Here is a 64,088-nt window from a genome sequence, read left to right as displayed (position 1 = left end):
TTTTGAGAATCACACAGGCCAGAAACACAAACGCGAGGCAGGTCTAGCTTTGACAAAACAAATATTCTTACGGTGCACAGATAACGCTAACAAACACAGGGTCTAATACACAGGCATTACAGCATAACACACGGACCAAATGATTAACAGTCATACACACTTACATTGGTCACAAAAAGGAGACATGGGCAACATTCTAAATTGGAACATTTACACATAAACAGAACACTGGTTCTCTCTTAAACGTACAGCATGCTTGGAGTCATTTACAGTCTCTTACTTTGGGCGTGTGGAAGCTTCACTAGCCCCCTGCACATTACACAGCCCCCACCTAGCGGGTTAGTTGTCCCCAACAACCCAGGCGTTCAACACAAAGTGTCTGAGGAGCCGGGGATGCTGATCTCACTGTTGGGTCATCAGTGGCTTGTGGAGAAGGAGTGGGGGTAGGAGACAAAGCGTCAGTCTCTGAGTCTCTGTTTGGTGGAGCCAAGGTCCAGTCAGGTGCAAGCCAGTCTCAATGGAGTACCACTGTCCTGTTCCATCTGACCAGCTGCACCCTATACACAGTCCTCACTCCACTGGAATACTTGCCCCTTCCACTTCAGTCGATGCAGTGGGCTTGCCATGGTGGCTAAGTCTCTGAAAATGTGCCAGTAGTAGGATGCCAGCCCAAGGAAGCTCTGCAGCTCTATGACATGGCAAAGAGCATGCAAGTCTCTCACTAATGCTAATCACACAAGTTAGCCAGGGCACAAGTTAGCCACACCACTTGTGAGTGTAGTCGTTAAATGCGCTTTTTTAGTATAAATGCAAAATGGTGTGTATGTTAAAATGTTAGAGTGTGTGTTTTGGTACCGTATGTATGTATGTATGTGTCTTTGTGTTGTGTTGTCTTTTCTGTTTAGTGTAAATGCAAGGCTATGTGAGAGTAAGTGGGTGTGTTCAAGTGTTTAGGGACATTTCATGTGTGTATATACTCTGTGTGTGTGTGTGTGTGTGTGTGTGTGTCTGTGTGTGTTTGTCTGTCTGTTGGTGCCACTAGTAAAATAAGTAAGATTATACAAGCCTAAGACTTAAAATAGGACCATTTTAATTACAATACCTCCCTCCAAAAAGCCCAAACATCTACCTCCCATCCATTTTATACGAATAAGCCAACAGGCAGATATGAACTCAGAAATAGTCCTAAAGGCCACGTTCTATGAGCCGTGTCACTCAAACATTATCCAAAATCTTAAATGGTACTCTGGAGCTTTGTGAAGAAAGGTTTCACCTTACAATACCTACAACTAATTGTCAAGAAGCTATTACAGAGACCTAAAACATTTCAAACAAACCTTATAGCTCCAACACATCAATCATTTAGAATAATAATTCATTTTTCAATGGAAAAGCTTTTGGAGACAGTTTTGTATCATCAAGATCCAGTAGAAGTTTTTGATAGACCTCAAAAGTGTGAAGCAAGCTTTCAGGCCATTACTGATGTTAGACAGCACTTCTTCCTTCTCAATAACAAGGCAGATATTCTCTGGAGGTTCGTCCCCTTGGGACACTTTCTCTATGTATCACAAACATGTTCATGACATTCTTGGAGGGGTCCAAACCCACATCAACATCCCGGTAAAAATAATGGTAATTACTGCATTAAACCATCTTTCTGTTTCAGTCAGTCGCTAACAAAGTGGATAACTTGGATTGTCCTTTGTGAAAAGGCACATCCACTTAGGTAATTTCAATAGCATATGTATTACTACCTTATTTGTGTGCAACACAAAAAATGCTCAAATCAGAAAAGTATTGATTGGACATTTCTATGGAATCTATCCATTAAATACAGGGTTAAGGAACAGTTTCTCAACGACATCTGGTGAAAGTAGACGGTTTCCCCTATTATTTTACTGGCAGGGCAGCCAAGTTAACTAGGGACACATCCCAACCTCTCAAAATGACATGGACATTTGTTTGACATATACATATTCAAAATACCCTAAAATGATCTCACCTGGCCAAGACAGTGGATCCTAAGAAAACACTGATATTTATGGAGGACACAAAAAACAAATGGAGCTTACCAGGTAGTCACGAACAAAGTCACCTTCCCCAAAGAACTCAGTCAAACAACGCAAGGGAACCTCTAGTTTGTTCTCAACAGATGAATGACTTGCCTGTAATGATGTAAGTATGGTCTGTTAAATTATTTCAACGTGATAGTTTAATTGAAATGTCCTGAGTCCTCCCTGACGTACTTGTCCAAAATGGTTCAAAGCCTTCTTCCTGTGGCACCTGTTATTTTGGGAGGTGTTCTCAGCTGTATCCAATGGTGGCACAAATGCAATGAGAATCACTTTGAGTGTGGATTTATCTTCAATAGATAGTCGAATCCATTGTGTCTGGTGGCGAGCTAAGCAAGAGTAAAAAAAGAAGACTGGTTAATTTGGCTGGTTTTGAGGTGTTTGCATTATTCATCTTAAGTTTATATACAGTGAAATATTCTTTAAATAAAACAGTGACTATGTCTATGAATTAAATATTAACACTAATTATTCTTAATTATTCCCTGAAGTACTTGAAGAACACGCTATGTGAATAATGCTCCCTCCCTAACCCTAACTACAATGACAAGCAAATGTGTCTCCAAGCAATTTCCTCTTATTTTTTTATGTTGCTAAGGGATCTGTTTCATCACGTTGTTGTTGCTGAAGATAATGTCTATTTCTGGTGTAGTCTAACTAATATGACCTCAAGTTTTCATCGTACCATGCACTAAGAGGCAACACAATAAAATGTACATTGTTCTTAATGACTACAATTTAAAGAATTTCAACCAAATCAGGCAATCCTCTTGTGCACCTTAACAGGTTCCATGACAAGATACCATGTTCAACAACTGCAAAGATTTTAGGATTTGATGCTTCCTTCATATTGTTCCCTGTATGTGTCCATGCAACACATCTAGGGGGACTGATGACACCCTTAAGACACTCACGGCTGGTTTCTGTAAAGGTGCACTGTGTATGTGGTATGACAGCATCATCTGGTGTTTCACAGAAAGGGATAATAGCACACTCTTGAAATTGTGTGTATGCCTAATAACTTTCACAAAAGCTATGCTTGGCATCAAATCGCATAGTCCATAATAACACAAGTTACCCAAAGGCCTGGATCATCAGTGGATATGTGTCATCCTGGTTCATCAACAGGTATTTTTGAACCAATTACAAATGGCAACAACCTTAAAGGGCCCAGTTTTCGTGTGCATTTCCACCAAGGGTTCCCCCAGGGGTTGTGCTTGTTGCAAAGCAATTCAACGCCAGGGGCCGTATTCACAAAGAATCTTAGGGCTAAAAGTAGCTCATAAGTGGCGAATTTAGGAGAAACTCCTAAAAATAATGGGCGTGTCAGTCTTAAATTTAGGACTCCTATTTTTTTTTACTAAGAGCAATTCACAAAGTATTTTATCCCTAAAAGTAGCACCTAAGTCTAAGACGGCTTAAAACTCCTCATGAGGACTCCTAAGTCACTAAGACTTATTCACAAAAAATCGTAAGATGGCTGCAGCCGACTTGGAATTGATAAAAGACATTGCTTAAACCGTGAAGGTATTAATATTGTCGTAGAATTAGCGCAGGATGCAATGACGCCTTTAAACAACGAAGTGAAATGTTTAAAGATAGCCTATTTGGTTTCGCGGAAAACGCAAATGACGACACTGGGAATCATCAGTCAGCCGTTTAATTCATCAAACTATCAACGCACTGTAGACCCCACATCATCCAACAGTTTATCCAGTTGCCTTTGGACAATCGCCAATTACACAAGATCAAAGTAAATTCCATGGCGAAGGAATGTCCAGTGACGGGACACACATTACAATAATTGCCCCAACAAAAGATGAGGACGTTTTCGCCCACCGTGGCCTGGATGTACCGATGACTCGTGCATTTCAACGGAGAGCGGTCTGCAGCAGGTTTTTGAGAACTTACCAGCTGGATGCCGCTGGGGTGACAGTGGCTATTGGTCCTGGGACCAGTAGGCTTTCGCTTAGGCTACGTTTCACGTTCGTTTCGCTTGAAGGGCCGTATGTGCTGATATTTGAAGTGGTCAAGGGCTGGAAATATAATAGCCTAACAGTTTGCTGGGTGCTTTAATTATTACTGCCTTGATTACATGCAATTGCCATATTTTATATTGATCGCTTTCTTTTTCTCTTAACGTGCAAAGTGTCATTCCCGTTGGATGCACAAACTTGTCATCATGCGTGTGCATTCTGTTAACTGCACTGTCCATAACTATTTAATATGACTTAATTTGAAGCCTAGCTTATTCTCTTATTTTCAGTTGATATAGTGGGATTGTTAGAGGGACGTCACAAATGAGTTTTTAATGAGAGAGCCTGTCAACAACCAATCACCGTCCTCACCCCTTCTAAACTCGTGCATGAGAATCGACGTCATCCATAGCAACGGTGCTTTTATCTTAAGCTTAGGAGTTTGTATTATCCTTAGTATGAGTAGGTCTCAGAGGCGTTGTGAATCACTTTTAAGAAATTACTCCTACGTAAAATGTTTTAGCGCGAGTTAGGAGCACTCTTAGTGGTAAGATAAAATGCTTTCAGCTTTGCCCAACACATGGTCGTCTGATGGTTAGACGGAGACCTGGAGAGGCCTACAAGCCACAGAGTCTTGCACCTACTGTGAAATTGGACTCATCAGAGAAGACGAACTAGGAGACCCTCCAGTCGGCTTTGGTTCAATCCTTATGGTCTTTTACAAACCTCAGCCAGGCAAAGTACAACGTTGTCCCGGAAGAAAAACTTGCTTCCTTTTGCTCTGACAATGTTCCCCAACTCTGAGAAGTGTTTTTTCCAGCAGGGCAATGCTCCATGCCACACAGCTAGGCCAGTAAAGGTGTGGATGGAGTATCACCAGATCAGGACCCTGTCATGGCCAGCCCAATTTCGAGACCTGAATCCCATAAAAAAAACTCTGAAATGTGATCAAGAGGAAGATGGATGGTCACAAGCCATGAAAAGAAGCCGAGCTGCTTGAATTCTTGTGCCAGGAGTAGCATAAAGTCACCCAACGGCAATGTGAAAGACTGGTGGAGAGCATGCCAAGACACATGAAAGTTGTGATTTTAAATCAAGGTTATTCCACCAAATATTGATTTCTGAACTCTTCCTAAGTTAAAGCATTAGTATTGTGTAGTTTAAAAATGAATATGAGCTTGTTTTCTTTGCATTATTCGAGATCTGAAGACACTGCATCTTTTTTGCTATTTTGACCAATTGTCATTTTTCTGCAAATAAATGTTCTAAATGACAATATTTTTATTTGAAATTTGGTAGGAATGTTGCCAGTAGGTTATAGAATAAAACAAAAATGTACATTTTACTTGAACACATACCAATAAATAGTAAAACCAGAGAAACTGATCATTTTGAAGTGGTCTCTTAATTTTTTCCGCGGCTGTATATATCATGCCTCTTACCTCATATTCATTGTACTTATATATTATCATGTCTCTTACCTCATTCATAACTTCTATTGCTACCTTCACCTGTACCTGTATCATATCTGCACTCATGACCAACTATTGCTGCCAATGTTACTACTGCTCATACTCATACAAGGGGCTTGCGCGGCCTCTTGCGCTTGCGCTTGCGCTTGCGCTTACGCTTGCGCTTACGCTTACGTAACCCAGCATAAATCAGCCTTTACGTGCCTTACATGCTTACGTTTCTGCGTAAAACCAGAGTATAAAGACCGCTTAAAGGGTTGTTTGGAGCCTAGTTTGACAAAATAATACAGATAGCTAATACAGATAGCCCTATCATTTAGACGAGCACTCTCTATCCGCACTCTCTATCCGCAACGATCCAAATTGGGGGTAGAAAGTGAGTAGATTTGAATCGGTACAAGGCTGGTGTTCGTCTGCACGGATTCACGCAACCTGATGACGTCATTGTCCCACGTGATCGCTTTGCGATCTCCAACCACTATATCACTTGTTCTCCCTCAAAATCTCACTCGTGGTGGGCCTCGAATTCACTCTCATTAACCCAGCCTACTGATTTTTGATTAGCCTATCTAGATCTAATTCTTTTTATTCAGACGTAACATAACTTTCATGACCACAAATATAAATTGGCTAGCGATTTAATTTGCTTTTTTATTCATAAATGTATGTAAAATGGTCGGAGCACAGCCTCATGGGAAATGGGATGACAGCCATGTCATATTGTACTGTTCCAAACTCTTTATTATCAATAGAAAATAGAATTCATTTTTGCATATCCTTTAATCTGACCACTGACTTTATTAACCACCATAATGTAATGTTGCTAATTGGAGCTTGAATGTCTTGTGTAATGTGTTTATCCATGTGCTGTTTAGTCTCTTCTTCTAGGTTTTTCACGTTTTTTCAGTTGTGTAAATAAAGCGCTAAAGCGCCACCCACAGGCGTGGGGCGTGGGGTGTGTACTACAGCCAGAATGTGTCACATTCATACCACCCTCATTAAAATTCAAATGGTCAATCAGACCCTCCCTGTCAACTGACCTTCACACCTTTCATATCAAGGTAGACCCCCTACTGTTCCCCTTCCTAACACACCCCACCTTACACCTTGAGCCAGATGCCCAGACACCCTCATTATGTGAAGTTGTGTATTCTACCTTCCTATAACTGAAATGTAACTTGTATCCTAAACTCTGATTAAGAGACGAACAGGATACAAATCATAATGCAGAAGACTTGCTGTGGGTTTGCCACGTGGAGACACCTACCGCTACGTGTGGTGAGAGAATGGAGTAAGTAAGTAATGCCTGGACATTGTGGAAACATCGCCGCCACACCACACTATGGACCATATCTCCTTATGATCTCTTCTCTTTCTCTCCATCATATCAGTTGTGTGTCCTCCAGGTCTGTTGCATAGAATATGCAGAATAATCCGACACCGTTCCCATCAGACCGGCATTCCATCGAGTCCATTGTTAAATCATGCAACCGCAACTTACTTCAGAGCTAAAGAGTTCTGTTTATTTATAGTATAAGAGTGGTGTTTTCACATGAAATCCGTTGGAACACGCCGATCATTAAATTGGCATTTCCACCCAGCTCCCCAATCTTTAACACGTCACGAGGCCTTTTAATATTTTTTTGTATCTGTTATTACTTGTTTGATAATCTAAACAATTCAAATCCATTTGGCTTCATCATCTGTTGACCATTTGATGTCAGACTGACTGTGATACATACAGACTTATATTCCTGTGTCACAAGGCTTCCTTTTACAAAACACCTTCAACATAAATGTATGTTATTTAAAGTTTTTTAAACAAATATCAAATTCATTATTTTACCTTCTGACCTTTTCAGGTCAAAACACCTGTGCACACAGACTAACATCCATCATATGTCACACGGCTTCTTTTCCAAAAACTCCATCACTTTGATTTTATTCAGATTTTTTTAACTTTACATCTTTTAAACAAATAATAAAATAAATCTATTTGACGCCTCACCTTTGGACCTTTTGAGGTCAAAACACCTGTGATGCACACAGACTGATGTCTCATATGTCACAAAGCCCAGCTGTAAGGTATCAGACTTTTGGACCTCACCCAAATTCTATACTTCATGCAATCCGTTGTATGCAGATGTCTGTTATGGTGTAGTAGTCCACATAACTGGACACTGCACAGATGCAACGTGTGCTCATATTCAGTCATACCCTCGAATTTACACTCATGTGATTGGCTGAAATTTTAAGAGACATCTGATATGCTGCAGACAATGTCCTTTTGAAAAAAATGCATTTGTGAATCAAGCCGCGGCAGGAAAGTGCACAAAATCCACAAGTAATGGGAAGGATGTCCACAATTGGTGAGCGGTTTGTGAATACAAGTCGTTAGTCTGTAAACAAATGTAACAGTGCATAGATATCGCTAACACACAGGCATTACAGCATAACACACAGACAAAATGATAGCAGTCATGCTTACACTGGACAAAAAAGGGACACAAGCTTTCCTAAAGCATGCAGAAGCTTCACTACCCGGCTGGATCCATTATTATTGCTACTGTCAATTCATGGAAAGAAATTGGAATGGGAAAATACGGAAATAAATAATGTATCTTCAAATACAATTTTCCTGTTAAAAACTTTACTCTCTTGCCACAATAACTGAATTGAAATATCTGCTTCTGGGACTTTTCTCAGCAAATACTTATAGCCTGTAACTAATTTGATTCCATCTCATTATAAGCAGCCTAACAGGCTACTTTTGTACATGTCAAGCCAGCCTTTTAAGCCATCATTTTAAAGTACATCAACACAGAGGAATTTAGAGGTGTTGGTGGAGATAATATCGAAACACTGTTGATGACTTAAGAATATAGAAAATCAAGTGCCTTGTATTAATAATTACCTTGTATGAATCATGTGCTTCTGTAAGCAGGAACCTGTCTTTTCTGTGCTTGTGTGTGTAACTTTGATTATTAGGTGCTGACACCATGTAGTCTGCATATGAGTAAGAGTTATATGTGTAAGGAAATGGACCTTCTGGATATGTTTGGGTGAGATCAGAGGTGATAAGAAGGGTCGAACTGTGCTTGGTTTACCCTATGTAAAACTGACACCCTTGCATTTTAGTAAGCGCAGTTGGGATGGCACAAAAGGATCTTTAGTCGAGCGTGGCTACTCTGACTAACGTTAGAAACATTTATGGTGTCAGAGTTAGATACATCTTAAGAATATAAACCCTGTGCAATGTTTGTGAAATTGCTTCACTTTTATTGTTGTGCTGTGAGTGAGCCCGATTGCAATTGTTACTGAATAAATATATTGATCTATAACTCTGGAGTCCTAAGATAACCTGAGTGTGAATTTTCACCTAACAGGGGTTATACCAACACATAACAGATAATTGTAAGTCAAGTCATTAAGCCAGCCAAACATTTCACAGATGTGTTTATGCCTCTTAATTTGAGGTATCAGAATCACCATCGTTATTACATAACAAACAACTAACTTTTACCGTTTTAAATGATAACAACGAAAGTCTCAACTTTTAATCAATGCTGATGATGTAGAGAACATATTTACAAGCACATTCGCACATTGACAACCTTGACCTATGAAATATGCATCCGTCAGTTTGCATCACATTCTTTCATTCTTACTTATAGGGCACCAGTGTCAAACATCTGTCAGATAAGTGTCTGTCAATCCATACCTGAGACGATGGTAGTGTGTAGCAGGCATAACTCTTCAAAGGGTAAGTCAAGTAGGTTTAGTTTAAAAGAGCCAGGTCTACCTAAAGGGAATGTAAAAACTTTGCAAACACCGCCAACAGCCCAGTTGGCGCTGATAAAGGTTTGCTAACATGCTCAATTGATTCTTTTCACGATACAATTGGCAATGTCATACAGAGAAAGCTTTTCTTACATTTTCGCTGGGTGTTCCGTCCACGCAGAAATATAGTGCATATCCGACAGTTATCCGTCCTTCACGTGATCATGGGCTTTAGTACCATCAAAATAAAATTTGAGATGATTTCAAAAGTAGTTGATTATGGAAAAAAAAACATATCTTAAAAGTGGCATTTTACAGCCTGGTAACAGTAACTATTTGAGTGGTTTATTGGTTGCCAGCGGCCACAGTCCTGTTTTGTCTGCATTGATTGTTCTCGGTGACCGGGTCCCGTCCAATAGGCTGGACGTGAAGTAAATCCGTCACACTCCAATAGTTGTACGATGGACTGATAGATCCTTGAACATGCATCAGACCTCCAACGCAGTCTACCATCCCAATGAGAGCTGCTACAGCAGTCAAGAGTGCCCCGAAGGACAACTTCAAAACATCTGTTATCATGGTCAGTGTTGTCTTCAATCCACTGAAACAAACAATGAACCACATTATTTCAGCACATAGAGGACCATTTTCAACTACATCATTTCCTTTACCAACCAACCAGTTTGTGAAATAAGAAAGACCTTACCGCGTGTCGCCTTTAATCTTGTGTTGATAGCCTACCGGAAACAGGTTTATGATAGTCAACTATCTCTTAGAAGTGTAGAAATGTAGGCAACAGCAGTTAGACTGAATTCATCACAATGGGGTTCTTTATCTAGATAGCCTACGTCTCCCAACACAACTAGCCTATAATTGTTTCTGCTTCCTCTCAAGTCTCCCCCGCCCCTGTCATTTTACCGAAGTCTTTCAATTCAGTAATGCGTCATATCTCAGGCACCTCCTGCAGGGGAGTTCCAGGAATCTCAACTTAAAACTGGTGTTGTCAAAATAACGCGTTCATTTCGACTGATTCATTATTGGGAAAAAAAAGTGTAAAAACAAATGAACGCAGATGAATCACGCTCTATAATGCCCTTAAGTGGCAGACTCAGGCTGTTTGAAGGGTCGATCAAATAAAAGTGCACCTGCTGCATGACGTGGGACACCACCAGTACTCAAAACGCTATGATGCATAGCCTATGATGAAAATGTCTTATGTGAGGCGATTTGGATTAAAAGCCACATTAAGAACCAAACCTGTATGATAAACACACAAGGAAAACTTATATAAAACTTATATAAACTTTCACAAACAAATACAGTTAACTTAACATAATCTAACCTAAAGCCTAGTGCATTGTTAGGATCGAAAAGATTCGGGGATTAGCCCAGAGCTGTACGTGGGTCACGGGGCATCCTCCCTCTTTAAATGTAGCCTATTTGTTTTAGCTATGGCAGCTAAAGGCACATATTATCATGCAGTACGAAACAGAAACAGGAAGCCTGAAGACTGATCGGCTGTCAGGCTCACATGAGGGTCACCCTGGCCTGTAGCTACCACTATGCTTGTCTACATGAAAACACTTCTAAGCCAGGTCACACTGGCGCAGGATATGGATACCTTTCAAAACATCTACAAGGTTTTTATAGGCAGAAACGACATTTCATGTGAGCATTACAGTGTTTGACTATCAGAAAATAACAATGTAGGCATTTGTTTGGTAAACTGAAGTTTCGATGGGCCTAAAGAGTGCTCGATGGAGATGGAGACTTTACAGTGGGAGGTATTCAAATGAGTCTAAACCGTTCTCATCATTTCATTCCCTTTTAACTTGCTGCCCAAATGGTAACTCTTATCTCCAACTCCTCTGGCCTCACCTGCACCTCGTTGCCTTCATCCCGTATGGTTTTGAAAAAGCTTCCTATATCTTTGGCTTGGAAGTCTTGCCTTAGTGAATTAGCTAACGTTATATCTCTACCACCAGCTGCCAACAGGGATGAGCCTTATAACTGGTTCCCTCGCACTCTCTCTCTCTCTCTCTCTCTCTCTCTTTTTCTCTCTCAGTCTGTCTCTCACTCTCTTACTCTCTCTCTCTCTCTCTCTCTCTCTCTCTCTCTGTGCGCCAACACGTAGTGTGAAGAAGTCTACATCGGCTGCTTAATAACGCACTTGTGTTTTCGATCAACAATATCAGGTCAGTTTTTAAGACCTTAATACATGATCGGAATCCATCACCTATGGAAATCCCCAGAGATAGGCCTAATTTGTAAAATAACTGTAAGAACAAAAGTTATAACAAAACTGTATCAAGAAATCATTGCATTTGACCGAGCAAAGTTATAAGGTGCAGGATAATTTAGATTAATTAATCACAAAGCATATATCAAATGGATTTTTTAAATCCACACAATTGAACTTGGTTTTTCAAAGTATAACTTTTTTTTAAAACACAGTAAAACACATCCGTTAATTGAACCATCTTTGAACAAACACAATAAATATAATAGCAGGTTACTCAAACAAAACAAACCGCCACCTTTATGATGCAGTGTGCCATTTTCCATCCACTTGGTGGTATACATAACATTTATGTGTGTGAGGCATTCTTTAGCACATTAGACCACATAAGGCTCGTTTCAGATTAGATGAAGTCCGTACTTTTAGCACTCCACTGCATAAATGCCAATACACACAGTCAACACCTTGTAAGTAAGTTGCCACATCATGGTCTGACCTTTTAACTTCCTTTTTATGTTTTGTTTAAAAATAAATGAGTTAGTTGTTCTTTGGAATCTTTTGGCAAGTTAACCAGGACGTGTGAATAGAATTCAATGTCCACTCCCTGTGACAATCTGTGCATGACTCATCTCAATAAAACTTGGCTACAGACTGTGTATGTTGTATTGTGAAGGAGTGCCTTCATGGATCCCGGTTAGAGCATATGGCGCGTGTTGCGGCGTGTTACCCAGGCCTCCTTTTATATCACATTGCTAATGCCATATTGATACTGATAAAATGGCCATATTACCTACTGTTAATTGACTACCTAAAAGTATCTTCTTATCTCTTTATCAAATTGATGTCTACTAACAAATTATATTTCTCTCCCTTATCTATTCAGGGACAGAGGCCTGTTTGACTTTTTTAGGAAGTCTAACATGCCTTGATGTTTTTGTATATTTCCCCTAGCTATAAGTATTGATGCACAAGTGGCTTATATGGTTATGTTATAGAGGACATCAGCAATAACAACATTAGAGTAAAAGGAATGTAGTAAAATAAAATTGTATTTAAATCAAATGTTAAATCACCCTTACAAATACCTTTATTCAGAGGTGCTCAGAATTTGTACAAAAAAACACTGTAAAGATTTTGAGCTAAGACCTTTGAACTCTGAAACTTGTAAACATAGGTGTTGGCTATACATATGTGAGTTTAGCATTCAGAAACTGTGTGTGGTTTTACTACTACATATTTATAATAGCAGAGTAACCTGTTTCTCTCTCAAATGTGTGTCCCTACAAATGCATATTGATGAGCTACCTGGGAGACCTCAGACAAAGACAATGGCCATTGCATAATGGCCCTGGAATGTCTTTGTGGCTTACTTCCCCCAGAGGTTTTCACGCCACACCATGGCCCAATGGAGATCACTGAATCACCATTACTTATCATATGAATGGCTGTCATTTGCTAATGGGTGGGTCCTTAGGAGCAGAAAACTCACTGACAGACTGAAATGTGCATCAGCTCAGCTATATTCTTCTTACAAAGTACTTATTTATATTTAATTTTCGAACTTTTTATATTTTAAAAGAAAAGGGCCCAAGGTTCATGTGGGGTTTCTTTATATGTCTGTAAGACAAAAACTTGCGGAGTTTTGACAACATGAAAAAACAATCCCACCGGTGGGTAACTGTCCCAGAATGGATAATTATAGTATGATCCAAATGCTGATGGATGTGGAAACATTGCTTTAAACCATCACTGCTCCTCATCTACAGTGCCCTCCAGAATTATTGTCACCCTTTAGTAAAAACTGCAAAACGAGATACGAAAAAAAAAACGTTATTGTTAATCCTCATGATCTTTCGTTCAAAATATTCAGAAAAAGCAAACCTTTAATTAAAGTAACATAATTGAAAGAAAAATTAAATTCTTATCATGAAACAAACATTTTTGTCAAAAATATGTGTGCCAGGCCCACAATTATTGGCACCCCTTCATTTAATATTTTGCGCAGCCTCCCTTTTCCAAGATAACCGCTCTGAGTCATCTCCTATAATGCGAGGTTGGTGAACACATGGTGATCTGAGACCATTCCTCCATACAGTATCTCTCCAGATCCGTCAGATTCCGAGGTCAACACTTGTGGACTCTCCTCTTTAGCTCATCCCAGAGATTTTCTGTGAGGTTTAGGTGCTTTTGTGTGGCTATCCTTCTGTCTACGCCAATGATGTTTGTTTCCAAAAGGCTCTATTTTGGTCTAATCTGTCCATATAACCCGGTTCCATTGAATGTGTAGGCTGTAACTGTAGTTTGTTGTTGATTGACAGCAGAGGCTTTTTCTGGCAACCCTCCCAAACAACTTGTGCTGATGTAAGTGGCGTCTGATGGTAGTTTTGGTGACATTCTGACCCCACGACTCAACTAACTTTTGCAATTCTACAGCTGTGAACCTTGGAGTTTCTTTTGCCAGTCGAACCATCCTCCTCACGGTGTGTTGGGTCGATGAACACACACATTCTCTTCGAGGCTGATTCTTAACATCTCCTGTCGCTTTAAACATATTAATTATTGTCATGACAGTGGAAATGGGTATTTTTAACTGTTTAGAGATTTTCTTATATCCTTATTTCCTGATTTGTGCAGTTCAACAACTTCTCGTCACACATCGTCACTGTGCTCTTGGGTTTTTCCCCTAATGATGAATGACTAATGGAATTTGGAGTGTGTCGCCTCATATTTATACCCCAGTGAAACAGAAAGTCATGGTTGACCACTAAAGAGTTCCTAATCAAACAGGTGAACTTAAAAATGTAAAACATGACTGGAAATATATTTCTTCCTTCCTAGTCTAGACTGTCTTCGCTATGGGACGCTGCTGTAGTCTTTCCACCCGATATACCTGGAGAAACCCTCGGCCCATATCCACCACCGTACTGCCATACACTTACTCTACTCCATACCCTATACTAGCATTTATATGCAATATATATTATTATCGCCACCACCAAATTTTTAGTTTTTCTGTTCCTACTTCTTACCGTACAGTAACCCCATTAGCACACTGATTACGCAACAAGCTGTTTTTGTATGTATCATGTACCATTCCATATAATGGTTGTACATATATCATATGATGTTTGTATATATGTGTAATGTATATCAACCAAATGTATGCTGTGTACATCCACCACTTCTACCTTTCCTATCTCCTCCAGGCCGACCTCATGCAGATGTGCCGTGGTTCTGCTTAAGGTTCCTTCCTGATTAACCTGCTGCCATTGTGCTTGCTCTAAGGGGGTCCATGCACTGGGCTCTGTAAAGCGCCTTGAGACAATTGACCCTTCCGCGACCACTCCCCCAAAACGGTAACTGATAAATCATAGCGTAGCAACGGTAACTGAGCTCGGGACCTCAGTCAAGCGAGCCATTTTGATGAATGGAAGTCTATGAGAGAGACGTCTGCTCGAGAAGAGAAAATGAAACGTTGCGCTTATGGAGTGTGTAATACTGACAGCCGCTATCCAAAAAGGCTGGAGGGAGGGGTAACATTTTATCCCTTCCCGAAACCCAAGACCCAGAGACAGAAATGCCTGCTGTGGATCAAACAATGTGGACGACCCCCCCATCAGCTGAATGTCAGCAACATAAACAGAAGCACCTACATTTGTTCCAAGAAGCTATGTCGCTAAAATCTGCCCACTGCATTGAAAACGTGAGAAAACCCTTGCTTAAAATACGATTCAGTTTTACTATCTTACATGTTTGCGTAGCGGCGACTGTGTAGATAATAGAACACATAAATATAGCTATGTATGTTATGTTATAGTTATGTATGTCTATGTATGGTTGTATGTTTGTATACAACTGCTTCGGCAATGTAAGTGTCATGCCAATAAAGCAACTTTTGAATTTGAATTTAGCTGGAATGAACCTGTTAGCCTTAGTATTTGACTGTCTACAAACACGACATGTAATGTCGTGGTTGTAGCCTCCATAAGCATATTGCAGACCCTTTTGCCTGTTTCGATCTGAGATCTTACCGTTTTACCAAAAATTGCTTGTGATTTCTTTGGGTAGAGCTGAAATTGACACGGTTGAAAACATGTTGCCACGCCATTCATACCAATGCTGAGAACCTGGGAAACGTGAATGCTTGACTGATATAGCACCCGTTGCTAAGGGGGGTGGAGTTTGCGGGAGGGTCAATTGTATTGTCTTGGCGCTATATAAATAAAATTGAATTGAATTGAATTGAATTTAATCTCTTCATTGTATCAAATACTTCCACCATTTATACAGGAGATGAATGTGGAACAAGGTATGTGCTATTGAAAACCAAGATATATGGCTGATTTTAAAATTGATTAATTTTGAAATTTCTTTATTCATGCATTAACAGCATCTTAATGTTACCATTCTTTAATAATTGCATCACAAAGCAGGATTAGTGTGAAGCCTGTAAAATACATTAGTGCATAAAAGTTACTTTTGTTATGTATGTTTTGGCATGATTCTTTCTGTCAAAATATTGTTAAAGCTTGTGGTCTTTGTGGATACTAATATAATTAAAGTCTGTGTAGGCCTAATGTGAGTATGATTTGATCTGCTCCTCTGCAAAGATATTAACTGTAAATGCAGATTCACAGTATAAATAAATGAAATTTAATTTAATTTAAGACTCAAGACTGAAGGATGAAATGTGACACTGCATTTTAAATGAATGGCCACATGGGACAGACGAATACCTACTTGTTTTGTTGTTGTTGCATACTGAACTGAAAAACAGAACAATGCATTATATGTTTTTATTATAATGATATCAAAGTAATATTACGTAAATATGAATAATGAATGAATGAAGAACAACAATGAAATTTGCAAAATAACTGCAGTACACAGACCACAAGGTGGCAGCAGAAGATCCTCATCAGGAGTTCCTGATGAACAGTCTTTCTGATGATCTTCTGCTGCCACCTTGTGGTCTGTGTACTGCAGTTACTTTGCAAATTCCATTGTTGTTTTTGTTGTTTAATGACGTCATGATGTACCCAAAGAAATGTCTTTAATAATTGTAATTATGTCTGATTTAAGAACAGCGGCCCTTAATCCTCTCTGAGGGAGACTGAAACATACAGTCAAAACGGAAAAATTGTACTGAGAAAAATTTTGATTCTCATGATTTGTGTGTTCTCCAGGTGCCTTTTGGCAAACTCCAAGAAGGCTGTGATGTGCCTTTCATTAAGGAGGGGCTTTGTGTAACCACACCATAAAGGCCTGATTGGTGGAGTGCTGCCTAGGCGGAGGATCTTCTGAAAGGTCTTCCCATCTCCACAAGGATACGCTGGAGCTCTGTCAGACTGACCCTCGGGTTCCTGCTCATCTCCCTAGCCAAGGCCCGTATTCCCCGAATGCTAAGGTTGGATGATGGTGAATTTATGAATGATGGTGCTCTTTAGGACCTGTAAAGCTGCAGACATTTTTCCGTACCCTTCTCCATATCTATGCCTTGTTGGAAACACCTAATCATGTCCTATCAATTGAATTTATCACATGTTGACTCCAATAAAGTTGTAGAAACATCTCAAGCAGTATCAGTGGAAACTAAATGCACCTCAGCTCACTTTTGGGTGTCATATCAAAGGGTGTTCAAACTTGTGTAGATGATATTTTACATTTCGATTTTTAATAAATTAGCACAAATGTCTAATAACCTGTTTTCACTTTGTCATTATGAGCTATTTTGTGAAGAGTTTTGAGAAAATGAACTCAATCTAATGTAGAATATGTCGAATAATGAATAACGTAATAAAACGTGAAGAAGGTGAAAGGGGTGTGCGGACTTTCTGGCTTGACTATGCCATCAATGTCTGAAAATATCTTCTGGGAAAACTGTGATTCAAGGACCTTTCATCTCACATTTCACAAAGGTTACCACATACTACGTCTTTTGTGCAATACATTTGTGGGATGAAATTGCAACAAATGGAGCAGAACCACAAGGACACCAATTCAAGGGTCACTTGTAATTCATGTGTTGGTGAACAAAGATTTTGCAGGCCTGTTACAACACATTATCACCAGGAGTACACAGATGCATTTAAAGTCTAACCACTAATGTTGTGGCACACCTTCTTGTACTAGCTTGTATTTGCATGGTTTACAGGAACTTTGGATATACCCCCACTGAATGTGATGCCTTTAGTCTAAAGAGCAGATGCTAATACATGACTAGCCTGTGGAAACCCATAAAACTCTGCTTGTTCTTTTCATCTGAGGTGTCTGAGATCCTGACTCACATACTTAGCTGAAATTGAGTGACGGATGTCACATAGAACTGGAATGCATCGCCATTTACTCAATATGAATGAAAGTGGGAGGTTTGTTTCTCATTCACACATCCAAACACTGATAGATAATACACATGCAGTCCCACTTACACATATTCTCATGGCACAGCAGAGGGCTACTTTACCTTAATACTAAAATCCTCTTTGTAAAAGTGGCAGGCGTTCTCTCTCTAACCCATCACTAAGGATAATCAGAGAGAGAGAGAGAGAGAGAGGGAGGGAGAGAGAGATATATGTCTGGCCCTGCAGGCTTGTCTTTATCTTTCTCTACTGGCTTGCTTACTTTCTTTCGTGCCCTGGCTTTCTTTTCTCCGTTTCCTTTCTCATAACAGCGCAGCAGCTAAGTGCAACTGGGGCATTCACACACAGAGGGCCAGAGGGACACTGGGCTGGGAAGATTACCACAGCCACACTCACATAATATTCTATAGCAGGTGCATATTCCACAGACACAGCATGTTCTTGTTTTTGTCTGTCTCTCGTGTCCTCTGTATCGCTCGCTTTCATTGGAAAGATTTCATGCATTTTTGATTGGAGGTGGCACTGTGAAGAAATGATAAAACCTTTACAGATGAAGACTGCTCTCTAATTGGATCCTATCGGTTTGTTTTGTCAGCAACACATGGTGCAAAGACTTACTGTGTGAAACCTGAGAATGCTGCAGAGCTCCTTTGAATAAACTCACACGAGTGAAGCAACTAGACTGGATCAGGTGGACCATCAGTCTGCACAGGGCTAGGGAAGCAAGAGTGAAAGCAGGAGCAACTCTGGAATCTGATACATCCACTTTTTCAAAAATGGAGGCTTATGCTCATGAGTCTCTTCAACTGGATGCAGAACAAAGTGGTCAACTGATGGGCTACAGAAAGACTGTTGGTAACCTACTGCCAGCTACTCATCTGCTGTCACCGGATAGAGGGCTTCACTTCAACAGACCCTCCTATGGATTTGGGCACGGGCACGAAACTGCAGCGCAACGCTACAATGCCACCCGCATCCAAGCTGGATTTGAACCAGAAAGGTCAGAGACAGGAACCAAAGTGGGGACAGGGGGCTTATGGTCTTTGAGGATTGTGAATTTAGGCTATGCTGTTTATTAATCACATCTAAATACAAGTTGTTCCTTTACATTTGGTCAAGCTAATTATTGTGATAGAGATACATTTAAGATGACAAAGTATGCAAAATAATGCTCTATGTGACAGCCAGTCACTTTCAAACTTTGAAAATCTTAATGTATATCACAATTAAGTGAGTCATATGTTGGCATGTGGCTGGAATGGAGGCCTTTAAGGGACCCATATAGTATTTCTGGATTGGTAGACTGGGTATCCTTGAGCTGTACGCCAGACAGTGAGAGTGCTAAGCCCAAGTTCAAATGGGCCTAAACTGGTGCCTCAAATAGACCCTCATACGCGAGGAATCTCTGACCCATATATCTAGTGACCCACATATTGAGAAATTCATAGAACTACTTGAGGTCTCTCCCAGGTTTAATACAGACAATGTCAACATTTAAAGCAGGCCATATAGGTATATATCTTTGCATATCTTTAGTATTATACAACGTTAAAGTTACAGGCACTTTCTTTTCTTTAATTGCCTGGTGGAAATACACTGATGAGAGGCCTTAAAAAGACAATCCTGTGAGTCTACCATGGAGACCTCAGAGTACACTAGCATAATGTCTAATTGTGTCTCTGCGCGTGTTAGTGAGGTATTCTGAAAATGAATGGAAGGCAATAATATGGATAATATTATCCAGCTGCCAATCTTTGTTCTGCTGGAATTCAAATGAGCTGTGTGTGGCAGGCATGTGATCTGCTGTTCGTAAGTAAGGAAGTGTAACTGAACCGTTTTCTTTTCTGTGTATGGCATTGAAGACACCACTCTATCATGGGTTTCATTCACAGCTGACTGAAAATGGGATTTGCAGGTCATGAAATTAGCTTTATGTTGTAGAACAACTGTTGAAATACTATTGTCCAGATCAGTACAATAGTTTTACAATATCACTGTTAAAAATCCTCATATTATTTCCCTAGTCTTTCACAATCCAAAGAGTAAAACAATCAACGAGAAGAGTAACTGATTGAGGTATAAACAAATGCATAGATTTTTTCAAAGCCCCATTTAATCACATCACATCACATCACACCAATAATTACATATAACTTACGCTAAACAGAAATGTACTGATACATTTGTGTTTTGAGTTTACAACGCAAATGTACTCTTTTAATCTCATTTCATGAATAGACCACAAGTAAAGCTGGTGCATTCTTGTCATTCTTCCAATGGTTTTAGGAAGACTTGCTTTATCTCATGGAAATCCAGGTGTATCTTCAGTTGTACGCAGCAACTGCCTGTTTTGAAACGTGATGTGGTTTCTGTGGAGCTTGGATTCAGCCCACCAGTGACCTTCACCATGCAAACTCTACCAAAATAGATTCTGGAGTGAAATTTTTAAATGTGTATATACAATATATTTGATAAACAAATGGACATATACAAACCAAAACTTCTAGAATGACATTCTTTGAACAAAATTCAGTCGTAGTTCCTACAGTGGGAAGAGCAAATCAGGATGTCAGTTGCTTTTGCTGAATCTGCTTTAGTGTCTGACCCTCCACTGACTCAACATATCCCGCAATAACTGACCAGTACAGCTGTGTTCAAGGAAAGAATAATCTGAGTGTGTTTGTGTGTGTGTGTGTGTATGAGAGAGAGAGCTATTCTGCTTGCATTTGTATTGGGGAGTGCTTGCATGGTACTATTATGAGACAGTGGCCATGGAGCACATTCTCCAGCCTCTGCATGCATGCACTCTTCACTTGTCTAACTGAATGCTGTAGATGTTTAATAGGTTTCTCCTTTAGAAAAATGCCCTTGAGCAAGAATGTATGCGTGTGTGTGTGTGTGTGTGTGTGTGTGTGTGTGTGTGTGTGTGTGCGCGCACGTGCGTGTGTGTGTTTGATCAAATATGTAGTCAAGACACTGTCAATGTTGTAAATGACACTTGTAGCTGGAAGTGCTTCTTTTCAGCGAAATAACTACAGAGGTGTGCAAAATCCTACGCTCGTTTATTGCACTTCTGTAAGAGTGGCACATTATGTTGATGGTCATGATCATGATGATAATCATAGTAGGTGTGCAAAATCATCAGCATTTGTGGGTTTGATTATGGTCACAAGATGGATTGAAAGACATCATCAGAAACTCGTCAGTTGGGGGGAAACCCTAGCGCAGCACTGGTGCCCCATGCATAATAGGTCCAGTGCCTATGATGACAGGTTCGAGTCCAGCCTGAGGCCATTTCTCGAGCCCATTCTACATCTCTCTCTCTCCCACTTGCGTCTTGTCTGATCTTCACTGTCCTATCAGCTAAAGGCAAGAAAATACCCAAATTCAATTTTAAAAAAGAAACTCTGCAGTCAGTTGTAGTTTGAGAAATATCTGAGACTGGCCAAAAGGAAAAGTAAAGATTAAAATAGGCAAAAGAACAGATTGAGGATGAAATGAATTGCCCATACCAGCCTAGTCTAATCTCAATCCTGTTGAGCTGTTATGGGATCAGCTTGACCATATGGTTTGTGAAGTTGGATTGGCCCATCAAGCCAATCCAACTTGAGGGAGGTGCTCCATCAGCATAAGGTGACATTTATGCTGCTTACCTCAGCAAATTGACAACATGAATTCCAAAGTGTGCAAGGCTCTCATCACTGCACTGGCAAATTTAGGATTCCTCGTCAAACCATGTCAACTTCTCTTTTATAGCTGCTATTCATTTTTCAGCTTAATGGATACAAACTGAGTCATTCCATTTGAACAGGAGTAGGTTTATGCGTGTCAGAAACCATACATGGAGAACGGAGAAGGTTATATCTGCTTCACAAGTCAGTTTAGATCAATCTTGAGATGCTGAACTACTTTTGTGATTTGCAAATTGGTTAGTTGTAATTGGTGCCAGCTGACTTCTAAATTCAACAGTGGTGCTCCCAGTTAGCCAGCACAAATCCAAAACTTAAATTTTGGATGGTGATTTGACAGCTATTACAAAAATGTAACAGGTAGCCTAACTTTCATTTGCAAGCAACATCGGATTTTACATAATATAGGCCTACCTCTGTTTTCATTGAATTGCTTGTAGTCCCACTAAGGCCAACTAGCCCAGGCCTTTCTGATAATGTAATCACAAGCCTATTGGTAGTCGTTGTTGGCTTAAGTTAATTGTAGCTTTTTAATAGTTTTAGGATAGGAGATCCAGTGACCATTTTTAGTGCACTTTTTAACCTAAAGTCTGCAAACAGTTGGTAGAACAACGAATAGCCTAATTAGGCTGTACAGCATACTTGTACAGATCATTCTTGTAACACCTGATATGTAGTAACTGGCTATACCAAGCACATGATGCACAAGTAGCCTACTGACCAAAAACTACTGCTTACACTCCTGGCGCCAGCTACAGTTAAGCATGAAAGGGTTAATCCAGCCGTCACCACGTGGATGATGCTATACGCTTAATGGAGAGGATATGACGCGGCGTCACAAACTGTCCTTTTAAACGCTGAAACACTGTAGCTAGAGGAAAAGAACCGAACTTCCCTGGGACCATCAAACTTAGTAAACTGTTGAAAGGAGGAAAAGGGTAATTATTGATTCTTTTTTGTAATAACATTAGTATACAGTGCAGAGATGAAGTGAACGAACTATAGCAAAGTTGGCGGTAAGCTAACAGCCTTGTCACTGTCTTTCATCCTGCAAGGAAGCCTCGTTTGAAACATGTGCTCAGTTGAGAGAGATGGAGTGTGACATTTGACGGGTTTTAGAGCTAGGGCTTTAAAATATTTCGCATATTCCACATCAGTGTTGCTAGATGATGGTAGGAAATGTGTTAAGGTCAGCAATAGTTGTTAGCATCTACCGTACTTCAGACAGGAACACATTGTCTACTAATGTCTAGGTTGGGTGTGGAGTTGGATGGACAGTTTCGCGCTATAAATTGAATTGTACCGAATTTAAGTTAATGGCGTCTTACGATTCTGCTATATATTGACTCAATACGCATGTTGCGTTGTTATCCTCATCTCTATCTGCAAACGAGTTATTGCCACTGTCACTGCAATATGATAGATATTGAATAGAAAATGCCTAACAGATGTGATTACAGTAGGCTAGTGTTAACATCTTTATGAAATTGGAACAGTGCACGCCCTAGCATATTTCAGAGACGTGCATTGAAGTGAGCCTGTGTGTCTGCGCAGATAAAAATTTGCCATCATGCCGCTAAATATAGCATCTTGGAAATGCTATGACGACGCAGTTTTGTGTGTGTGTGCGAAGAGGTTTATCCTCGTAGTTGTAACACCACCGTAATGGGAGTATGTTGCCGATGGATATTTGCGAGATGATGTAGGTCAACAGGCTAGTCGGATAGAATCGCAGATATATGGCGTCATAACAATAGCCTGAAGTCTAGACGTCAAAACAGAATAGCCTGAAGTCTAGACTTTACCCTGTTTGACACTGACAGTGGTGCTATTCTTAAAATGAAAGTTATAGCTAGACGACAAGAAGTCGTCCTTATTGACTGGGAAAGAATAATGTAGATTATCTGTCTGGTTGGCGGAGATAATTGTCATGTTGTAGGGTATCGCTATTTGGAGCGGTGAGCTATGTCTCTGGCAAAGTAGCCTAATTAATTCGTTTATTGTAATATAGGCTACATCATCTTCACATAGAGGACATCAGGTAGCCTTCTTTTAGTCATGTGACCAGGATAGATGTGTCTACACTTTTACGCATTTGTTTGTAGTTACGCAGCCCTACATCAAAAGTCACAGCCTGTCTCTCTCTCTCTCTCTCCCTCTCCCTTACCTCAACAGTATGGCAGATTACTTGATCAGTGGAGGCACAGGTTATGTCCCGGAGGACGGACAATCAGCCCAACAGCTCTTTTCTGTTGGTGACGGGCTCACCTACAAGTAAGTGGTACCGACGTCATTGTGACCTTTCTGAAGACACCTTTACTATGAACCGCTAACACTGGGTGAGGGTCAGAGCGCAATGTAATGGGCAACACGTTACGTTTTAAATTGGCAGATCAGATCAGCAGTCTGTTGCAGACGGACTCAAGGCGGAAGAGCTATGCTCTAGTGGGGACGGTATTACTTACAAGTGAGTAGCCTAAATGGTCGACTTTACTTCTGTTTACGACACTACACTGTAACTTGCAGCTTGAATGTTCATAGGGGAAGCAAATCTTTTCTCCATTCAAATCTCTCCAGCCCCTCCCCCCATATAAAAAAAAATTCCTTTCTTGGTAGATAATACATAATCAGAGAAGGTAAAGTCCCTGGGTACCGTATCAGAACATTCTGCACTAAATAAGTTGCAACTAAAATGGCGAAACCCTAGAAGCGAAGACACCTAGGTCAAAGTTGCTTTGATCCCTGCCTGCAATCACACATCTCTGTGAATGACTTTTGCTTCTGTGAGTGATATGATTACATTCTAGCTGCCATGAAGAATCATAATGCATGTTTAACTATCTTATTCTTTGAGATCATTTTGATAGAAAAGCAAATCACACAATATATTCATTAACACCCAGAGATGTATTATCATTTAATCATTTCTCTAATCTTTAATCTCTGGTTTCTATTCATTCATTCATTCATTCATACATTTATTAATTCATTCATTGTAATGACCTCAGAGTAGTCACTTTGTAAACATGAGAGTTCAGTGAGCATCACTTGGTCAGTTGGTTCTTAGTACCTGAGTTTTAAATTGATTTTCACCCTTCAGAAATGTGCCAAGGACCGATGGACAGCGTCAGAACTAATTCCTCACCAAAATGTAGAATGTGGGATGCAAGTAAAATGTTTTGCACATTGAACTCTACAAACATTCTCTAACTCAACTAATACTCTACTAAAATGTTGATGGTTCTTGGGTCCCGGACCGTTTGTGTCCGACTCCCGTTCCAATTAAGCCAACACAATGGTTTTACTGACTAACCCTGTATACATTGTTGTCCCTTGTTGAGTAACATAACTGCACTGTGGTGTAGCTGCAAAAGCATGGTGGTTCATATAATGGAATTTTAGGGCTCTCTGAGACTTAAGAATCTAATATGGTTTCTCTGAGACTTAAGAATCTAATATGATCATGGTATGGTATGTGGGGTGGAGGGGGACCGGAAGATGGATCTCCTCAGATAGAGCTGTAGGACGATTTTTGACAGAGGGTAGGATGTCATTTGTGGTGCACAGGGTTAATTGGGCACATGCCACTGTGTGTGATGTGGGATATCAGGCCTGGCTGTAATGAATTCCACACTGGGACGGAACGCTTGGCACATGACTGTCCTTAGGCTCTGTCATGTGAGGTCATTTAGCTGTGTATGGGGGTGGGAGGTAAGTTCTCTGGATGGGTGTATGTAATTGGGATCCACATCATCTTGACACAAATGCATGATTTTACTCATGCACACATAATGCACAACCTGGCTTGCATACCCATATATTTGCACATATGTTCACACTAACATGTAAAGAGGTAGTATTCACAACTGTGGCTTACATTACTGTGTTCTTGTAGAGGGAGTACAGCAGATCAGCTACACTGATCATTTCACATGAACCTGAAAGAAATGCATGCCCAAGGAGAATTGGAAGTCTATCAGTAGAGCAGACTGTCCGGTATAAACACTGCACTGTAATCTGCTCTTAGTTGTTCTCAGATGCCACTGAACCTCTTTTATTACCTGTTGGAAATGCATTCACAATAACCAAGGAGTGAATAGTTGTCTATTACTGGTGTTGGCAGAATAGCAGAAAACCAAACAGGTGTTTTATTTCAGAATGTGAGGTGAAAATGATGTTAATTCCAAAAGAGGGAAACGCTGTCAGTCTAAATGTAGTTTTGTGGTTGATCTATAAAGCTTATAAAGTAATAAGTAGTGTTCAGTCGAGAATCTTCAGGTAAGGCCACCTCAAACATGGAAGAAATTGTGACCGTGATTGCACAGCAGTGGCAGTCAGCAGTTGCATACCGTAACCTATGAAATCATATGGATGTTCACACTTCGCCCTACAAAAGAAAGGTTTAACTCTCCTACCACCTGTTTGATGGGCAATAAATATCATCTAACAAGGATAGCAGTTCTGTAACGCTGTTGTCTTCATTCATTGTGTGCAATGCACCTTGTCGAGATCTAGAAATGACTCGACTACTTTGTTCTTCTAAAGAAGAGATGGCAATCAAGACTTTTCATTAGTGGTTCCTAGTGGTGGAATGACCCACCTAGTGCCAACCAATCATGGTATCTTCAAAGAGTGTCGCAACGCGTTTTAAAGATTTACCTCTTCAGAACTCATCGGCCATTCTAAGGCAGGGGTGTCAAACTCAAATACACAGAGGGCCAAATTTAAAAACTCTGTCCAAGTCGAGGGCCGAACATATTAAATATTTATTGGGGGGGGGAAATATGTATTTTCATATGTAAACATTAACTTAAAGTGCATATGACACCTCAATACAAAATTTTTCAAATAAATAAAACAAAGGAGGTATTTCACAATCGATATATACAGCCGCGGGAAAAATTAAGAGACCACTTCAAAATTATCAGTTTCTCTGGTTTTACTATTTATTGGTATGAGTTAAAGTAAAGTTAACATTTTAGTTTTATTCTATAAATTACTGACAACATTTCTACCAAATTTCAAATAAAAATATTGTCATTTAGAGCATTTATTTGCAGAAAAATGACAATGGGTCAAAATAGCTAAATAAATGGAATGTTTTCAGATCTCGAATAATGCAAAGAAAACAAGTGCATATAGATTCTTAAACTACACAATACTAATGCTTTAACTTAGGAAGAGATCAGAAATCAATATCTGGAAAAACCGCATCTTTTTTGTTATTTTGACCAATTGTCATTTTTCTGCAAAAAATGCTCTAAATGACAGTATTTTTATTTGAAATTCAGTACAAAATGTTGTCAGTAGTTTATAGAATGAAACAAAAGTGTTAATTTTACTCAAGCACATACCAATAAATAGTAAAAAAAAAAAAAAAAACTGATACATTTTTTAAAAGTGGTCTCTTAATTTTTTCCGCGGCTGTATGTTTACTTAAAATATATAAATATACTTGTTAAAATTAACATTTTAATTCCGCGCCACTGAGCTACCAACTTCCCAAGTGTCTCACTTCCGCCCCGCGTTATAAAGTGGAAATGACGGCAACGTCGGGACTCTTTTGAACTTGGTCACTGTTAACAAGGTCAAAGTCGTCCTTACCATTCGGTGTTTTGCAGTCTCTGCATATCTCTCGGAATTTCGCCTACCGCGTTTCCGTGCGACACATGCACATTGTCAGGGGCGGAGTAGGACACAAAAATCCACCGGGACAATTTTTTCTGCACCGGCCCACCACCAGCTCACAACGAGCCCTTCTGGGTCAAGTTACGTTCACTGTACAAAGGCAGAGCGATACGCAGGTGCCATTTCCCATGAGGCTTTGCTTCGACCATTCTACATGAATCTTTGAACAAAAAAAAAAAATTTAAATCGCTGGCCAATTTATATTTGTGGTCATGAAAGTTATATAACGTCTGAATAAAAAGAATTGGATCAAGATAAGAGGTTAAACAAAAATCAGTAGGCTGGATTAATGAAAGTGAGAAGTGAGATCACAATTACCATAGGTGAGAAGTAGATCGACAACTAGTGTTATATATATTGTTTGGACTACCACCGCATTAAGTTGTCGGAGAACATGGCGATTATCACGGGAATAAAATTTGATTGACAATTATTATAACTCAATGGGCCGCTCATGAACTTTCCACGGCTGCGTGCAGTCTTCTGCGTGAGCTCATTGGCCTGCCGGGACGACCGGGATATTTCCCGGTCGTCCCGATGGCCACTCCGCCTCTGGACATTGTCATCGTTTTCAGACCTCGCCTCTTCTGCTGGCTCGTCATCCAGATAGGGCTCGAATCGGTACGGCTCAATGGCCACAATCTCGTGTACTAACTGATCCGGATCATAGTCTTCCTCAATTTCTGAATCTTTGCTCGAGTCTGTGACAGAAACTTGCTCGAAATCGCGGACTTCTTCACCCTCCATCACTAGTTCTAGAATGAAGTCTAGCGACGCTGACGTCACGGAACCACCTGACAGATTTCAGGTAAGCCGGCAGCTGTTTTACGATAAGTCGCGAAAACCACACTTTGAAACTCCGTTCAAACTTAATTTTTCAATCTTCTGGTTTAAACATGACTTTAAAGTACTATGTATAGTTTTGGTACTTATATGCCTTTTACCTTTTTTTTAAGGTGTCATACGCACTTTAAGTTTAACATAGGCCTATTGAATCTGGGACAAGCAGGCTTAATCTTAGGCCTACGAGTTATTGCCTATAAACACAGATCACCTTTCTGAATAAAATAAAGCTCAGTGGCATTCATTTCTTATGCCTCCCTTTTCTGCGTATCGCAGGCGCTCCATTTTTGGTCAGTCCAACAAGTTTGTCACAAGGCAGCCCCATTTCATTTACACATTTGGGTAGCCTACCTCTTCAAAGAGATCTTTCCCTGTAGTTGTGCCATGCATTGATTTATATACAAAAAGTTCCTCTATAACGCACAGAGTCAAATCCACTACATTGATGAAGGCAGTATCAGATGTGTCGTTGCTCTCATCCACAGCAAGGCAGTATGCGATGAAATCTTTTCCCTTTCCCCTCATCTGTTGTTGTAGATCGGTGGCAAGGTCACATTCACAATCAGCAACAGTGTTTCTGCTCAGGCTCACATTTGAAAATGCTTTATCAGAGCACACGATGTCGCAAACTTTTATCATGCAGTTCTTTACAAACTCTCCCCCGGTAAAGGGTTTGGGCTGCGTTAGCGATTTCGCTACTACAATAAAGTTAGCCTTTACAGCAGCTTCACTTTGTGATTTGGCTTTTATGAACACAGTCTGCTGTGACACCAGCCTTCTTTTCAACTTCTCTACCTTCTGGAGCTTCTGTTTCATGTCCAGATGTTTGTACTTGTTTTGGTGTTTCGTTTCATAGTGCCATCCTAAATATATTCTTTCATTATAGCCACATCGGCTCCAGCCACAAGACAAACAGGTTTGCCCTTTACATTGGTAAGCGTATATTCTGCCTCCCACCACTCTTGAAAACCCCAGTTTTCAAAGTCTACCTTTCGTTTGGCCATTTTTTGGGGGTAGAGAGACAGGCAGCAAGCTAAACTTTGACTTCAGGTGAAGAAGCTGCAGACAGTGGGGCAAGCTCGCACTTAGGCGAGGTAGGCTACCAAGCATGTGCAGTGGATGTGCAGTCACTTGACAGCTGTGCAGACCAGAGGGCTGTACTTTGAAGGGACGTTAACCGACTCCAATTAAGGGATCCTTTCCATTTTGTTCCATGACTTATAATAACATTTGAGCATGTCAGTGGTGAAAATAAGCGTTTTACTTTGACGCAGATGCTTGACTCAGAATTGCAGTGTGGTTGCTGCTTTTAGCGCTCTAATTCAATACTGGTTAGAACCAGGTTCAGGTTCAAAAATCCCAGTTTTCATTTAACTCAGGGTTATCAAGAAAAGAAGAGGAAAGTCAAGGTTGACAGAATTGGATTGCCTAAATTGTACTATGACTGTGATTTAAGGTGTTGGTTGACTTGTTTTGCTTAACTGGAGAGTGTGCACGTTTGCATGCAAGGCACGCTTTTGCCAATGCAGGCCAAGTTTATGACCCCTGGCTCGTGCTACACCATGGCAGCCAAAAAGGCCAGGGAGGCTTGTTGGCTGTGTATTGCCGTCAGAGCACATAAGTAATATGATACCCTGCTTTTGTCGTATGCTATGTTGTCTATTTTGGCGGTTTTGTCCATATTTACTATGATTGAGATGTAAGGACACGTACAATAGTCTAGCTGAACTTGTGAACACGAGTAGGAAAATGTAAGTTAACCTACAAGGGCTCCAGGGGTCAGGCCGTTCTGACTCTCAGTGGACTCAATGCCCCCCCCCCCCCCCCCCCCCCCTTTATGTACAGGGTTGTATATTACCAGCTCTTTTGATTGCCAATTTGATTTATTATATCGTTCATGTAATATGACTGTACAGCAAACAATGTTTGAGTCATACCAGTTGGATTTTCATCTGACAAACAATATATGTTTTATTTTTGAAAGTTTGAGATTCTTAACCTATTTGGTCTGATTTTTGTCAAACTCACAAACGCAAAAAACATTTCCTGGTTTGTTTACAAAGAAACTGTCTGGTCTGTGTAAGTAGACATACCCTGTGTGTTCAGCTTGCGGAGCTTGCACAGTCTTATTTTAGGCCATGTCTGACCACTTTCTGTGGAGGAGGAAAGCATTATGTGGTCTCAATATATATAGTCATGGAGCACCCACCCCCATTTCCTCTCTGTCTGATGGTCCCCTGAAGCACTCCTTTCTTTTCTTTTTCCCTTTTTTGCATTAGCCATCATTCTTCCTTTGTCACACTCTATCTGTTTTTTTTTTTACCTTGTACGTTTCCTATACAGGTCCCTTTCCATACTTTCTCCCTCTGCTCTCCCGTATTTCCCTACTCCACCCTTCTGCTTTTCTCTCGGCTCACTGTTAAACAAAGTAGGGCCTATTCCTCCTTTCCAGTGTGTGTGTTCACACCCGTTTGCCAAACCACACAGAGAGCCTCCAGTCTGAGGGAGGAGCAGGCTGACCGCTGTGGTCACTCCAGTCTGCACTGCATTGTGTTTATATATCCAGTCTGCCTGTGCAGCTAAACTCACCCACTACTCAGGATCTGTTTCAGACACAGCAGTCTGAATATGCATGTGTTCATTTCCCCTGTGTCAAATAAAAAAAGGCGGCTTGGTTGGCCATTATTCAATTACAGAGTGTTGCTCTGTAAGCTTTAGCAACTATTTTCAATTATAGAAGTTGTTGCGTTGCGTTTGTTGTTGTGAAATGAACTGTTGACTAAGTATGATTTTTATTTTTAGTGTCATGCATACTTCTGATTGAGTATGGATGGGGCTATGAGTTTCATTCATACTTCTAATTGAGTATGGATGGGGCTGTCATCCACTTCCGTGTCTAGATGTTCTCTTATGTGTTTTCTCTCCCTCTATTTCAGTGACTTCCTGATACTACCAGGATTTATTGACTTCAGTGCTGATGATGTGGTAAGAATCCCATTGTGCTTCTTAAAATTCAAATCCATAACATGCCATCTGGGTATCCTTAGTAGTACCACATTCAAAACAAAATGGCTGCATGAAATCTGGCCTCCCTCCAAATATCTCTCCCCCTCTCTTTCTCTGTGACTCTTTATGTTTTCCTTTGCCCACATATTCTAAGACATCGACGAGTATTTGTCGTACGTGGTTTAGTGTCGAACCTTAATAAAAGTTAATTCAGAGTAAGTGGTAAACCTCCTAATAGAAGAGCCCTCAGACGTTGTTTTGCTAGGAGAATGAACCAATGGGGGTTCTTTTATTAGGAGGTTATGACGTATGACGAATACCCCCAAGATAGAATTGAAACAGATTCAAACTTCACGTTATAGTCATCAAATTAGCTTGTTGCACAAACATAAGCAACATGTTGATTTCTTTCCTACACACAAAACCTACATATAACACAGCTGGACTAGTCACCTGCAACTGCCTTCTGAACTACTCACAAGCCTTGTTTATCCATGCAGTATTAGTCTGCCCCCTTGTGGAGAAATCAACACAAATCCAAATTTAAGAAATGAGTGGGCTAAACTCCCATGGTGGAGTAGCTGCTAAAAGTGAAACTGAATGTGTCTTCCTCTGTAGGACCTCACATCTGCTTTGACCAAAAAAATCACGCTGAAGACGCCACTCATTTCATCACCGATGGACACAGTGACTGAGTCTTCAATGGCCATAGCCATGGCGGTAAGCCCCTCTTCTGTGGCGTCCTTGCTACGTTTGCTGAGTAAGCTATGGATGGTTTCCTCTAATGGATGCCTTGTTTTCTAGCTTATGGGGGGCATTGGCATTATACATCACAACTGCACTCCAGAATTCCAGGCTAATGAAGTTCGCAAAGTGAAGGTAAGAAATTGCTATTTTTAGGACATTACAAGTTTTCTAATTCATGTGTTCCTGTTTGGCAGTTTTGTTCACGGTTGAGGTTATGCAAATGCACTCACGAATCACTTTATTAGTGACACCTGTATGCACTTATTTATGAAATGATGTAATCAGCTACATGTGTGGCAGCAGTGCAGTGCATAAGATCAGGCTGATACGGGTCAGGAGCAATGGTCCCTCTAATTTTTTTCAGCACTGAGCAAATATTTTTTATTCTGAGCGCACATTTCAGCACTGTGAGCAATTCGTAAACCACGCGTCCTTACGAAAATGACCGCGAGCCTGCGTTAGCCATAGGTTTCCAAAGAGATGACAGCAAATGCATCAATATGTCTACAAGTTTTATATTTATTCAATATCCTTTATAATGGCTGGACTTTGGAACATTTTAATGATGGTGTTTTACCAGTCAGTTTAGTTGAACTTAAAGGATCTTTGGTTGAAAATAAATAAGGTTTAGGGAGGTTATGACTGGTTCACTGGTTATGAATGATAATGATATATATATATATATATATACAGCCGCGGAAAAAATTAAGAGACCACTTCAAAATTATCAGTTTCTCTGGTTTTACTATTTATTGGTATGTGTTAAAGTAAAATGTACATTTTAGTTTTATTCTATAACCTACTGGCAACATTCCTACCAAATTTCAAATAAAAATATTGTCATTTAGATCATTTATTTGCAGAAAAATGACAATTGGTCAAAATAGCAAAAAAGATGCAGTGTCTTCAGATCTCGAATAATGCAAAGAAAACAAGCTCATATTCATTTTTAAACTACACAATACTAATGCTTTAACTTAGGATGAGTTCAGAAATCAATATTTGGTGGAATAACCTTGATTTAAAATCACAACTTTCATGTGTCTTGGCATGCTCTCCACCAGTCTTTCACATTGCCGTTGGGTGACTTTATGCTACTCCTGGCGCAAGAATTCAAGCAGCTCAGCTTCTTTTCATGGCTTGTGACCATCCATCTTCCTCTTGATCACATTTCAGAGTTTTTTTTATGGGATTCAGGTCTCGAAATTGGGCTGGCCATGACAGGGTCCTGATCTGGTGATACTCCATCCACACCTTTACTGGCCTGGCTGTGTGGCATGGAGCATTGCCCTGCTGGAAAAAACACTTCTCACAGTTGGGGAACATTGTCAGACACAACGTTGTACTTTGCCTGGCTGAGGTTTGTAAAAGACCATAAGGATTGAACCAAAGCCGACTGGAGGGTCTCCTAGTTCGTCTTCTCTGATGAGTCCAATTTACAGCTTTGCCCAACACATGGTCGTCTGATGGTTAGACGGAGACCTGGAGAGGCCTACAAGCCACAGAGTCTTGCACCTACTGTGAAATTGGACTCATCAGAGAAGACGAACTAGGAGACCCTCCAGTCGGCTTTGGTTCAATCCTTATGGTCTTTTACAAACCTCAGCCAGGCAAAGTACAACGTTGTCCCGGAAGAAAAACTTGCTTCCTTTTGCTCTGACAATGTTCCCCAACTCTGAGAAGTGTTTTTTCCAGCAGGGCAATGCTCCATGCCACACAGCCAGGCCAGTAAAGGTGTGGATGGAGTATCACCAGATCAGGACCCTGTCATGGCCAGCCCAATTTCGAGACCTGAATCCCATAAAAAAAACTCTGAAATGTGATCAAGAGGAAGATGGATGGTCACAAGCCATGAAAAGAAGCCGAGCTGCTTGAATTCTTGCGCCAGGAGTAGCATAAAGTCACCCAACGGCAATGTGAAAGACTGGTGGGGAGCATGCCAAGACACATGAAAGTTGTGATTTTAAATCAAGGTTATTCCACCAAATATTGATATCTGAACTCTTCCTAAGTTAAAGCATTAGTATTGTGTAGTTTAAAAATGAATATGAGCTTGTTTTCTTTGCATTATTCGAGATCTGAAGACACTGCATCTTTTTTGCTATTTTGACCAATTGTCATTTTTCTGCAAATAAATGATCTAAATGACAATATTTTTATTTGAAATTTGGTAGGAATGTTGCCAGTAGATTATAGAATAAAACTAAAATGTACATTTTACTTTAACACATACCAATAAATAGTAAAACCAGAGAAACTGATAATTTTGAAGTGGTCTCTCAATTTTTTCCGCGGCTGTATATATGCACAAAATAAAAGTATCCAAGGTGTTTAGTCATTTCTCAGCAGGTACAACATTTAAGTAGAACTTAATTGAAAGAAAAATGCTAATGCAGTGCTTTACAATAAATATAGTAATTATGGTGTATTTTTTCCTAAAGGTAGCCTTTATAAAAAAAAAAAATAACTGGAGTGGTTTGCAACAAACTAAGCTACAAAACATGTCATTTGAATTACATTGAGGGAGCTAGGCCTATCTGGCTGTTTGGCTCATCTTGTCTGCAGGCCTATGGAAGACACACCTTTTTGACTAAACATATGTCAAAATGTTGTTGCAGTTATCAAGATCTCTTTGAATAGGGCCAAATAGGTCTAATTGAAAATATTGGAAATTTCTACCTCAAATCTTCTTGCCTCACGATTTTGTCTTAGTGGCATTCATAAGACTGAAACCGCGTTCACAGTCGGCGCTAGATGCTTGGAATGTGCCACAAATGATGAAGTTGTACCAGATCCGGAAAATGCTCACTTTTCAGCGACCACCTTTTTTCAATAACCATGAACTTGAATTCGACAAATGCGTCCCGGGACCGCATATTATGCTTCCTCCAGAAGCGCTTCGAACTTTTTCGCCAGATTGGTCACGTCATTCAGCCCATGATCAAATTTACTAACTGCACGATCCAACGTGTCCGGCTCAAAGGCAGCCCACTCAGCTCAGGGAAGCGGGCATCCAACTGCTCACAAACTTTAAGGACAAACAGAATAATGTCACTTTTGTTCACTGCATGTTTTCCCACGAGCGAACTCTTTTCGCGTTTGCCTCCGAGCATATGTAAATATGTCTGAAAGTTTTCTCCTACCTGAGTCAGTTTGGACTATTTTATTTAGCCGCTCATGTTTAAACGTTAGGCAGACCTTTTTCTGGGGCACCTGCTCTGCCTTTCTTTTCGCCATGGTAGCCTATAACTGCTGGAGCAGAGCCCGCCATGAGAGCTAAAGGACATTTTTTATGTAAACATTCTAACGCACATCCGGCTTGGTTGTCAGACATGTCAGTATTTTAAATGTTTATTACCTAGCCTACATCCCCTTTGATGCTCAGATTTTTAAACCCTGAAAAATGTGTGCGGTCTGAAAAATATATTGCGCGGCCTCTTCGACTGGCTTAGAGGGAACATTGGTCAGGAGTCTCAGTTCATCGACCAGCAGAATGAGGGAAGAAATATGATTGCTGTCAGACAGGCTCCTTTGAGTAATTCTGTCAACCATCCATTGAGTGGCAGTTCTGCGGACGGATACGCCTTGGTTATAAGGTTAACTCTGGTTGCGGTAAATCTATAACCACGTGAGCTGGTAAGCATCTCAGAATGCTCAACACCTCAAACCTTGAGGTGGATGGGCTACAACAGCAGAAGACCTTGTCAAGTTCCACTTCCGTCAGCCAAGAATAGAAAGCTAAGGCTCACCACAGCTGGGCACTTGTAGACTGAATAAACGTAACCAGGTCTGGTGGTCTGATTCCTTCTGAGGCACAGTAGGCTAGGCTAGTGCTATGCTCAGAATTTAGCACCAATAGCATGAATCCATGGAGCCAACCTGGTTTAGTGGTGTGGGGAATGTTTTCTTGGCACACTTTGGCCTGTTAATGCCAACCATTCATCTCTTGCTGACCCTGGACATCCCTTCGTGGCCACAACTTACCCATCCGCTAATGGCTGCTTCCAGGATGATAATGCACCTCGTTACAAAGCTAGAGTCATCTCCAACTAGTGTCATGAACATAACAGTGAGTTCAGTGTTCTTCCGTGGCCTTCCCAGTCACCGGATCTAAATCTAATGGAACACGTTTGGGAAGTGGTAGAACGGGTCCGCACGTACCAGAATCTCAGGAATGTTCAACATCTTGTGGAACCCATGACCTGAAGAATTGTGTCTGATTTGGGAGCTGAGGGAGGCCCTACCCAGTGTTAGGATAGTGTTCCCAATACAGGGCTCAGAGAGGGTATGTTTCATTTGTGCTCTGTTTTGTCAGACCAACTTATGCAGAACAAGCTGGGAAGCTAGAACAAGAACAAGCTACAATCTGTGGAAAAAAAAATTAAACCAGGCTAAAAGTTCCAATATATTTGTGTGTGTGTGTTTTAGAGGTTTGAGCAAGGTTTCATCACAGACCCGGTGGTCATGAGCCCGCACCACACAGTGGGTGACGTGTCTGAGGCCAAGGTACGCCATGGCTTCTCGGGCATCCCTGTCACAGAGACGGGCAAGATGGGTGGCAAACTGGTGGGCATAGTCACATCACGAGACATCGACTTCCTGTTGGAGAAAGACCACGGCAAGCCTTTGTCTGAGGTATGTTGTATGATGTACCTGTGGGGTTGGGATATGATGGTGTGTTTGTTAGCTTCAGGTTGGGATATGATGGTGTGTTTGGGAGTGAGTGTCTGGATGTTTTGTCTTTTAGGTAATGACTAAAAGAGAAGAACTTGTTGTTGCTCCAGCTGGTGTCACTTTGAAAGAGGCTAACGACATACTTCAGCGCAGTAAGAAAGGTAACTGGAGAAACGACCAGGTTGATGAGCAGCCTGAATCCAAAATATTATTTATAGAGCAACACATCTGCTTTTCTGCAAATAATGTGTTAAATATCCATGATTTGATTTATTAATTGTTTTTGTATACATTTGTTTGACAATAACTATGGAATGATCCAAACGGTAATGGGATTGAGAGCTCGTCTGCTAACAGGCATCTGTGTTTTCATTAAGGCAAACTTCCCATTGTGAATGACAAGGATGAGTTGGTGGCCATCATCGCACGCACAGACTTGAAGAAGAACAGGGACCACCCACTGGCCTCCAAAGACTCACGCAAACAGCTGCTGTGTGGTGCTGCCATCGGCACCCGCGAGGATGACAAGTACCGCCTGGACCTCCTCACGCAGGCGGGCGTGGATATGGTGGTGCTGGTGAGGACTTCACTGTGGAGATGATTCTCGGGGCGAGACAGTCCAAATACGAACTATAGGCCTCTACTGATTTTACCAGACTTGGCCATAAGTGACTCCATAAGAGATTAATGAATTTTTAGTTTGCCTGGATACAAAAAAACACTGGTATTGATGCTGTTTTTAATACTTTTGATAGTCATAGGATGGACTCAGCCTTCAAGCTTTTTTGTGAATTTTTCTAAAGAACAAATGAAAAATGTTCCCACATGTTCTCTATTCCTTGAGCTGTTCAGCTGCTGACTACCTCTTCTCTCTTAGGATTCTTCCCAAGGAAACTCGGTGTATCAGATCAGTATGATCCACTACATCAAGCAGAAGTATCCAGAGCTGCAGGTGGCTGGGGGAAATGGTGAGTGATTGGCCTGTTAGTGATAGTTCTGACCTGTTCACTATGGCGCTGTGTGTCATGTTGTTTCTTCTGTCTTGTGTGAAGTGGTGACTGCTGCCCAGGCCAAGAACCTGGTAGATTGTCATGTTGTTTCTTCTTCTGTCTTGTGTGAAGTGGTGACTGCTGCCCAGGCCAAGAACCTGATCGATGCTGGAGCGGACGCCCTGCGAGTGGGCATGGGCTGCGGCTCCATCTGCATCACACAGGAAGGTCAGGACTAGTCTCAACATGTTAATGAACACATTAATGATTCAGAGGATTATCTTAAGTTCACCAGTCACCTGCGCTGGCAGGAGTCAAGCAGGATCTGTGCATGTCCCCCCCCCCCCCCCCCTCCCATTCTATACCAAAGGTAGATAGGTGGTGGAAGGGGAGGGGGAGATTGAGAGCGAGCAGCAAAGCAAGTGCTGCAGCTGATGGGGCATATTGAGTTGAAATGAAGGGTGTTTGATATGAGAGGGGGCTGCAGCTGATGGGGCATATTGAGTTGAAATGAAGGGTGTTTGATATGAGAGGGGGCTGTGGCTGATGGGGCATATTGAGTGTTTGATATGATATGAGAGGGCTGTGGCAAGTGTTTTAATTGTTATTAACTTCTGTTTAGAAAGCCATTGACTGCCTGATTGTGTTTCTCCTACAGTCATGGCGTGTGGCCGGCCGCAGGGCACCTCGGTGTACAAGGTGGCTGAGTACGCCAGGCGCTTTGGTGTGCCCATCATTGCTGACGGCGGCATCCAGACGGTGGGCCACATAGTGAAGGCCCTGTCTCTTGGCGCCTCCACAGGTCTGTGCTCTTTGAATGATCCAGCTTTGGGTCTTTAGTGCTTGGGACCCGTTATGCTTATCCTAATAGCATTTATTTGCCAATGCATACTGAAGTGTAACCTCAATATAATTGCAATGCATTGACTCATTTCTGCATGAGTTGACCGCTTGACCTCTCTGTCCAACAGTGATGATGGGCTCTCTGCTGGCTGCCACTACTGAGGCCCCAGGGGAGTACTTCTTCTCAGACGGCGTGAGACTCAAGAAGTACAGAGGGATGGGCTCTCTGGATGCCATGGAGAAGAACACCAGCAGTCAGAAACGCTATTTCAGGTCTGCAGACATGCCACTGCAATCATGCATGTAGCAGAAACCATGGCATTTCTGATCCTGTGTATAGTCTTATGTCCTGGCTTTAAAGATCATTTCGGATCCTGTGTATAGTCTTATGTCTGGCCTTTCAAGTTCACTTCCCTTGGGGTTTGGTCACCAGCAAGAATCATTTGCCTCCAAAAGGATGTTTTTTGTTTGTTTCTGGTTGACTGATCTTTGCTGTGTGATTTTGGCAGTGAGGGAGACAACGTTAAGGTGGCTCAGGGGGTATCCGGCTGTGTTCAGGATAAAGGCTCCATCCACAAATTCATCCCTTATCTGATTGCTGGCATTCAGCACGGCTGCCAGGACATCGGAGCCAAGAGCCTGTCTGTACTACGGTGGGTATCTCTTTGTTCTTCTGGAGAGCGAGAGAATAAGAGTGGTCTAAGTCTAACTTACTGAATGTCCCTCTGGCTTCACCATCTAGCTCCATGATGTACTCCGGAGAGCTGAAGTTTGAGAAGAGAACCACGTCTGCCCAGGTGGAGGGAGGAGTGCACGGCCTCCACTCGTAAGTCAGCACAGAGGGTTTGGACCACAAGGGGTTGGGCTTTTGGAGGCTACTTGAGGCAGGAGGGGTCTAGCATTTGGTTTATCAGGACCAATCTAACCCAGTCAAATCATTAGCCTTGACATAGATGTGTTTTTCAGCTAATCAAAGAAAAACGAGCGCCGTAGAAGAATAAATGTGTACGTAGTCCTCATCCACAGTGAAATCTTTCCTCTGTTTGTCTCTCTGCCTGGCCTGAAGGTACACTTTTGTACCATGTAAGTACACGCTTAGCTTGTAGTGAAGTCATACAAATGGTTGCTGTAGTGATATGCCATAGAAAGCTGGGAGGAAATCAGTCGCCACATTAACATACCATGACGTCAATAACAACAGGCCCAATGTATCAATCTGTGTGTACAACTTGCCATAAAAGTTAGGACTATGTGTACGCACAACCCTACGCCATAGAACCATGTGTACTTATGCACAATCCTACAACATAGAACCATGTGTGCGTACAATCCTACCATTTGTGTACAAAGGTTTTCAAACACATTCCTGTCATAATCTCAAAGTGATGGAAAACAGCCTTAAAATCATGTACACGTGAATGTGCTAAATATCCCCCCGTATAATTAGCCTTACAGAGGAGACACACCTTAAATTGTTTAGATACGCATGAACATCTGATGGGTACACCTTCTCAAAGAAGGTGTGTCAAGATGTGGCCTTCAGGCATGAACTGATTGGCTGTATGCTAATATGGTGACGAATAGCTGTAGACTGAGCTCCGAGCATATTGATTTGTATTGATCTGTATCCAGCGTTGTGGGGATCTGAAATGGAATTGTGTTCACAGTTACGAGAAACGGCTGTACTGAGAAGGATCTGGGGGAGGAGCCTGATGTGCCCACTGCAGCAGCGACCAAACGCAAACGATGTATCTGACAACACCCCACCAGTCCCTTGGACCCGCCCTACCACAGAACTCCCTGCCTCTCTCCAGGCCCCCTCACACACAAGATGCTAGGACAGAGGGACCCCTCAGGAAACATGGATGGAACATCAGGGTTTACAGGAACAATCCCAGTAAACTAATTGACTAGTGATCTCTCAATTTTGAGTTGTGTGCCGTGTGTGCATGTGTTAAGGTGATCATTATCACAGCAGAGATGGAGCTCTCTGGTTCTTGTCACGCTGTTTATAGTCTCTGAAGTAACATGAGATGCTGCACCTTTACCAGCAGTTCCATGTTTTCAAGTTTCCATTGCCAACACGCATCCAGAAGTCCACTCCATGCCAACAGAGTGTGTCCGTACTCTTAGCGTCGAGTAGTTTTGTAACTATCGAAGTTCTTAAAAAATGTGTAGTAGTTTTGTAACCATCAAAGTTGGTTTTCTTTTAGAAAATTTGAAATGTTTCTGTTCCACCATCTGAATGTGTCTCCCACCATGTTCATCACCAGTTCTGTGAAGGTTGTCCTCCATGTAGAAGTTTACTTCTTGTGTTGGTATGTCATACCCATCAAAGAACCTTAAACCAAATGAATATTCAGCCTCTCCAAGAGTATAATGAAGGTTTGTTCAGTGTGCCGTTTCCACTCATGTCAAGGTTTGGGACCAGAAGCTAGCTCTAGCTTTTATTTCTGGGATGGTTTTCATCCTAATATGTCGGATGACAATCTAGAATCTCCTGACTGGAATTTTATAAAAGATATGTAAATGTTGCTCCAGACTGATGCAGAAGAGACTGGCTGTATGAGGGGTTTTGATATGCATGTTCTGTTAATTGATTTTTTTTTTATAGCCATATCATGGCTGTATTTGTACTACACTTTTTACTATTAACCTTCTGCTGATTCGTCTGTATTTATCATGCTCTAACACGACTTCCACGCCAGACAGGAAGCGTTGTGCTGCCAGTCACATATAGTATTTTGCTAATTTGCTAACTATTAACTTCTGTGTCTTGCGTTGTTACTCTGGCTTATGTGTTTGTTTGGATGCCAATAATATGCCTTTAAATGGAGGACCAGCTTTAAAATGCTGAGGTCAGAAGTCTTCTATCTAAATAAGCTTAGATCCATCCAGTGTATGCTCTGTGCTTTTTGTCACAGCTCTTTTGAAGTGGGCTTTTGTACCTTCTGTACATCTAACATCTTGGGTGTAGTAAACCCCCCCCCCCCCCCCCCCCCCCATTGATTTTTATTTTTTTTGCTGTGAACATTACCTCGGACACGCAGTGGTGCAGCATTGTTGTACTGTATGTTAATGTACATGATGTGTGAAGTTCATGCAGTTCACCCCTGGGAATGTTTGTTGCTAGTAGGAGGTTACATAAATCATGGTCAATAATCTCTTGGCTTGCCATGTAGATATATCAATATTTACAACCCACTATTTAGCTGACATAAAAGTTGCTTATGCTGTCCAATATTGTTGTAAAATAAATGCAAAATAAAATATTTGTGTTTGATTCAGCATTTCTTACAAAGAACAGATTGGAAGATTTAGCATTTTATTATATTTGCAATGAATCAATATGGCCTTCCACCAGCAGGTCTAGAAAATAACATGCACACTAAAAATGTAGAAATTCACATCTTTGTTACTTTTGGCTAAGAATATTAAGGACATTATACATTTTGGCAGACAAATAGCACATCATTCATATTCAAAGGTATGACCCATCTGAGAGTACAGTCAATGCAAATCTAGCTGCCTGTTTTTGACAGCATGTTCCCAATGCCACCAGAAGGGGGCGATATAATGCTATGACAAAATGTTGTCTTTATGAAGCATAACAAAACTATTGTCAAGCAGTATGAAAGCGTACAAAGCTAAAATGAAGATTATTTTACCTGTAGAGCATTAAATATGTATATTTATATAAAGTGTGATGTATTTCCATTCTATAACAATTTAAATGGATATAATATTTCAGTAGTAATTCAGTCACAGTATTCTTTATGTAGAATATAAAAATGTTTTGTACAAACAGGTTTACAATTCTTAACAATCACAACTATCTGAAACTTTCAAATAAGTAAACAAATGTTTGCATCCTACAGTTTTACATTTTACAAACGTTTTACAAAATTAGCCTTGGCTTTCAGAACTTTGTGGCACTCATTGCACTTACAATTCACCTGCATCTGTCTTCCTATCTGAGTAATCTAGAGATGTATTAATCTGTAAAATGTTTTTGTAAAAAATTGTGGCTTTGAAAATAGGTTTGGGTTAGGTTAGGTTTGGGTTCACGGACTGAGGAACATGGATCTTAAGAGCTCCTTAAGCTCGAAAGTATCTCCCCGATAAGAAAGAAAGGACAAATCACACACTTTGTACCCAACCTATGACAACTGCAAAGACACCCTAAGTTTAATATCTTGTCCAAACCAAATTGTAACATTTTAAGCCAATTTTTTGTCTACATTAAAGTTGAATAGACAATCTAGACTGCACTATGAACTGTTGGCATGCAATCCACCTTTGATTTGGTAAGAGCCTTCATTCAACATTCAAACGATCCTTGCTTTAGCACTTTTGACAGTCTATTGATTCATTCACTTCTACGTTGCCGTATTTATACATACTTTTCTTTTTAATTCTGTGCTTATTTGTGCCAGTGTACATGTAGAAACTAAATGCACCCTTTACAAGTCAATTGTTTCGCTACAGATGCTCAGTGCGTCTATCTGTCTGCACACACTTTTAAACTCTTCCTGGACAGATTGATCCAGCTCTGAGGGCATATCTAGGCTATCCTGTGAAGCCAAGTCCAAATTGCGGTACTGTCTCTGGTGGTCGGAGGGCAGTGCTCGCCCCGAGCTGCTGCTGAGAGACGAAGGTCGGGGATTCAACTCAGGACTGGAGGAGCAGAGGACTAAGGATGAGCCAGCCAGGGACGGCCTGTACAGAGAAGAGGTGCTGGACCCTCCGCGCCAGCCTTCAGGGGAGGAACAGCAGGATGACGAAGCAGGGGAGGGGGAGGGGGAAAGTGCTAAGCCCATCTGGGAGGCTTCCTTTTGGGCATGGTTGGGGAGAGAGGCTTGGGGGAGGATCTCCATACAGGAGGAGGTCCGGAAGAGACCTGGGTCTGAGGGGAGATGCTCCCGGAGTGGCAGGGTGCAGCTGGACTGAGCCATTAGGGTGTCACGCGTGTCCAGGGAGTAATCAGTGCCCATGCTGAAGCTGAAGGGCCTGAGAGGACTGAAGAGGCTCATGGGAAAGAGGTCCTCGCTGAAGAGGGCCTCGTCGATGCTGCGCCGCAGGTTGATGGGTGAGGGGGGGCGAAGGTCAGTGGTGGAGTCACTGCCACAGGATGACTCCCTTGTGTCTGGAACCGCATCAGGTGGGTCAAGGTCAAAGTCTCGATAGGCCAGGGCACGGTTGCTATGATATAAAAGGTCTAGCCCATTGAGACTGCTACCCAGTCGCTCATCAACCAGTGAATACAGAGGAAGGCACTCTGTCTCCCCATGTCCAATAGTATCACAGATGGCTAGCTTTTCTTGGTGGTTCAAGTTCCAGTGGTAGCTCCCTGGAAGGATGGGAGATTTGGCAGCCAGTAGTTCTGTCCAGCAGTTCCCCGGCTGTGGCAGGTGGTCAGAGCAGTAGACCGGCTGTGCCACCACCAGGGCCAGGGAGAGGCACACACCGGCCTCACAGATCCGACAGCTGAGTTGGAACGACCACCAGGGCCAGGGCTTAAAGACCTCCGGACCACCAGCAAACCCCATGGCATGAAGCATGGCATAGAGCTGCAGGCCAGCACAGGCTAGGGAGAGGACTGCGGAAAGGAAGACTGCAGCCGCCGCTCGCTCCCAGTCACGGCTCTCTGCAAAGGGACAGCGGTTGTAGCGCTCGGCTGGGGTGGGGGAGGTGTTGTTGAGGTGGTATATGTGCTTGGAGTCGGCACGGACGTAACAGTAGAACACAAAGTAAGCAGCAGACAGGAAAGAGGCCAGGGCAACAAAAGCACCTCTGGAGACCAGGGAGAGGAAGAGGCACAGCGGCGGCCCCTGCTGGCCGTCTGTGCTGAGGAGCGTCATGGGGCCGAATGCGGCTGTGAAGTGGATCAGCACCAGGCAGGCTAAACAGCAGGGCCTTTGGAAGGCTGAGTAGGAGAGCTGCATCCTGGAGCGCATGGAGAGCAGGAGAAAGACCAGGCCGAACGCTGCAGTCAGGCAGGGGAAGGGAGCCTCATACAGCACCAGGGACGCCTCGGGGGAGGCCAGTCGGTCCTGGTGCCCATAGGCGTCGTACAGCAGGGCAAAGGCTCTGCTGCCGCCAGCCGCCAGCAGGAAGATGCTGACCAGAGCAAAGTAGCCACATCCTGAGGGGCAACGCAGAGGCAGACAGAGCAGGTTCAGTGCTGAGGCCAGGGCGACCAGAGAAAACACCACACCCAGGCCGTAAACATGGGCCTCCCAAGCCAGTCCCCAAGCTGCCATGGCACTGTTCCAGTCGGAGTGGAGAGCTACCAGCATGGGCGAGGCTGGCACCAGGAGGACATTGCTGGATTGGTTGGAGACCCATGTGGTGGTGTTCGCAGTGTCCTTGTGAGTAGGGAATATGGGGGCCCAGTTATCAGTGGTATTGCAGATTCCGGATCGCTCCGTGTTGCAGTCTGGTAGCAGAGAAATATCACTGCCTGTTGGAGAAGTCCTCCAGTCCTCCGTTGATGAGGGTGTGACTTCTGAAAAACAAGAGAGAGAGTATGGCTTTAGTCATTGCACAACCGAAGGTGCTTGTCTTTATTCTCCAAAGCTGGCTGTTTGCAGCGTGTAGAAACAATAACACGTCTGCTACAGGGTGCTTCCAAAGCCATATTACACATACAGCCACCACATGAGAGAACATGATAATGTTTGCATGGGGGGAAAACTGGTACCATGCCAGGTCTCTGAAAGTATGAGTATGTTTATTAATGTGCTAATCCGCTATCAAAGTGAGGCACTGCAAGCAGCAGCAGCTTCATGCTGAGCAGAGAGCAGAAGAGACAGAAGCAGAGAGAGCAGAGTGCTTGTGGATCACGCTCCAGTTACATTTGCCAACATCTGCTCTTTCCATACAAACAGAATTACGATCGTATCTCGCATGTCACAGAACAGCGTGGGAGGAAGTTGCCATTTTTACTCCCTGTGGCTTGGCTCTGACACTTGATCAGTCGTCTGAGAGAGGCTTTTTAGAAAGAATGACAAAATGGCCTGAGCTGTATTTATTTTAGGGTGCTCTGTGAATGGATGCATGCATGCCAGTCCACAAGTATTCCACCGCCACACATTCTCCTATATCAGACATAGTTATGTGCATATAGACATACACATGCTCCAGGGACGTGCAGTGAGGTTCGGAGCTGGTGAGGCACAGAAAACGGAAGTGATTACGTCATTTTGAGCTCTAGTTTAAACTATATATATAATGTATATATACATGTATATATGTCTATGGTTTTAAAATTGTCATCTGATCAGAACTGAAAAAACGTTGTTTTATTGTCTAATACCATTATTTTCAAACGATTGTTTTTTTTATTGTATTATGATGAGTTATTAATAAGATATTAATAGTTGCAAGCTAGTGTATGTAGCCCTCCCACCACTGATATGGCTCATTTCATTTTGTCTGGAGAAAATATAACTACGGTGGTGGGATGCTAATTTAAATGACCATTTAACCAACTCGGACAGCTTCGAAAAAACAATTCCATATTTATTTACACAACATATTAACATGTAAACAGTTAAACACCGCATACATAGCACACAATACCAAAATGTTCTACTGGCCAGTATAATTTAAAGTTGGTGCACTTTCGTTGGAGCTCATAACCGTCAGTTTGAGGTGAAACTAAATTAATCCACTCGCTAGTTTAGTTCAGGATTAGCACCTACCTAGTCTGCTCACAACTTCAAGGCAACTTTCCTGCATCAACATCCTTTAGCTTCTTTAGGTTCGTGTTGCGCATGAATATGTAGTCCCGTTGGGAAACGTGAAATACTCCAATGCAAATGTGTAATACTACTGTTTGTTTGGACTGAAAGTTCAGTTTTGAGAACTGCTTCAGGTTAGCAATGCAATCTTCCATTTTCGCTGTCAAACTCAAGTAGAGAAGTGAAGAAGAAAATCCAACGTCAGAAAGTGCCCTCTCGCTCGCCACCCTTCTTGAATCCGTGGTAGTGCGTGCCTCCCTTGCAATATTTTTCAATGCGTTTTCAGCTCAACTCAAAAGGTTCTACGCTTGCGCACGCATGCATTGCACTGCAATGCATCTGCCTCCCTTGACCGCACGTCCAATGTTCATTGGCTGATCACTGGGAACCGGAAATGCTCAAATTCAGCGATTTTGATAATAAAAATGCTCGAAATGATCGGAATCATGCAGAAATGACACTCGTAACACAGATAACTAGAGAAATATGAATATTTATTTTATAATACATAAATATATATGATTATTATACAATTTTTTTTTTTTTTTTTTTTAATATTTTTTTTGCTCTGCCTCCCCTGCCTCCTATGACTGCACGTCCCTGACATGCTCCTATATCATACACATGCTCCTTTATCATACACGTGCTCCTATATCATACACATGCTCCTTTATCATACAAGGTTATGTGCATATACGTAGATCTCAAGGTTGGGAGTATTATGGAAACAAACACATATGAAGTGTATCAGTGCAAGGAGCATACAGGTCCTCAGCTGTCCTCACATACCATAGGCTCCAACTCCAACCAGGAGAGATGCAGGATGGAGGAGAAGCACCATGGCGATGACTAATTACAACTCTTATAAAGCACATCATGCTTATACCTCTCTCTCATTCCACCTTATCTCAAGCCATCAAATATCCTCAAAGGCATTATCTTCCTGTACTGTAGACAGCGACTCATGATGTGCTGAGGCTACTGGCTCTGTGCTTGGACCTCTGTGTTGAAGGTTCAGATATGTAGGATGTAGGCAAATTGCAGCCAACTGAATACTTCTCCCTTTCCAAGACTATACGAGAAGCTACGGTGGCCGTCAAGTGCCACAAAACCATTAAAGGCCATCTCTTGTGCCAGTGTATTGGTTTTGTCTGTTCTGGGCTACTGTAAAAACATAGCGGCGCGTGACCTTGTGACCTTGAGGCAGTGGACCTGCTCCCTATGTACTGTAGATACAGGGCTCATTCTAAGCCAACGGAAACACAATGATTTGTAGTTACAGGTGATTAAACACTGATGAAAACATAACTATGAATACTATAGTCCATTTCTGCTGATAGACCGCCCTAAATCCTACATACTGTGCCATTAACACAACGCATACTATGGGGCTGTATTTCCACTGTCAAGGCAAATCTTATACTCTTTCTTCCAACTTCTGAACCACAGCCCACATTATTTAACAAATGGTGAATTCATTATGCTTGCTGCTTTCTTGTGCCATCACAGCGACTACCTTATCTGGGAGAGAGGCTTGTAGTCATTGAGTCTTTGATGTTACTGCATTAGCAGACAGCTTCCTTCCCCACTCCATTCTCTGTCCAACAGTACAGTAGCTGACTCCTATAGGGGCCTTTGTTTTGTTTCTTCCCTCCAGAGACCAGTCTGGCCAGAAATAACCCACCAGGGCGGTGGTCAGCCATAGCCTCCATTAGATGCCAATGTCACTCTAGGGGCCACCATAGTGTACGCACACTCTTAGGAAAATAAATGGAGGTCTCTGTCTATTATTGTTGTTCTTCCCCCACATATGAGGAGGTTTCCTGAAGAGGGTGTGTGTTACTGTTCATTAGCCAACCAAAGGAACGTCCCTCTCTCTAATCAGGAAACCACAACACCAAACCCTGCACCCTGATGAGCACTCTTCAGATGTCTGGTTGAGCTGGGCTTGGCTGGCTTATGCCCTTCAACAGGCTGTTCAACACAGATCTAATCCACATCCTGCCGAGAGATGATTGACAGCAGTAGGCCGCTCTCAACTGGAACTCAAAGCCATCACTCACGTCAAACTGTGAGTCTTGACATCGACTTCAAAAACTTCATCAAACACAAGAAAATTAGTCAGCTACTGCAGGATTTGTCACGAAGAAAATGTCTCCCTGCCTTGACTTGATTCGATTCCATTTACTAGCACATGCATGGAACACAAGCTTATAGCTCCCCAGTGGAGCTGGAACTAATGGCAGCAGGGTGGCTTTGTTTTTACCAATGCAGTGTTTTTTAATTAGTGCTGCTGAATTCTTAATGATCACAAATGAGATGTGGTTAAGGCTGACTCCCTTGTGCGTCATTAGATTTTATATGGCTCAGATGAGGACGAATGAGAAACAGTTTCTACTGAGGACACTTATCTGACATTCAGAACAGTTCTACTGAGGACACACATCTGACATTCAATCTAATCAGGTGTTATACTATAATACACAAAGAAAAGAGCTTTGAATAGACTTCAAATGTCTGCCTAGCAACAGGACATAACTGACTCTTGCCCAATACTGGCTGATCCACTCAGAGAATCGCTCGCGCACTTTAATGGGACGATGCCATTCTTCCTGAGACCTAAAAATATGACCAATCTCTGGACTCTTGCCCGACTTTCCGTCTGCCTTCTCTTGCCTGTCAGTCAGTGATTAGTATGGCCTGAATTCTGTCAGAGGTCAGAGTGATGACATTTTGGATGCTGCCCAATTTAAACCACTCACCATGTCCAACAGCATATGTGTGACTAGGTCATCTGCAGTGGCTGTCGGGTGATGTTCTACCAGGCATACATTGATAGTGTGATGTTTGTATCAGTAGTAAAGCTCATTAAAAAAAAAAAACAGTAATACGTTTACAACTATTGGGCAAAAACCTGGACAACTTAAACCTGATGCTAGTGGTCCAGTCCATTTGTAATCCCATCCTGATTGTTGCAGAGCAGTGGTGGACTGGTTTGACGTGAGTCATCTGATAATGACTCAACTGTCTGTCTCAGTAGGATTAGGCTGTTCTGGCATCATTAAATCCAAGCGCTTATTTGGTTCTCATCTGTTTGACTCCACTTTCAATTTGAGCTGGCTGAAAAGGCAATTTACTCAGACTTTGCTGTGAGGTGATCTCATCCATACTGAGGAAGCCTACTACATTAACCAGGGTGGTGGGAGGAGTGGGGGGCTCTAGGATCCACTACTGCCCTCAAAATAAGATTCGGACGCTTTCAACTCAGCCTGTCTGAAACAAAGAGAGACATCTTACATGATGCTTTTCTTCCATGATCACCAAAAATGAAATTGATACTCTTGATATTCAACACTTTTTGTTGAATTAAGTTGATTTCAACAATTTACATTGACATTGTCTTAGCAGAGAGATACATCTGTTGCTTGCTAAAAGCAGCCTTCTAGGCTATATTCAGAAACAATCTTGTTCTGTGACATTTCCTTGGTCTATTAATGGAATGTGGGTTACAGGATGTGCTGCAGAGATATAGGTTATGGGTGAGTCCACAAACTCCTTCTTCACTTTCATCATCTTCATCATCCTCTCCTCTATCAGATGCAGTGAATTAATATGTCGACACCAAAACCTCAGTGGCAGTATGCTGATTGCCTTTTGTACGCTTACTGATGTGAAGACCAATGTTGTGGTCAAATACTGCACTGAAAAGAAGCCTACTCCTTTGCATCTGTTCCATATGGAAGCAATTCAGGGCACAGTAGATCCTTTGGTTGGACTCAGTTACCCATACCAGTCCATCTGAGTGCAGACTTTGGATGAGTCTGACAACATCTCCTGGCTGCACTCGACAGGCAGGCTCATGCTCATTCACCGTTCTCTTTTCATTCCAAACTGTCAGGATGATTTGGACACACATGCGTCTGCTAAGAGGAAGCCACTAGACAGGAGGTGGCTGAGCATGAGTCATTGGCCCGCCCTGTGTAGGCATGCTAGTGTCTTTGAACACAGCATCACTTCTGAGACCTGCAGTTAAGTCTACTATGGAGTTAAATGTCCAAATGTCTTTCTCAAACATTTACTAGAAAGAATTGCCTCTCCACACACGCCACCACTATACTTGTTAGTTCATTTGAATAAGTCATAAATAACTTGTGAGAATCTCAGTTATGCACAGTACAGTGGAGTGTGTACTATCACTGAAGTGGGCATGGAGGCTGGATGTGACTTACCAGCATTCGGTTGCCGTGGTATGATGCCAGGTGACCACAACACTCTTCCAGGTCCATCCATCTGAGTGGGATCAATGTCACTACCCTCGTTTTGTGGATTAGACATGTCTGGGAGGATGCAAAGGACACAGACCGTATTACAAGTTCATTTTAAAATGTGTAAGGAAAGTTTATCATAAACATTGTCACACGAACACACACACACACACACACACACACACACACACACACACACACAAACACACTCACACATATGCTACACCTAGTAGAGTGTAGCAGTGGTCTGTCTACTTAACCCAGTTATGTCAAGAGGATCTCCTACATGCCCTTAACCATATCCAACCATCCGTAACCTCAGAATCAGCCTTGCATTGACGTTTCTTCTCAGTGTGTATGTTTGTGTGTGTGTGTGTGTGTGTGTGTGTGTGTGTGTGTGTGTGTGTGTGTGTGTGTATGTGTGTGTGTGTGTGTGTGTGTGTGTGTGTGTGTGTGTGTGTGTGTGTGTGTGTGTGTGTGTGTGTGTGTGTGTGTGTGTGTGTGTGTGTGTGTTTGTGTAGAAACATAACTGAGAGACCCATTATGCCACTGCAGCACCAAGGATAATACACAATAACAAAGGGTAATACACAAGGATAATACACAATAACAAAGGATAATACACAATAACAAAGGATAATACACAATAACAAAGGATAATACACAATAACAAAGGATAATACACAATAAAAAATGGTAATACACAAGGATAATACACAATAACAAAGGATGATACACAAGGATAATACACAATAACAAAGGATGATGCACAAGGATAATACACAATAGCAAAGGATAGGGATGGGAACCGAGAACCGGGTCTTGTTTAGAACCGGTTCCCAATGAGCCGAATCTTTGGAATCGTTAGCCAAATTCATAACCGGGTCTGTTAACGGGTCTCTGTGCCGTTTGCGCATGCGCGAACTCTTACAATAAAGTCAGAACGCAGCAGAAATGGCAACTCCACAGAAGCGATCTAAAGTGTGGCTTTATTTCACCCGAACGGATGCGAACACGGTCACTTGTAACCTTTGTAAAAAATGTATTTCCTCAAAGGGAGGAAGTACATCTACCATGAATAAGCACTTGAGCACACATGGTATAACATTACAAGAATGTCATGTTTTCGATGCCAGCAGCAGCTCAAACGTCGGCGCTTCATCCCTTACTTGCCAAGGTAAACTCCTCAAAATGTTTTATCATAAGTCATAACGGTGTTGCTCGTGTGTTATCAGCAAACGTTTGCGTTTTCGTGTTAACCATAACTAAACTTAGCATTGAATTGCTTAACAGAATGGGCGATGTTGGACATTGTCATATATTATAACTTACATAACTAGGCTAGCATAACTGTATAATCTTTCAACCGTTGGCTAGAGGCAGGGGCAGTGCTTGCCTCCCCTCTGTTGGTCCTAGGGTAGGGTTAGGCTGTACAAAAGACTCCGTTAATAAGCAAGCAACGCGTGCAGCTCCCTCAGTTTGACAGTTCGATATGGATAAGTTTCTCGTAGCCAATTCAGTGGCAGCAATAGCTAAGTGTTAAAATACTGAGTGCCTAGTTTGTACATGATACAAGTAATTATGTTTCAGTACGTTATTGTGTTTGTAGTGGACTCTACATTGCTATTAGAAGCGTTTAGAATAATAGTTCGCTATTTGCAATACAACCAAGCAACCTACAAGAAAATATACAGTCCTTTAGCTACCTCAATAACAAGGGCTGTATGTCAGATCAGAAAATTCAGCGATTTTGTTAGTGCCATTTTTTTCATTGTGCAAACCAGCGTTCGCTCTATAAATAATCTCCATTTCCATCCAATTAAGCTGATGATGACGTTCTAAATCAGACGGGTTTAGAGGCTGCTAGTCTGTCATCGTTACAGGCTGCAGTTAGTACGTCTTCTGTAAGGAAGGCGCATTGTTATTTGTATGAACGTTTATATTAAACAGAACACATTTTATTTCAGTTATGTAAGTTTTATTTAAATGTGTATGTAAACATTCTAGACATGTATATAAAAGAACATTAATGTAAAAAACCCGTTTGTGCTCTTTTTTCGCCCCTTACCAAATTATAAGAATCGTTAAGAGAATCGATAAGGAATCGGTTCGATAAGCAGGAATCGATAAGGAACCGGAATCGTTAAAATCTTATCGGTTCTCATCCCTAGCAAAGGAGAAACCAAACGAAACATATGTTTTGATTGCTTGTGTCCTTAGTTGATAAAGACCCACTAAGACAGCCATCTTTAACCCAGCTAAACACGTGCTGTGAATAATCCATCCAAATTAACTTGGATGCACATTTATTCATATTCATTTGAAATTGCTTGTGAGATGCTCAACAGAGAGGCTACCTCTCAACTGCTCTGTCTGATCAGAGGGTTAACTGTGATATTTCCAGTGCTACCAGTAGACCTGTAGGGAGTGCACTTCCTCTCTGTGTGAGCTCTAATTAGAATGAGTAATGAGTTCTGCACCAAACATGGGTGATGGTGGTGCCCCCCCCCCCCTCTCTCTGCAGCTCTTGACACTCTTACACTCTCCCCTAACTTCACCCTTAAATTAGCTCCATAATACAGCCACAACACAGCCTCCCCCCCCACTCCCAAACACACACACACACACACACACACACACACACACACACACACACACACACACACACACACACACACACACACTGTGTGTCTGTAAGAGCTTCTTTCTCACAACTTTATTGATATTTGTTGTGTTGTAGTGACTGTTTTTATTTGGGAGTCTGAGAGATTACCTGTATATTCTGATGATAAAAGGTCAAATACAATAATCAACCAACCTAATGTACCCAACCTATATATAGTATATATACATCTTTGAATCACAAGTCAGTGCCAAATGACTATGTTTTCACAGCAACTGACACTGCAACATTTGTAAACATTCTATTCAGAGTTTGTGCTCGTGCCATTCCATCCTGGATTACTGACATGATACCCAATACTAAGAAGTACGCTCCAAGCTCTGATGTTCTTGATGCCAGAGGCCATGAATCAGCCGTGCGTCGTGAGGGAAGGGCTTTGCACATTTAGTATAGAAACCTGGTTTGCCATCACTACCCCTCCCTCCCATTCTTCTCTCTCCACTTGACATTAATAAAGTAGAGATTAGATCGGAATGTATAATTCTGTCTCATGTACAGAGTGTATCAGTTAATCTGAGTGTCCTGACTCTCACCGCTGTCAGGTACAGGGGATGGGGCAGTGGGATGGGGCATAATGCTCACCGTTATTAAAACAGGATATTTCTCCTGCTGTCATTTCCTTCTCATCTGAGTTAAACGCAATTTTGAAGTCTCCATAAAAGCTTAGATTTCCCTAAAGAAACTCAGCTGTCTAGACACATTTAAGACACATTTATGGAATAATCTTTTCATTGTGAGTGTGTGTGTGTGAGAGAGAGTGTGTGTGTGTGTGTGTGTGTTTGTGTATGTGTGTGTGTCTTCATAAGACATTCTATTTCCCTGGGTGGTCAAAGTGACACAGCGCTAGCACAGAGCTAGCTGACCAGCTAATAACAACCCTAATGGTTACTGTGACTAGGCTACATCACTTTTGGTATGTTAGCAGAAGATTTTAGCTGGATTGTCATCATGTCGCATGAAAGTCATTTTCAAAAATAAGCATCATGCACAGACACAAACTCTCCAGTACTGAAGTACTGAACTTACGAGTTCCTAAACAGTTTACAGAGGAACACATATCTCACGCTATCACATGTTTGGGTATGAATAGGAGCGTTTTGAGTTGGAATGTGAGGAAAATTGATTTTCTTATGTTTTTCCCAAATGCATGTCTAATGCATTGACTGTAGCATGTTTCTGTTTTGAACACAACACTGTCTTTTACAAGAGCTGATATCCCCCTCTCTCACTCTATCATATACTGTATTTGTGCAATTTTTCAAAATGAGCTCCATTTCAATTTTCCCCAACCCCCACAGACAACCCTCCTTCTTTCCCCCTCTCTCTTCTCCTGCCTCCCCTCTCCTGCTGTTCTCCATCCCCCTCTCCTCACATCATTGACCTTGGTCTATGCTCCAGCCTGCCGTTGACGATGGGGAATATGCATTTTGCTGCTGCTCTAACCACAGAAGGACAAGGTGACACATCAAGTGATCAATAATGTGCTCCTCTCAGATTGGTGCTGATTTTGCTCTCACATTCAGCCATTAGCCAAGCAAGGTAGATTGCTATGACAACGTGTTCTTGATTGCATCTTTTATGTTTCTTTTATGTAGGCTTATTCAGAGTGTTATCTAGGTGCTCTGTATGAAATCACAGGCAATATGAAGAGAGAAGAGATACGGATGAAGTAATGAGGGAATCTGTATGTGTGCATGCAGGGGGCCTTCGCGTGTACTTCATTTTAATCCCTTACACTGCCATACTGGTAATCTCCACACTTCATTCCAAAAATAGATTTCTAGAGTCTTGGCATAGATTCTCTCTCCTCGTCTGATTCAAATGATGAAGTAAAGAGGAAGAGGATACGATGAAAGGAAGATTAATGTCTGGAAGAGAAAGGACTAGGATGGAATGACAACACAGACAGGAGGGGGAGGCTCAAAAGGAATGACTGGGAGAAAAAAAAGACAGAGGCAGAGGCAAAGGCAGACTCAAAGCAAAACAGAGGAGGAGACACTGAAGCATATAACGTGTGCATGAACAGAGATGGGGAAAGGAAGAGTCCCTAAGGAATGCTGATAGCAGTGGAATACTGATAGCTGACCACCGTGAAGCCACCCAGCTGATGTTTCTGCACTCTGTCTGGTGGTGCTGGACACACACACATACACACACACGTGTAATAAATACATATATATATAAGATCCATTTATAGTTATTGCGATACTGTTTTAAAATGGGCTAAATGTTAGCTGCGGAGCTAATGCCTGTCAGGGGATTTTGACCTCCTGAGGTTAAACATCTTTATTGTCTGTTGACCTATGTCTCGTCAGCGATCTATATCTTTCCTCTTGGGGATGGCTCTTTCAGACACATGCTCATTATATAAGCAGCCTTCAGACAGAGAGGGAGTGGGTTGCTTCACCTATATATCACATGAGAGTAGCATACAGGATCCTTATATCCAGTGTTGTGCATGAACACGTTCAAAAGAAAGCGTTCATTGAAAACATTAATTTTTATGAGAACGATGAACTGAATGCAACTTAATGACAAATAATTAATTTGAACGGTGAACACATTTATATTATCTGAGGTCTAGCTAAAACGTTACGGAATGTTTTCCTTCTCCTGAAGAGAGATGCTCTCGACTTCGCACTAAGTTACCCATGATTCATCACACACACATGTAGACCAAACAAGCAACACATTCCAAGACAACAGCTCTCGGTCTCATATAAAAATGGCAAGTGGAAGCAGAGACGCAGACTTAGCGACTACATCCAATGAACCTTATTATTATTTGCAAGATTTTTACACACTGTCTGAAAAAGATTCCGACAGTAAAAAGCTCACCCTTCTGTGCAAATTGTGTCCTCCTACACTGCACAACACTGCTTATATCAACATGTTGCCTCACACTTTCAAAATCTCCTGACATCATACGTCATCTACAACCCCACATTCCATAACATACAGCTGAATGGCTGAATCGGGTCTTACCTCCTGCCCAGGGTGTTGGAGTAAACTCTGTCACCCCTCCCATCCCCTCTCCTTTGGGGGGTCTCACTCCCTCCTGAGGTTGATGCCCATCCTCTTTAGATCCAGTAACCTCAAAATGTTGAGTTATAGTGACCGCTGGTTGTGATTCTAGTGTGATACCTTTTGCATGGGTCGTAGGAGAGCTTGTACTGACAGGTGCTGTCTTTGGAATAGTTTGTGCAGTGGGAGTTGACACATCTGTTTGTAATGGACTCCATGACGATGAAGAAGATGATAATCCAAATGGGGAGTTTGGTGTTGGATCGTTCTGAAGACCACGTGTCATGCTCAGGACGGTACTTCCAGCTTTGGAAGTCATTTGAATGGTTGTCCAGTCTTCTTGGTTGTTACTACTATGGATTTCAGGAGTTCTTTGGAGGACTTCTTTCTGGCTAGTGTTATTCGGTGGCCATAAGTCCAAGTCAAGGTCAGAAACCGGTTTCTTTTTAACTGTTGGTTGTCTGGGCGAAGGAGATTTCTTTCCTGTGAGATAGGACTTCGTACCTTGTATGGGAAGGCTGTATGATGTTTCATGAAGTGATGTTGTCTGGGTCGGCTGAAATGAAGGAGAGTCGGCCCAATTTGTCCTTTTTTCAGGAGTTGAGGCAGTGCTTGTCTGAATGGGTTCATGACTGTATTGACTTGTTGTGTTATCTGGAAGTTTGTATGTCCCATTGGAATGAGCTGGGAAATGGTTGGGCACTGTATTATGGGGTGTGGGGGTCACAGTCCCTATCTTCCTGGGCAATGTGGCCCTAAATCTGGGAGTTGGTGAAGAGGGGTAGTGTGTAGAGACCTCTGGGGGAGTTGGTGAGGAGGGATAGTGTGAAGAGACATCTGGGGGAGTTGGTGAGGAGGGGTAGTGTGTAGAGACCTCTGGGGTAGTTGGTATGGGTGTGTCCACAGCCTTACCCCATGGACTGAAGGGAAGTAGCGATAATGGATTGACCACTGCAATACTATTGCTCACAGAAGCCAAGGGGTTCCAAAAGTTAGTCCCTCCCTCGTCAGAGTTGTTCTGCGGTGGTGCTGTAGTCTGGGGATTAGAACCGTAACCGTAACCGAACCAACCATGCAGAGGGCCGGGCAGTGAGCAAGAAATGCAAAGCAGTAATGTCAGGTGAAAGGGAAGCATACTGCTCCTTTCTACTGGTGACATCTAGCAGTCACATATTGCCTTCCATTCTCCAGGAAGCCTGCAAGGCCTGCTGGGACTGTTCCTACAGGGTGACCTAAAAGAAAGAAGAGAGCAAAATCTTAGGCAATTATGTGACATCCTGATACCACTTGAGGAAGGGTCTATCTGTGTTTCATATGCAACATTATGTCGAGAAGTAAGAAGAAGAAAGAAGATAAATCACTGACCAGCTGGTAAAGCTTTATGATGACATATCGTTTTCTCCTTAAATAAGTGGACAATAAATGGGTCCTACATTTCATGGCTGGGTGGGAAAAGGGGTGACTTTGCTCCATGGGAACGGGGTCTGTCTTTGTTGGGGGAGGGGTTCTCGGGGCACAAGGGTAATTTGGTAGTTCAAAGCCAATGCACCGTTGCCTCAGTGAGGAGATGGGAGCTGCAGTGGAATGTCCTTTAGAGAGGAACCTGTGTTCTGAACAGAGCCTCTGACTCTGACACTATGCCCCTCCCCCAGCTCTTTCATCCGCTACACAATTTATTTGGTCTTTAAACAGGGATAAACTGTCTGTCTGTATTAGCCCACTGTGGACCATTTGGTGCTATCTTTAAACAACCAGCTGAGTGCTCTAAATCCCTCACTCACCATATCAATTCTACTCTTTGTGTGCTCTCTCTCCCTCTCTCTCCTTTCACTCCCTCTCTCTCTCCCTCTCTCTCCTTTATCTCCCTCCCCCTCTCTCTCAGTCCAACAGTGCCCGGCTAATGGCTTCCTGGGTGGGATTCAATCTATTGTCGATAATCAATAATTTGTGATTACTGCCACCTTAGGACTAACATATCCCAAGAGAGTATATAGGGACTATAAGTCCTCCTATCTTTGCGTGGAAGAGCCACTCATGATAAAGTTCCATATCTGATCTGTTCCATTACTCTTTGAGGTCACTATTACGGTAATGGATCCCAACCCCAATAAGACATGAGTATATTTCACTTCATTTGATCTCATTATGTTTTGTATACTGCTACTGACTTGACCCTTTATTTTATTTAATAAATTGTTATTAGCTACTGTGTCAGAATCCATTGTCTACTCTTTGCTCCTTCACATTTTGATATGTAATCTATCATCTATTATTAACAACAGAACAGAGAAATCTATGATACATATGATCCAAATGCCATTTGCAATCCGTCTCTGCCATTTACATGCATGTCCTACAAAGCTTCCGGTACTTCTTCAATTGCATTTACATTACTTCCAGTTATATTATAATATTACAACTTCTGAAGCTGCAGTCATTCACTTGACCAGGGATCCATCTGTTGTTGACTAAAGACAAACATTTGAACATTTCGTGTTGAAATCAAATTGTTGATTAGAACTACTGTTTATCTGACAAAGGTAAGTACAAATTGACTTTAAGAAATGTCTGTCTCAAATATCTTCAGATGAAACTATAGCCACTGAATACTGCTATTACACGTCAGATGTTGTTGACTTTGAACACCATCTCATTTTTCACATGAGCGACCCACACATTTTATCCATGTGAGGATCTATGTTTATTTTTGTTGTATAAGTGTTCCAATCAAATGACTTTTTACATTTTGAATTTGAATTGATTTCAATGGCTTCCACCTACAGAGGTTGTGTACTCTGTGTAGATCAGTTGATGGATTCAGGGCACAACGTGCCATAGTCGATTGTCCTTTGCAGCCATTGATTACTGTCATGTGTCCTGGTTTACCTTCTGTTTGTTTTCTCTACAGAACAAGAATAAATGAGGAGGTTCAAACCGCTTGAAGGTCAGTTCCTGTCAGTCATTTCTGTCAAAATCTCCCTTCAACCAATCAATACTTGTGTTTAGACATATTGGGACAACCTGTTGTTAGTACACAACATAAAATAACCAGCCAACTTCCTCTGTCCTGACTAATAATGGTTCATTATATTCACTCTATTATGCATACTTTCACCTCGCAAACACTGCTGACATACATCATGCAGAGTCAATTATGTTCGGCTGTGAACATTCAATTAATTACACACTATATCAATGTTGGAGGTAGACCTGCAGTGAGTGACTCCAGAGGACCAGCTCATTTTACACCATCCAGCCTTTAATGGTATACATGCGTCATATTATTTGAAGGGCAGAATATAGATTTTTTAATTGTATTAATCCGTCTTGCTTTCACAGTTGTGTCCACACATCCTCAGGAGACATATCTACCACGCACCGCTCAGCATACAACCTTATTCTTACACCAGTGACATGATTTGAAATCGCTTTCACCATGGAAACAGAACCTATTTTAACCACACACATACATGTACAGCCGCTGATATCGGCACTGACTCTCCTTCACTGCACACATTCTCTCTCTCTCTTTTACATACAGTATACACAGGAAGAGACCCTATTTAACGGTGTTCAAAAATATTCTCTCTCCCAGATAAACAATCCATCATCATCATCAGCTATTCCATACGTACCACAGGCTTGGGAAGATGGTGTAGCCAGGGCGACCAGAGGCACCAGCTCTACTCTACTCTGTCTGTCTTTATCTGTGGATGAGGATGTGCAGAAGCGCTCCAGCCTCAGCGATGCACATGATGTTTACACATATCTCTTCCTGAGGAGTATCTTTTCCTGCTCCCTCAGAGGTGTCAATACATGTGATACACTCACCTGTTCTTAGAACTGTAGACTGCTGAATTTGTAATCCAGTAAAGCCTCGAGCTACGGCTAAAAAAGCCTCTCTCTCCCTCTGTCTCTCTATCGGTGTGCGGGAGAGTGATTCTGTGCAGTCGCTCCAAAAACAGCTCACTCCCTCCCTCGTCCTCTCTCTGCTGCCTCTGTCAGTCTGCCTCTGCTTTTTCTGTAAGTCCCCCTCACGTTTGTACTCCCTCTCTCTCTCTCTCTCTCTCTCTCTCTCTGTCTCTCTCTCTCCCATTACTACTCATTCTCACACTGGCTCCCTCAGCTCTGTTGCCAATTCAGCTTCTCCATCTAATTCTCTATTTTCCCTCCCATCTCTCCCCTCCCTCCCTCCCTCCCTCCCTTTCTTCCCCACCCCTCACCCCCTGTACCACTGTTTTAGTGTGAAACCCAGAGCCACAATGTCCACGGTCACACCTCAGTGAGCAGATTGTTCCTCTGGAGGACCTGTCTGCATTGTGAGTGCTGTATAAAAGAGTCACATTAGGAAGAATTACTAGGACATTTATCTACTCTCAAACATGTCACTACATAACGACTTAGCAATGTGACAACTATCCACGTATATTCTGTATGTGAGCAACATCCTCTCATCACATGGTTTGTCATGCTGAATTCAGACACAAACACATACAGAGAGAGAGAGAGAGAGAGAGAGAGAGAGAGAGAGAGAACACTCTGTGCTTCTCCCTTCACAGATTAACCTTCCACCGCAGTAGCATGACATGACTTTTGCCATGCAAAGTTATTCTTGATTAGGCGCCAGCCTATGACCCAGTCAGCCACCAGAAATATGTCATTGTGTGTGTAGCTAAAAGAACTTTCCTGCCCTGATTACTCCTGTGATCCAGAGGCATTCTCCACATTGAGAAACAATCACTTGGCCCTGCCCGAGGAAACGTCATTTCCTGTTCTCTGGAGACAGCCCCTGCTGGATGCCCCTTAACCTTCCCTCCACTGGATTGCAAGGAGACTGATTGTCACAGTATGAGTAATCTGACCTTCTCTCAAATTCATATTTCACCTTATTTTACCCAAAGCAAAGGCAGAATGACAAACTAGATGAGAGGCAGCAGTGTGAGCTGTCTGAAGAAAGAGGGTGTTGACCAGTGAAGACCAAGGTGTATGTGTCCATACAGATTAGGGACAAACCAAGGTGAATGTGTCCATACAGATTAGGGGCAAACCAAGGTGATTGTGTCCATACAGATTAGGGACAAACCAAGGACAAAAGGGACTTTATTCACTGCATATGATGGTGAAATTCATATGAATGACATGTAAGCTCTTTGATATTTGTTTTGATTTTTGATTAAGTGTCTGTCCTCAAGACGTCGATTTTAAGCCACCTGTACAAGCTTAATAACACAATTGTGAGTAGGAGGGGTGTACATATATTCTGGAGTAATATTTTATCTCTTAGCATTCAGTGGTATTCAGTGCTCTGAGCTGCACCTTCCATAACACTTGGTATTCAGTGCTATTCAGTTTTTTTGCATCTGGCTGAATGGGCCTTTGTTATTAACAGAGAAATACCACAAACATTGTTTGTTATGGAACAATAACGTTATGTAATGATATCTGGGTAGCAAGTCAATCTGGATACCATATGTTTAACGCATTAATCTACTGTTGGACTTGATTTGGTGCTCATCAGACAAATGGTTGTCTTTAGGGCAATGGGTAACAGGCACTCACAAGAATAGACTGTTTACTCCAGTTTGGCCATAAAAAAGGATATGGAAGATCTAACAATAGATGCTTGTACTACTGATAAACTAGCTTTGTTCCATGGAAACAATGTTCCTAAACTGTCCACAGTAACAATGTCATTTCCAAATGTTTCTAAGAATAATCTATACTAGATCTATAAATACTCTTTGTAAGGCTGTACAAAGAAGGAATATCTTGATTAATACAATATTGTTCAGACTGCTGTGTGATGGAAAATGACAGAACATATTATACTTTTAATCGCTGCCAATGTTCACTATGACACTTCAAGAGACATTGTGCTTCAAATATAAATATTATATGGAATATGTGAAAGATAGAACAGATGTTCAGATGCACACAAGCAAGCATTTAAACACACAAGTGAAAATAAATACTTTTATTTTTTGAACGTCGGACAATATCTTATGGTGTTTCTGTCAATGCTAAGAGGACATCACTTTAGGTACAGTACTGTGCAAAAGTTTTAGGCAGGTGTGAAAAAATGCTTTGAACTAAGAATGCTTTGAAAAATGTAAACAATAAATGTTTATTTTGTATCCATTTACATGGTAAGACTGAGCACAGCAACAAGACACAACGTAGTTATACTGCATCAGCAGGGTCTCTCCCAGACAATGATTTCAAAGCAGACAGGGGTTTCAAAATGTGCAGTTCAAGCTCTTTTGAAGAAGACGTTGAGGATCGTAGACGCAGTGGTCAGCCAAGGAAACTTAATGCAGCTGATGAAAAACACATTAAGCTTATTTACCTTCAAAATCGGAAGATTTCAAGCAGTGGCATCAGCTCAGAACTGGCAGAAACCAGTGGTACCCAGGTACAGACATTTACTGTCTGGGGAAGTCTGGCCAGAAGTGGTCTTCATGGAAGAGTTGCAACCAAAAGGCTCTACCCCGACAAGGAAACAAGGCCAAGTGACTGAACTAAGCACGAAAACATAGAAACTGGGGTGCAGAAACATGGCAGAAGGTGCTCTGGACTGATGAGTCAAATTTAGAAATATTTGGCTGTAGAAGAAGGCAGTTTGTTCGCCGAAGGGCTGGAGAGAGGTACAATAATGAGAGTCTGCAGGCAACAGTGAAGCATGGTAGAGGTTCCTTTCCAGTTTGGGGCTGCATTTCTGCAAGTGGAGTTGGAGATTTGGTCAGGATGAATGGTGTCCTCAATGCTGAGAAATACAGGCAGATACTAATCCAACATGCAATACCATCAGGGAGGCGTATGATTGGCACCAAATGTATTCTGCAGCAGGAACATAACCCCAAACATACAGCAAATGTCATTAACAACTATCTTCAGCCTAAAGAAGAACAGAAAGACTTGCAAGTGATGGTATGACCCCCACAGAGCCCTGATCTCTACATCATTGAGTCTGTCTGGGTTTACATGAAGAGACAGAAGAATTTTAGGAAGCCTACATCCACAGAAGATCTGTGGTTAGTTCTCCAAGATGTTTGGAACAATTTACCAGCCGAGTTCCTTCAAAAACTGTGCGCAAGTGTATCTGGAAGAATTGACGCTATTTTGAAGGCAAAGGGTGGTCACACCAAATATTGATTTAATTTAGAATTTTCTTCTGTTCCTTCACTGCATTTTGTTAATTTATGAAGAATTGATGAAAATAAACTGTTAACACTTCCATTTTTGAAAGCATTCTTAGTTTACAGCATTTTTTCACACCTGCCTAAAACTTTTGCACAGTACTGTGACTGTTAACCGCAATTGGATCCTTGTATTAGCTCACTCCGTAGGTCGCTGGCATGACGCCAGCGACCCGGGTTCGATTCCCGCCTGACAGAACAACGCAGCCATTATGGATCCAGCGGGGGTTTCCGAACAGATGGAGAACATGAAGGAGTTGTTTCTTCGCGCTCAAGCACGCGTGGAGCAACACGAGCAGGCGTTGGTGCAACAAGGTGAGAGTTTAAGTCGCCAGCAAAAGGATCTGGAGCGCCAGCGGGAGGATTTAGCTCGCCATGAGCACAGGTTGCAACAACTGGTTCAGGCTGGGGCAACATGGCAACAGCAACCAGCACCTGGGTACACCGCTCCTCCTTCCCATGCAAGCCCAGAGCCTCGGCTGTCCACTCCCCAATACTACAATGGCGATCCAGGTGGGTGCAGAGGATTTTTTACCCAATGCAGATTGAACTTTGATCTCCGCCCCTTAACCTTTCCCACAGACAAGTCTCTCATTGCATTTGTGATTACCACACTCTCTGGCAGGGCTCTGGAATGGGCCACAGCTGTCTGGGACAAACAGGGTCCCGAATGCCGTACTTTCGCAGCATTCCAGGAGGAGATGCTACTGGTCTTTGACCAGAAGGCAGTTGGCCAGGATGCAGCAAGGCTCCTTATGACCATTCGCCAGGACAAGCGGAGTGTTGCAGACTACGCCA

At 41.9% G+C, this 64,088-nt stretch overlaps 2 protein-coding genes across 4 annotated transcripts; one reads left to right on the top strand and one right to left on the bottom strand.

The window, feature by feature from the left end:
- The first annotated feature begins 22,415 nt into the window (after nt 1-22,415).
- Nucleotides 22,416-41,323, top strand: impdh1b (IMP (inosine 5'-monophosphate) dehydrogenase 1b). Of its 2 annotated transcripts, XM_080851404.1 has the most exons (16): nt 22,416-22,525; nt 23,763-23,861; nt 23,980-24,054; nt 31,055-31,103; nt 31,743-31,844; nt 31,929-32,003; nt 36,300-36,506; nt 36,619-36,706; nt 36,923-37,122; nt 37,423-37,513; nt 37,667-37,762; nt 38,193-38,336; nt 38,506-38,650; nt 38,887-39,030; nt 39,120-39,203; nt 40,045-41,323. In XM_080851404.1, exons 2-16 carry the CDS (start codon nt 23,764-23,766, stop codon nt 40,064-40,066), a joined length of 1,620 nt encoding a protein of 539 aa, XP_080707530.1. In that variant the 5' UTR covers nt 22,416-22,525; nt 23,763; the 3' UTR covers nt 40,067-41,323. The 2 variants fall into 2 exon arrangements, with proteins under 2 accessions (XP_080707530.1, XP_080707531.1); XM_080851405.1 differs by lacking the exon at nt 23,980-24,054.
- Nucleotides 41,324-41,823: 500 nt separating this feature from the next.
- On the bottom strand, nt 41,824-60,113 carry prrt4b (proline rich transmembrane protein 4b). Of its 2 annotated transcripts, none has more exons than XM_080851656.1 (4): nt 59,926-60,113; nt 56,056-57,326; nt 50,352-50,459; nt 41,824-44,885 (listed from the first exon to the last, which is right to left on the bottom strand). In XM_080851656.1, exons 2-4 carry the CDS (start codon nt 57,251-57,253, stop codon nt 42,841-42,843), a joined length of 3,351 nt encoding a protein of 1,116 aa, XP_080707782.1. In that variant the 5' UTR covers nt 57,254-57,326; nt 59,926-60,113; the 3' UTR covers nt 41,824-42,840. The 2 variants fall into 2 exon arrangements, with proteins under 2 accessions (XP_080707782.1, XP_080707783.1); XM_080851657.1 differs by having other exon boundaries at nt 59,730-59,929.
- Nucleotides 60,114-64,088: the final 3,975 nt, after the last annotated feature.

This window comes from Sprattus sprattus, assembly GCF_963457725.1.
Source record: "Sprattus sprattus genome assembly, chromosome: 14".
Taxonomy (NCBI): Eukaryota; Metazoa; Chordata; class Actinopteri; order Clupeiformes; family Clupeidae; genus Sprattus; species Sprattus sprattus.
Note: the sequence above shows the minus strand (reverse complement) of the source record. Positions and strands in the feature narration are given on the sequence as shown.

Bases quoted from the DNA above. Each gene is read 5' to 3' on its own strand.
- impdh1b (XM_080851404.1), top strand. From the start codon at position 23,764: ATGGCAGATTACTTGATCAGTGGAGGCACAGGTTATGTCCCGGAGGAC. The intron at 23,862-23,979 runs GTAAGTGGTACC...TTAAATTGGCAG, and splicing joins GGTGACGGGCTCACCTACAA to ATCAGATCAGCAGTCTGTTG. The intron at 39,204-40,044 runs GTAAGTCAGCAC...TTGTGTTCACAG, and splicing joins GGAGTGCACGGCCTCCACTC to TTACGAGAAACGGCTGTACT.
- prrt4b (XM_080851656.1), bottom strand. From the start codon at position 57,253: ATGTCACCAGTAGAAAGGAGCAGTATGCTTCCCTTTCACCTGACATTA. The intron at 50,460-56,055 runs GTAAGACCCGAT...GCATCCTCCCAG, and splicing joins TCCAACACCCTGGGCAGGAG to ACATGTCTAATCCACAAAAC. The intron at 44,886-50,351 runs GTAAGTCACATC...CTTGTTTTTCAG, and splicing joins ACCACGGCAACCGAATGCTG to AAGTCACACCCTCATCAACG.